A 71,170-nucleotide genomic window follows, 5' to 3' on the forward strand; every position below is an offset into this window, starting at 1 on the left:
TGGTTGTATGGAATTTTAATATATGTTTTACATTTGTATGGGCTGGATGGGAAAGTGCTGTTCACAATGCACGAATATTCATGGAGGCCTTACGAAGGCCAATTTTAAAGTTTCGTCATCCACCTACTGGTAACTAAATCTATCTTCTTCTTTTTTTCATTCAAATCAAATATGTTTTAATTTATGATATAGTAAATGATGCTTACGTTGTTCTTTGTTGTTATAGGTAAATATTATCTAGTGGATTTAGGCTACCCACAAATGAACAGGTATGTAGGTCCATATAAGGTTGAGCAATAACATCTTCTTGATTTTCTATGTGGAAGTTAACCAAGAGGGAAGAAAGAAATATTTAACCATAGGCGTTCATCCTTAAGATGCAGAATAGAAAGAACTTTTGGTGTTTGGAAAAATAGTTAGAGAATGATACAACATATGCATAACTTTCCTATATTTGTTGTTCAATGGCTATTCACAACTTTATAAGATGTCATTTAATGACAGATCAAGAGTTTCGCCTATTAGATATATGCCCTAGAAACCAATATAAAATTGATAATTCTAAGAAAATAATATATAATAATCAAAGGGGCAAAAACGTTGCTTTAGATACATAATGTACACAACGTAACAAGTCCATGGATTAAGATATAAATGGAAAGTGGTCTAAAGGAGTTAGATGCACGAGACCTTTCCATACATATAAATATTGTATCCTAAAATGTTCCTGGTCATAGGATTACCAATTGGACAATGGTGACCCCCAAAGACTGGTACACATTATGTCTGCTCAATTGGGAGGATGACTAGTCTCAAGTCATTCGTGTAGAGATACTGAGACAGATGTGTAGGTACTCTATAGAAGATGGAGTCCATTGAATGAAATCGACTCTAGAATTCTTGTATGGAAGTCCTACTTACAAGTGTCAAACAAAGAATTTTAAGTTGTGATAATGCAAATTAATCCTTAGACCTGAGACATCACAATTGTCTTGTGTACATGTTGTTTCTCTTTCAGAGCATTATACGGTTGTATCAAAATGATGTGACTTAAAAGTGTTTGTCAGGATTCTCAGGGTGCACGTTTAGACAGGTGAATGTACAACAAGAAATCTCTGCTCTTAGTAAGAAGAGAGAATACTCTAAGATATAATTCGTGAATCTCTGGCCAAAGTATTGGATGGAAATTGAAATAAGAACGTTTGCAATTTCATTAAATTGAACAATATAATCTACAAATGTCATATTAGGGATTTTAACACAAGTTTACCATATCCCGAGAATATGACATAGAGTATTGAATTAGAGAAGGATCAAATTGCATTGTAATCACAAACTGACTAGGTTCTCTAAATGAATTCTTTTTAGCTTTGGTAGTCATGACACACTGCTAGGTGTCACTCATGGCTTGTGGAAGCCCTGTAAGGACTAATTATAATTAGCCTTCGCCAATAGGAAGAATTGTATGAAGGGATACAATTCACACTTGATTCAGAGTGAAGCATTCATACCCACGGCCTTGCTAATTAGAAATTATAAGATCGCACACCGAAAAGGAATCTATTGAGAAATTAAGAAGAGAATGAATGATTTTGTGACTTGTCAAAGTAAATGTGAAAGTCAAAGGTCGAAGTCAAAAGTCAAAGGTCAAACAGTTGACCTGACACTTGACACGGTCAACTAAGGATGACCGGGACCAACACTCGTTAGACAAGTGAGTGATTAAATTAGTTAAGTCACTAGAGTAATTAAATTGATTAGATTAATTAAATTGTTCAATTAAAGTAATAAAACCTTAATTAAAGGTCCCATATGACTTGGAAATTCAAAAGGGATTTGACCATACGGACTTAGGCACATATGTGACACATTATAGGATTAATGTGTTGGACTAAGATAGCAAAAAGATGTCACACAAAGGGGGGTGTGGCTACACTAGGGCTTGGGGGTATTTTTGTCACTCTTGTGAAACTTTTTATCCTATAAGTGTGTAGCTATGGTATCCTATCATCCTACGGTTTTCAAGTTGGTGAAATTGGAAGAGAGAAAACATCAAGCTCTCTCTCCCTAACCCCTTCAATCTATCACATCAAGTGAGGGTGCTAGCACCGCTCTTCACTTGTTGTCTACTCATTCTCTCATCCCATTCAATCCTTGGTAAAGAGCTTTGGGGAGGTGAATATCTTTGTACCTATTTGGAGAGGTACAAGGTGGAGAATCAACATCAAAGGGACCACTTCCTCTACTTGAACACCATTCTTGGTTTTAAGATTCACTCCAAGGGTATGAACATCTTATCTTTCAAATAGGATTTAGAGAGTCTTTGGTGCACTCTTTCATAGACTTATAAAGATTGGGACCAAATGAGACTTGCATGAATTTCTAGTTTATTTAATGCTTCCTCTCTTACTTTGATTTCATATTAGATATGGCTTGCTAGGTGATTTATACTCTCAAAGTTTGATTGTAGAGTTTTTAGAAATCTCTACACAACACCATTCCCACAATATTCCCTTCATCAACCTTATGATGACAATGATGAGCTACTTCCTGATAATAGAGGGGAAGAGATGGTTGAAGAACAAAATTTAACCCATAGACGAGAGATGGATGACGAACACGAGAGAATTGCAAATCTTCTTATGTCTAATTAATTTCTTTTTTATTTTTAAAAATTGATTATAAATTATACTTGGTGAAGTTGATCTTTTTCATTTTGCATTTCTTATAACTTTGTTAAGTAGTGTTCTTATTTCTTAAAAAATAATCAATTTTTATATCCTAAGTTTCTTATAATATTTTGGAATTCTTTGAATTTTTTTGAGATACTATGGTAGTTAAACACGCAACAAAATATTGTGGGAGCAAATTTCCCCACGAGAATATTCGCCCAAGATTCATTCATCTTCTCCGCCTCTCTTTCTCCCTGCAAAACAAATCGGAGTAAAAGGACCACACCCGAGGGGTGTTGGCCAAAGGCCCTCCAATGCCTAAGTTAGGTAGGGTAATTCAAGGAAAACCGGGTGGTCGGAGCCGTGTGTGGTGGCCAGAGCCTTGTGTGAGAGAGAGAAAGAGAGAAGGTGGATAGGGTTTTTGAGAAACAATTTCTACAGAGTTTTAGTTCTGCTGCTCGAACAATGGCCTTCTTGTTATGGTAAGATGTGAGCTGCTGCTAGTAAGTTGCAACTCAAACAATGACCTTCTTATTATAGCAAAATGTAAGCTACTCACACTGGTGAGCTGCAACTCGAGCAATGGCCTTTTCTCGTTCTTCTTCGAGCGGATCACGATCGACCCATTTTCCTTATGCGCCTTCCATTCTTTTCTTGATGCAGTCCAGCACGATCTTGTTGGATGCTTATGCTAGGTTTTCCTGGCCTCAGACTTTTCCTTGGGCAAGTTTTCGTTCACCAGGTAGTCAATGATAAGGGTTTACCAGCTAGGATCCTCGTCGATCTGCATCAGGTCCGGCTGCTCTGCCTTTTCTATGCTAGGCTGGTCAAGGTGCTTGATTGGGATGGAGTATCTGAACTGGGTATCCAGCGCTGATCTTAAGATTGCCAGTGCATCTGCGTGCGCATTATCTGCTCGAGGCACCTGCTGAATGGTGAAGGTAGGAAACGCCTTCAACAGCTCTTGGACTTTGTCAAGGCACAAGATCATCCTTGGGTGCTTCATCATGTATTCTCCTAAGGCTTGACATGTGATCAGCTGGGAATCTGAGTAGATGGCCAACTTCTTGATTGATAGCTCCTTTGCCAAGCGCAAGCCAGCAAGCAATGCCTCGTACTCTGCCTCATTGTTTGAAGCCAGGAAGACAACTGTGATAGCTTGCTCTAATAGGGTTCCGTCTGGGGTGATGATGACGACGCCTGCTCCAGCTCCTTTTTGGTTCGACGCTCTAGCTACGTGTAATTGCCACATGTCTCTGGGTTAGTTAGGTTCTTCAGAGGTCTTGTCTGCTCTCGAACTTTCCTTCTTTTTGCTAACCAGCTTCTCTTCTTCGGCTGATTGTGTGAATTCTACAACAAAGTCTGCTAAGGCCTGAGCTTTTATTACAGTCTTCGGTCGGTAGAGGAGGTCGTATTGGCTTAACTCTATTGCCCACTTCATGAGTCGTTGATAAGCATCAGGGCTGTGGAGGATTGATCTCAAAGGAAAGTCAGTCATAACGATGACTCGGTGAGCTTGGTAATAATGTCACAGCTTTCTTGTGGAAACGACAAGGGCCAAAATGAGCTTATCCAATTTTGGGTAGCGAGTCTCTGCATCGAGGAGAGCTTTTGACGTGTATAATATCGAATGTTGGGCCCCAAGTTCTTCTCGAATGAGAGCTGAGCTGACGGCCGAGTTGGACACTGCCAGGTACACGAACAAGTCTTCACCAGGAACTGGCTTTGAGAGTAGGGGAGATGAAGTAAGGTAGGTCTTTAGACTCTGGAAAGCTATTTCGCACTCCTCGTCCCACTTGTCTTTTTACCCTTTTTTCAAAACTTTGAAGAATTGTATGCACTTGTCGGTACACTTCGAGAGGAATTGGTTGAGGGCTGCTGCTCTGCCCTTCAGACTTTGTATTTCCTTCACTGTAAAGGTGATTTCATCTCGAGAATGGCTTTGATTTGGCATGGGTGTGCCTCGATACCTCATTGTGTGACTAAGTACCCCAGGAATTGGCCGGATGATACACCGAACGTGCATTTACTTGGATTCAGCTTCATGCGGTATTGGCGGAGCAGGCTGAATGTCTCAGCGAGGTTTTTGAGGTGGTCTCCATGCTTGGGGGCTTTGACCAGCATATCATCCACTTAGACTTCCATTGAAAGGACCCGCCCCGAATTTTTCATAAACCCGAGGCGAACCCTTTGGAATTCCCGACATCATCCCAATGCCAGGCCCACTTACTAAAGACCGAGACTTCCTGCCGAAATTTCGGCAGAGTCTCCCCTATAAATTGGACATTTCTCAAAATTTATACCTGCATAAAAACGCATTTAATATTCCCAACTGGCAGCATGCACAATATAATTTCATGCAAATTCTCATAAATGGCCTTCGGCCTTCCAATAATTCTCAAACAACTACCAAACAATTCAAATACAATTTATGACTAATATTTAGTCTGCGGCTGCACCTAATAACCTTAGGCTGCCTACGTACCCTCCTTGAGGGATCAAGCCACACGTAGTTCTTCCTTTAAACCTAATTCCACACTTGGGCGATACCGTATTTCATTTCTCTGTATTTCATATAATCTCCCCATACGCAGGTACAACCAACGCCACGTATGGGGCTTGTCAACACGCCGGATAACCTACGCCACGTGCGACCATGCCATACTATTATAATATCTCCTCATACGCCGGTACAACCAACGCCACGTATGGGGTCTGTCTCAACGCCGGATAACTTACGCCACGCGAGACCTGCACATCATATCACATATCTCCCCATACGCCGGTACAACCAACGCCACGTATGGGGCCTGTCCCAACGCCGGATAACCTATGCCACGCGGGACCTGCACATCAAATCACATATCTCCCCATACGCCGGTACAACCAACGCCATGTATGGGGTCTGTCTCAACGCTGGATAACCTACGCCACGTGAGACCTGAACATCATATTACAATTCTCCCCATACGCCGGTACAACCAACGCCACGTATGGGGCCTGTCCACACGCCGGATAACCTACGCCACGTGGGACCTAACTCTCACTTGGTGGTATTTGTAGTGAAACCAAAATTCGGGGAGGTACCTAAGGTAGTGCGTATAGCACTCCAAACTGACATCCTAGACTCTGTTGTACCCTTGTACAACCATATATAATTATAATTATATATATTAATTCTAATATTGTGTAACCCTCCACAATAGTCTAGCACCCGATAATCTCCCCTGGAAAGGTGAGATTACTCCGGGAGACTCACGGTCAACCAAGGGTCAAACTACTCTAACCCTGGTCAAACGGACCTGCGGAACCCACGACCTCCAATTTCCGATCCGAAAGTCCCTATGGGTTCTACCAGGTATAGGACACTTGTCCTGCAAGTTTGGTTCAGATCGGACGGTCGGATTGCTCACGATCGCACGATCTGACGGTTAATATAAATTATAAACTTTAAATTATTTATTCGGAACGTCCGGGGCTCCGATTCACAATCCGTGAAATCCTACACGATCCTAGAAATACCTAGATCAACATATATTTAATTTGGGACCTTCCAACGGTCCCAACCTATCGAACCCGGATAACGCACAATATGCGATCGTCCGTTCGATAGTCAAACGATGTCCGAATTGAGATCCGCGAAATCCTACGCACTCGTGACAACCTAAGGATCTCATCGAGACACAGTGCCACTTTTTCTACAGTGCCCACGCGCCACCGCACACGCCGGCAGCGCGTGGGTGCCCAAAGCGATAACGCTTCGCCGGAAAATCTTAAAACCACGGCTCCAAATTCCTACCCTAGGTATAACACCTTATTTGGAGCCACTTTTGTTCTTGGACCTACCCCAAAAAGTGGCCAGAAATGGCCGATCACGGCAGCAAAAGTTCGGCCGATTTTCAATTCGAAAATCGAGTGATCTAGAGGTAAAATCGATCAAAACCCAGCCAACCATCAGTTAGAGCATGAAAAATAGCTGAGAAACCATACCTTACTCGAACGATTTGGTTGAGAAACGAGGGAGATCGAGGAGCTTGAAGTTCCGACTGCAAACCGACGGTTTTCTGCATTTTCCGGCCAGCACAGGCCGCGTCGCCGGCGGGGAATGGTCGAGGAAGGAAGAGGACGTCGTCCCGGTCGTTTTGGTACCGGCCCCGTCCACAGCCGTAGTCGGTGGCCGGAGATACGAGGAGAGAGAGAGAGAGCCGACGGGAGAGGGAGAGAGGTCGCGGGAGAGAGAGAGAGAGGGAGAGAGAGAGAAACCAGATTTTATAAAAAAATCCCATTTTGAAATATTTACGATTGTGCCACTGGGCTTCTTTTGACCATATCTCTCTCGTTACAACTCCGATTCGAGCCCACTACGTGTCTATGAACTCGTCTCAGTATGACCTATCCAAAAATACTAGTCACTGTCCCAAACTGTCTCCGGTTAAAAATACGACCAAAATACCCTTAAATAATTAAATAATTAAATAAGGGTTAAATTTGGGGTCGGGGTGTTACAATCTACCCCTCTTATAAAAAATTTCGTCCCCGAAATTTCCTACCTGTCACTCGAAGGGTTGTGAGCATGGGGCCCACATCTACCACTCGGGTTCCCAAGTTCTTTCTCCACAACCGTGTTGGCAACTAAGCCAAAAGCTCTAGCTAAGGAAACAGAGAAAGAGAAGTCTCCTTCTCCAACTAAGAATACCCTCTATGGCGAGCTCGCGTGAGAGAGCAAGGAGGAAGAACCCTAATGTTCCACTCCTGTCAATCACGGCATTCAAGCCCACGCGAATGAAGTACGGTTCCACCCAACTCCACTATTTCTCCCTTTAATTTGCCATGACCCTCCTTTGGTCGAACTTACAACTCCGTCACTCCCAGGTAACTCATCCAACAGAATTTCTCTTCCGTATTTTCCTTCTTTCTTTAGAATCGATAAGCAGCATTGCCAACACGATTCTTTGAGAGAAATGTTAGAAAGGATCATTTTTACCGAATTGTAATCATCGTCGAACTCTCTCGACTATGATCTATTTCTGATTCCAATGAAAGATCTCTACTCAAACGTGCTCACGTGAGATGAGACCCCAAAGTACTCTCTCCATCTCCATAGGTAGGATTACCCAATCCATCTGGGTCTCATCCTTGGATTTGACCGCCGTATCCCACCACGCACGAGCCTCTTTCTGTAAGAGAATTAAGGCTATCGTAATCTCTTCCACACTTGTGATTTCGATTATACTAACGCCACCTTTCAGACCTTGGATCCCTTGATCCAACGTCAGGGAATTGCTCGTCCTAGAGAAAGGTTGTGCTCTTAATATCTTCGACTCGGTGCTCTAGGCACACAATCGAAAATTAGAAACATGTTCAGGCAATGGAGGATCCCTAGAAGCAGGTTGATCAACTCCCTATCCTCCCGCTTATGCGGACTCAACGAACAACTTTGGCATAGGGACATCCAACTGTACCATAAGTACAGGTGTTACCCTATGCAAAACCTTCGGCTTCTATTCGGAACCTTCCGGAACTTCTGAAACAACCACTGTCTGTGGTAAAGCTCCAGCTCTTCTTATGCTCCGGCGGCCTATGTATCTTCCCTTTGTGAAATAATTTGACTTTTGTGACGTCCTCAACGTCGCAAATGTACCATTCTGATATGGAACCCATTTTGATCCCCACAATTTAAGGATGCACACAAGGTGCAGGGTCCACAGGAAATTGAACCTAGAGCTCTGATACCAACTAAAAGGACCCGCCCCGAATTTTTCATAAACCCGAGGCGAACCCTTTGGAATTCCCGACATCATCCCGATGCCAGGCCCACTTACTAAAGACCAAGACTTCCTGCCGAAATTTCGGCAGAGTCTCCCCTATAAATTGGACAATTCCCAAAATTTATACCTGCATAAAAACGCATTTAATATTCCCAACTGGCAGCATGCACAATATAATTTCATGCACATTCTCATAAATGGCCTTCGGCCTTCCAATAATTCTCAAACAACTACCAAACAATTCAAATACAATTTATGACTAATATTTAGTCTGCAGCTGCACCTAATAACCTTAGGCTGCCTATGTACCCTCCTTGAGGGATCAAGCCACACGTAGTTCTTCCTTAAAACCCAATTCCACACTTGGGCGATACCGTATTTCATTTCTCTGTATTTCATATAATCTCCTCATACGCCGGTACAACCAACGCCACGTATGGGGCCTGTCAACACGCCGGATAACCTACGCCACGTGCGACCATGCCATACTATTATAATATCTCCTCATACGCCGGTACAACCAACGCCACGTATGGGGTCTGTCTCAACGCCGGATAACCTACGCCACGCGAGACCTGCACATCATATCACATATCTCCCCATACGCCAGTACAACCAACGCTACGTATGGGGCCTGTCCCAACGCCGGATAACCTACGCCACGCAGGACCTGCACATCATATCACATATCTCCCCATACGCCGGTATAACCAACGCCACGTATGGGGTCTGTCTCAACGCCGGATAACCTACGCCACGTGAGACCTGAACATCATATTACAATTCTCCCCATACGCCAGTACAACCAACGCCACGTATGGGGCCTGTCCACACGCCGGATAACCTACGCCACGTGGGACCTAACTCTCACTTGGTGGTACTTGTAGTGAAACCAAAATTCGGGGAGGTACCTAAGGTAATGCGTATAGCACTCCAAACTGACATCCTAGACTCTGTTGTACCCTTGTACAACCATATATAATTATAATTATATATATATTAATTCTAATATTGTGTAACCCTCCACAATAGTCTAGCACCCGATAATCTCCCCTGGAAAGGTGAGATTACTCCGGGAGACTCACGGTCAACCAAGGGTCAAACTACGCTAACCCTGGTCAAACGGACCTGCGGAACCCACGACCTCCAATTTCCGATCCGAAAGTCCCTATGGGTTCTACCAGGTATAGGACACTTGTCTTGCAAGTTTGGTTCAGATCGGACGGTCGGATTGCTCACGATCGCACGATCTGACGGTTAATATAAATTATAAACTTTAAATTATTTATTCGGAACGTCCGGGGCTCCGATTCACAATCCGTGAAATCCTACACGATCCTAAAAATACCTAGATCAACATATATTTAAAGGACCATCCAACGGTCCCAACCTATCGAACCCGGATAACGCACAATATGCGATCGTCCGTTCGATAGTCAAACGATGTCCGAATTGAGATCCGCGAAATCCTACGCACTCATGACAACCTAAGGATCTCATCGAGACACAGTGCCACTTTTTCTACAGTGCCCACATGCCGCCGCACGCGCCGGCAGCGCGTGGGTGCCCAAAGCGATAACGCTTTGCCGGAAAATCTTAAAACCACGGCTCCAAATTCCTACCCTAGGTATAACACCCTATTTGGAGCCACTTTTGTTCTTGGACCTACCCCAAAAAGTGGCCGGAAATGGCCGTTCACGGCGGCCGAAGTTTGGCCGATTTTCAATTCGAAAATCAAGTGATCTAGATGTAAAATCGATCAAAACCCAGCCAACCATCATTTAGAGCATGAAAAATAGCTGAGAAACCATACCTTACTCGAACAATTTGGTTGAGAAACGAAGGAGATCGAGGAGCTTGAAGTTCCGACTGCAAACCGGCGGTTTTCTGCATTTTTCGGCCAGCACAGGCCGAGTCGCCGGCGGGGAACGGTCGGGGAAGGAAGAGGACGTCGTCCCGGTCGTTTTGGTACCGGCCCCGTCCACAGCCGTGGTCGGTGGCCGGAGATACGAGGAGAGAGAGAGAGAGGGCCGACGGGAGAGGGAGAGAGGTCCCGGGAGAGAGAGAGAGGGAGAGAAAAAAATCCCATTTCGAAATATTTACGATTGTGCCACTGGGCTTCTTTTGACCATATCTCTCTCGTTACAACTCCGATTCAAGCCCACTATGTGTCTATGAACTCGTCTCAGTACGACCTATCCAAAAATACTAGTCACTGCCCCAAACTCTCTCTGGTTAAAAATATGACCAAAATGGCCTTAAATAATTAAATAATTAAATAAGGGTTAAATTTGGGGTCGGGGTGTTACATCCATGGTTCTGCCGGTCTGCTCCTTGAAAATCTTATTCACGAGCCTTTGATAGGTTGCTCCAGCATTCTTCAACCCAAAGGGCATGACCTTGTAGTAGTAGGTCCCTCTCTCGATGATGAAAGAGGTCTTCGCCTTGTCATCGTCGTACATCATAATTTGATTATAGCCGGAGTAGGCATCTATGAAGCTGAGCAGCTAGTTGGCGGAAGTTGAATCCATGAGCTGGTCGATCCTCGATAATGGAAAGTTGTTTTTAGGGCATGCTTTGTTGAGGTTGGTGTAATCGATGCACACTCTCCATTTGCCCTTTTCTTGTTTTGCCACTAGAACAATGTTGGCCAGTCATTCTAAGTAGGAGACCTCTTCAATAAATCTGGCAGCTAGAAGCTTGTCGATCTCGGCTTCAATGATCGCGACTCGCTTGGGAGCGAAGTCACATCTCTTCTGCACCACGGGCTTGCTGGCAGGGTTGACATGGAGGCGGTGGCAGATGATGTTTGGGTCAATGCCGAGCATGTCAGATGGTGACCACGCAAACATGTCTTTGTTGTTTTGGAGGAAGGTGGTCAGCTCCACCTTCTCGTCTAGGCTTAGGAGCGAGCCGATCCGCGCTTCCTTGTCTGGCTGGTTAGGATCGAGAGGTACTAATTCAACGTCTTCCTCAGGCTTCCAACCTTCTTCAAGGGAGCCTTCCAGGCGGATTCCCTTCTCTCAATCCTTCTTGTTTGGATTCTGGCGTGAGCCGATCTGCACTTCTTTATCTGGCTGGCCAAGATAGGGGGTACTAACTCGATGTCATCCTCAGGCTTCCAACCTTTCTTAGGGAAGTCTTCCGGGCGGATTCCCTCACCTTGATCCTGGCTCATTAATTGCTATTGTGGGGTAGCAGCTCCCTTCCCGTTCGAGCTTGCTTGTTTGCTGGGAGCACTTCCTGCCTCGTTGGCAGCTTGCATTACTGGTGTGAACTGCAACTGCTTGCTCTTCTTGAGTCATTGAGCTGTGTATCTTCTTGCCATGGCTTGGTCACTATTGATCTGCCCGATTCCGCCTCCAGGGATAGGGTAGTGAATCTTCTGGTGTAGAGCAATGTGATGGCCTCAATCTTGCTGATCCACGGTCAGCCCAAGATTCCATTGTAATGGGAGATCTCGTCGATGACCATGAAGGTTTGCGAGCAGACCACTAGGGGTGAGTGGACATCAAGGTCAATCGTTCCAACAGTGATTGATGTGGCCCTATTAAAGCCGGTGAGCGACCTGGAAAGTTTGCTAATCTTGAGCTCCAATCCTATCTGTTGGATGACAGATAGTTGCAGGATGTTGGCTGCGCTGCCCTCATCCATATGATCTCGCTCGATCACAGCTTGTTCAATCTGGATGCGGATGACTAGGGCGTCATTATACGGCAGGTCAAGCCCGATCAAGTCTTTCTTCTGGAAACCAATTATGGGTGTATCCACAATGACTGGTACTCCTGTTGTGACTTGGGAGATATAAGTCGCCTGCGCGATCTTCCTCTTGCGTTCCTTGGTGGTCAGCCCGGACTCCTGGGAGTCAGCTAGAATGGTGTTGATTCTAATGACCTTTTTGGGAGGTTCCTTGGCAGCCGCATCACGATCCTCGATCTGTTGGATGGATGGCCTTCTTTGCGACGAATTCTATGCAATGACCCTCTCTGACCAGCTCCTCAAGGTGCCTTTTCCAAGTGTTGCAGTTGTTGGTGTAATGACCGTGCTCTCCGTAGAATGCCCAGTATTTACTGGTGTCCCTCTCAGAGGGGTCTCTCTTCATGGGTGATTGCCTCCTCACCCACGGCTTGTCCTTCACCTGAGCCAGGATCTGGTGAATTGGGATAGTGAAGTCAATGAAGGTCCCTATTTCTGAGCCCCTCTCTTGGGGTCGCAATCTGTGCTTATCCCGGGCTTTTTGCTCAAACTGGTTGCTCTTTTGGTTTGCCTGCTTCGTCGAGTGATCAACTTGCTCGCTGGCTTTCTTTGCGGCAATACGATCATCGTCCCAAAGTGCGTAGCGTTCTGCCGTCGCGAACACTTCTGCCAAGGTTTGACTTGGAGTTACGGCCAGCTCCGAGTATAGCTCGTGCTCGGTTGGCAAACCCTTCTTGAAAGCTGAGGATGTAACTTGGTCATTGCATCCTATGATGTTAGCCTTCTCAGCCTTAAATCATCTCAGGTAGTCTCGTGGAGACTCGTCTGGCTTCTTGCGCAGGTTGAACAGATGGTCCGCATGCTTTCTGATCGTCTTGTAGGAGGTGTACTCTTTTGTGAAGATGAGGGCTAACTCTTTGAAGTTTCCTATCGACACGGACGGTAGAGTGTGGAACCAGTCTTGAGCTGCTCCTTGCAGGGTCATCGAGAACACTTTGCACATCAGGGCATCGTCTGCCTTGTACAAGATCATAGCGCTCTTGAAGTGAATCAAATGGCTCTCAGGGTCAGAGTCCTCCTTGAATAGAGTGATGGATGGCGTTGTGAACCGCTTCGGTGGAGGAGCTCGTTCCACTTTGTCAGTAAAGGGCGAGCAGTCTACTCGATCAATTTCCTTGTGCAGGGCCTCCTCCGTGCTTCCTTTAAGTTGGAGAGCTTAGAGTCGATCATTTACTAGCTTCTCCACATCCTCTGCTCGCAGGGCTGGAGTCTCGAGCCGGTGTCTTTGATGCCTCGAGCGCCACTGGCTAACTTCTTCCTCGGTTCCCAATGGTCGATCCCCTTGGGTGCTCTGCCCGTGAGGCAAATTAGGAGATTGAGCTTGTGAGGATTCCTCTACAACTTGTCGCCGCGTGTTGGTCCTTGAGCGGGTTGGTGGGCGTCGATCATCATCTTCTGCTCGCAAGGAAGGTCGCTCAGGTCGACGTCTTCGGTGCCTCGAGCGTGACTGGCTAACTTCTTCCTTGGTTCCCAAGGGTCGATCCCCTTGGGTGCCCTGCTCGTGGGGCAGATTAGTAGATTGAACTTGTGAGGATTCCTCTACAGCTTGCTGCCGCATGTTGGTCCTCTAGCGGGCTGGTGGGCGTCGGTCATTGCGCTCGTCATGCGACTGCTCACGAACTCGAGCTCCTTGTGGGCCCAAGCGAGCGTGGACATTAGACTGTGGGCCTAGCCTCTCGAGCACATTGGTCTTTGGTCGTAGCCTCGAACGGCTCAAAGTACGGCTCGCGGCTATCTGCGTCTCATCTGCTCTATCCCGTTCTCTCCCCTGCCGGTTTGCCCTTGTCTGACCAGCCTGGGACCTCTCGAACTGCTCACCGGCATGCTCGTTGCCCTCCTCTCCTCGTCACGGGGTCCAAGGTTAGGGCTTTGATTCAAGTTGATCTGCCTGAGTAGCTGGCCAATCAGGTTGTTTTGATCATCGACCTTCTGTGTGAGTTGATTGACCCGTGAGTTAAGGTCCACCTGACTGCGCGGATCAAGTAGAGTGTTGTGCATCGGGCTCAACGGCATATGGGCTAGGGCTCCATTAGATGCGTACACAGGTGCATATGTCAAGTATGATCGCAGAGGAGGGAAAGAATGGATCTGCTCCAAGACTGGGACGACGTCGAAATAGCCATAGGGCTGCGCAGCAAATCCGGTAGTTGAGTGGTATGGCTACTGCTGTGCTCCGACGGCAGGACATAGAGGTAGAGCAGCTTCGGTAATCGGCACTGGCAACTGCAAGGCTGTGGAGGTCCCGGGGTCATGTGATGGCTGTTCTGCAATTCCAGCAGCTGAAGGCGGCTGCAAAGCACTAGAAGACGACTGCAAGGCGTTGGCAGCCACGATTCTGTGCGGTTGCATTGAGGTTTCCACCACGAAACCATGAGATGGGCCCATCGTGGTGGTGTTACTCTTCGTACGTCTTGTATCAACCATGGTTGTTTGAAAAAATGTGTGAAAGATGGATTTGGAGCACGCTTTGAATATATCTCGTGCTCTCAATGAAAGCACCAATTTGTGGAAGCAAATTTCCCCACGAGAATATTCGCCCAAGATTCATTCAACTTCTCCGCCTCTCTTTCTCCCTGCAAAACAGATCGGAGTAAAAGGACCACATCCGAGGGGTGTTGGCCAAAAGTCCTCCGATGCCTAAGTTAGGTAGGGTAATTCAAGAAAAATCGAGTAGCCGGAGCCTTGTGTGATAGAGAGAAAGATAGGAGGTGGCTAGGGTTTTTGAGAAATAATTTATGTAGAGTTTTAGTAGGAATTTAGGCATACCTTAACCTTTGTGTGGCCATCCTTTTATAGTGGTCTCGGAGGCTAGGGTTTCAGAGGAATAATTCCGTAGATGGAAAGGAATTATTCCTCCCCGATTTGGAATTGATTTGATTAATTAGGAATTTGATTTATTATGGTAAATCAAATTCCTAATTGGGGTAAGTATCAAATCAATTCCTAATTTAATTAGGTAACTCCTCATTTAATTGGGAATTGGGGTAGGAATCAAATCAATTCTCGACCCAATTAGGTAATATTCTATTTAATTGGATAATCCCCAATTAAATTGAATAATTCCCAATTAGGTCAAATAATCCCCAAATGGAAGGAATTATTTGACCTAGGGTTTTGATTTAATTAGTTTCCCACAAATATCAAAAGCACTTTTATGTAGTGTAAAAGCATTTTCAGTCCTTTTATTTATTTATTTCAATTCAAGCACTCTAATTCGAGAATATTCTTTATTCTCGGATCGAGTCATGACAGATTCTCAACGGAAGGCAAGGTGAAATATACCATTGCTGATTATGTCTCCACACATAGATTATCTCCTCAAGCTAATAGATTGGAAAAAGCTTTGTAAGACCCAAAATGGGTGGAAGCAATGAATGTGGAGATGGAGGCTTTATAGAAGAATGGAACATGGGAGATAGTTCCGCAACTTGAAGGAAAGAAACCTGTTGGATGTCAATGGGAGTACACAATTAAGCACAAAGCTGATGGCATAATAGACATATATAAAGCAAGACTTGTGGCCAAAGGGTATACGCAGACTTATGGAGTGGATTATCAGGATACGTTGCAGTCTATCATGATCAAGTACCAACCAACAAGGAGAGATATCAGAGATTAGTGGGAAGACTAATTTATCTTTTGCACACTAGACTAAATATCGCATATGCAGTTAATATTGTTAGACAGTTCATGCATTCTCCTAGTAAGGATCACTTAGAGGCAGTTATGAAGATTTTGAGTTATTTGAAGAAAGCTCTAGGCCAAGGCTTCATATTCAGAAAACTGGGACATTTGGATGTCAAGGGTAATACAGATGCAGATTGGGCAGACAATATAACAGATAGACGTTTACATCAGGTTACTTCACTTTCATTAGAGGTAATTTGGTCACATGACAAAGTAAGAAGCAGAATGTAGTGGCTCGATCTTTAGCTGAGGAAGAATACAGGGGCATAGCACAAGGAGTTTGTGAAATCCTTTGGCTAAGAATACTCCTGTCTGAAATTGATTTTCCACCAAAGAAAGCATGGAGCTTTACTGTGACAACTAAGCTGTGTGAGAGCAAATAATACAATTCAACATGACAGAACTAAGCATGTTGAAGTGGATAGGCATTATATCAAGGAGAAGTTGGTAGATAAGCTAATCTATATACCATTTGTAAAGTCAAAAGAACAACAGGCAGATGTCTTAACGCATGCAGTGTCAGTAAAGGTTTTTCATGACTCACTTGACAAGTTGGGCATATGAGATATATATGTACCAACTTGAGGGGGAGGAGGGTTGGAGTGAGCCATAATTTAAGGATCCCGTGATCCCTGATTTCCTGGTGTAATTCACGTTACCTAATTATAATAATTAGCTAATTACTTTTCCTTGTAGAAAAAATCAACTTGTACTTGTATATATATCCTCCTCTTAGAGAAATATAATATCAATCACAATTATTCAATCCAGTGTTTAGTTTGAGTGTTACATGGTTACAAAACAATCCAATTCCATCACAACTTCTCATTCTCAACATGTCGAATATAACCAACTCTTAGTCTAGTAGCAAGGCCGGTCCTAAGATTTTGAAGGCCCTGTGAAAAATTTAAATTGGAGCCTTCACATAATCTAATATGAAAATACTAAAAAAAACATTTGCCATGTTAATGTCATGAAACATTTTTTTTTATAACTAAAATTCATCATCAACTAGCATGCAATACAATCACAAATCAAATTCATAATTTTTTTTTAACATTTTCATTTGATAAAGTTATATATTAGTATGTTTGGTTAAAAAAACATAAGAGCTCAAGCGAAAGAAAAAGACATTATGTTTTTTTGCTTTTGTTAGGAGAAAGCGTATACATGTGATATATACTATTGTTAGTTTAGTTGGATCTTTCCCCTTGAAATTTTTTTTTTTTTTCAAGCTCTTATATTTTTTTAAATTTTGTCGTTATAATGAAAAAGGAAATAAAAATACGTATACAATCACATCACTACAACTCAAACTTAGGCCTTGTACAAAATGATATGCACTAAAAACCAACTTCACAAAATACACTTTTGCATCAATTTACTCACCCTAGAGTATACAATTTTTATAATATTAATATATTTTAAAATTAAAAAAATTAAAAGCCTTATGCAATAGCACCACTTGCACCATATCAGGGCTGCCCGTCTAGTAGTACCAATATTAAAAGACATCCTGGGTTCAAGTCCCCGTCCCTCGATTATTTATATTCTCGATTAGTCTAGTCCAGTGGTACTTTTTCACTTTCCCAATATTGGATGAGCTCACAAATCCTCCACTTTCAATGATTAAAAAAAGAAACTGTCACCCGTAATTCGGCCAAAATTATGTTTACAGAATAGCATACAATCCACAACTCATGGTTCAGTAAACCCAACATTGGCAATTAATAAGAGTCTGCGTTTGATGTTTAAACAATTGTACAACACACAAGGCTTGTCCTTAGAACATGCGTCTCTAATTGTTGGGAATGCCTTTCCTTTCCCAAAGCTATGGTACAAACAACAAACATCTGCTGCTGCCTCATAGTTCATCCTGCAAGATCAACAAAAAACAGAAATCGAAAAGAAAGAAAAAAAGTTTAAAGTTTAAAACTTCGGTTAAAATTTAATTTTTAGGTCATAGGTAATGATACACTTTCAGGATCTCAAGACCAGCACCAACATAAAAATTAAAAATAAATCTTGGTAAGTTGCCCACTGATTAAATGGCACCATAAAAGGCGCAGCAGTAAAGCTCCTACTCCAAGTCATGCAAACAAGCAACTTAAGCAATGCTAAGAAACTTTTAACTTCTACATACAATTTGGGGTAAATAATTTTGCTAAACTGATTACAACTTAATGGGAGAAAAGGAATTAATGTGACAGGAACAAATAAGGGAAGATATGAGGAAGTGAAAAAAAGAAGAGAAACAATAGAGAAAAGGTTAATCCTTACATGGTAATCATCCAGATAATCACGGGGATCATGCTGCACAACAAGACAAAGTTCTCAAATTAGACTCTCAGTCACAATAATTTAACACATGGGACACAAGGTTTTTACTAGGGATAGCTTATAGGTAATATCGGTCCTGACAGTTGCCTACTATCTTAATGATATTGTGGTCATAATCAAGACATCAACTGCTTAGCCAAACTTAAATACAAATATTGTAGCTTTAATTTTTCTTTCCTTTCTTCTTCGTGGTTAAAAAATAAGAGGCTAAGTACTCTATCAGTTGAATTTTTTTTATAAGGGCATCCCCATCTAACTAGGTTGCCTGTGTTTTATCCATTTTATGAGTTTTTACAGTAATCCACCCAAAAACGGAAAAAGAAGGCATCCACAAGACCTTTTTTTTTTTTTTTTTTTTTTTGTTAAGCACAAGACCTTATTCCCCCAGACTATTTTTGGATCTTCCTTCTGACCCCTTTACTGTGTGGAGGCATATAAGCCATACTTCCTTTTCAAATATGCTGTATTACCTTCATTTTCTCTCCCCACAAAAACTTAATGTTCTTAGAGATTCACAATTGAAGTTCAATACCTACCAGTATGATCATTTTGATTGGATGTACTTAAGAAAAAATCTATTTTATCTATCAAACTTGTCTTCAATACCCTAAAATAGATTAACAGCATTGAGTCCATTAGAAATATGTTGATATTTAGACAAAACAAAAAAATTCAAAATATCATTAATGAGACTGAATCAGGAAATACAATACCCTTTTATGACGCCTCCTATCTCCATACTGACGATCTCTCTCCCTCTTTCTTCTTTCACCTTCTTCACTCGCTCTTTTAGCATCCTACACAAGCAATCAAATGGGATGTAAATGTTGTTCAGAAGGATTATTGTTTGACCACTACAGTAGGACTTCAGAAAAACCAGAGAAGCAACTTGGCTTCTTGTAATCACCTCTTCTTCTCGAGCTCTTCTCTGCTTTTCTGCTTCCTCAAAAGCTTCCTTTTCAGCCTAAAATTATGCTCATTGTTGTGAAACTTAGACAATTTAACTGAGATAAATGACAAATATAAACATTTAAGAGTAGCAACTCACTTCTCTATTTGAAAAAATCTCTTCTACAACTTCTTTTGCATACTGTGGGTCATCACAAATCAAAATGTTGTCGAAAACTGAACCAGCCTTTACCTGCAAGATTTTGATGAGGCTCCACATTACACAGAGAGAGAGAGAGAGAGAGAGAGAGAGAGAGTTCAATCTAATTTGTTAAATCCTGGTAGAAAAAGCACGACTCATGACACAGTTAACACATACCTGCCAAACTTCAATGCCCACATATTTTATTGGCTTCAGCACATAAAGGTCAGGATCGTCCTCAAACTCTGCAGGAACAGAGGAAAAAGGTAAGTGCTCTTTAAACCAAAGTGGAATGCGGCTAACCTATCCAGACACATTGATCATTTATACAATAAATAAATCTGCACCATCACACACACATAGATAAACTCAACTATGTTGTTAAAGAAAATGCAAACTACGTGAACAGAACTTTAGAATCCCTTGAATAAATAAATAGACCTTAAAACAGGATTGCATCTAATATATGTTATTGGCCTAGCATTCTATTGTAGCCAGGAATTTCAAGTCAGGGGTCACTATAAGTTGGTTGAATGATCAAATAGGTTGATAATATAGATCAATCAGGTCCTGGTATGAGATAATGAAAGTATACAGCACAAGATCTCCAGTATATATATTTTTTCATTCTCACTTCTTCCTAAGATTCCAACCAGATGAAGGTCCAAATTCCTTCGATAATTTAGTCTAAAATATAAACCATATCTGCCATGGAAATATTCTGAGGCACGTTAACATACCTGGGTTATCAATCCAAGGAGTCTTCCACTTTCCCTTATAGTTGGGGTTCTTGATTTTCTGTAGGATGGCATAGGTACCAAAAGTTAGAAACTTCACCAACAAATGAGTTTCAATGTTATACATCTAGCTCAAAAGCACCTTGGGCTTCCATGGTCCTTTGTATGCTGGATTTGGGATCTTTGGTCGCCTCCAAATTCCATTTTCTTCATCATCCCAATCTTCAGGCTAAGAAACCATCAGCATTTTTCGGAAATTTTAGAATCCAATTAGTTCAGACTTTATTAAAAATTCCTGATAAACTAACAAATTTATTCAATGAAGATAAAAGCAAGTGAATTAATAATTGTTGGTCAGCTGCCAAAGAATATAGATGGGGTTCAGGTAGATTTCTTTCTCAAATCATATCAATTAAGAATATCAAACAGTTCCACACTATATATAAATATAACAAAAGGAGAATCTTCCTTTCCAGGACATCATGTTTGTGTTAATACTTGATAACATATAACACTGACAAACCTCTTTGGCCTTTGGATCAGGAATTTGTGATGGAATTGAATCATATCCCTACAACAGTAAAAAAAAAAAAATTTGAGTATAAATCATGCAAAATGATTGTAACCTAATCAATCATGAATACAGATAGAGTGTGATACCTCCGGTTTCACATCATTAGGGTCAATAATATACTCTCTGTCGTCCCAGTCTGCTGGCTGTGAGGAGGACACGAGTCAATATATAATTTGTGGTAAGGTAATATTTTTCTTTGGTTGGGGTATGATAGAGAGATTGGCGCACAAAGAAACAATGATGTATGCGAGAGCCCCACACGATGTGGGATAGGCACATATTTAACCAAAGAATTCTACAAGATACAAAGTACTGTGTACTGATTTAGAAATATTACTTTCAGTCAAAAGCGGCTGTCAAATTTTAAACACTAAATCAATTTTTGTCCACAACTTAAATCAAAACACTATACCTTTTTGGCATTGACATCCTTGATTTTTCGTGGAGGAAGTATATCCCAATCTGTATACATGCTTCCAGAATCTCTTTCTCTATTATCAACAAGGACGCTGTAAGTTGCATCAGGCCTAAGAATAAATGTATAGAAATGAGTTAATTTGTCTGTTTCACATTGAAGATCCTTTTTTACGGGATAATTCTGGCCCTGGTAAGAAAGAATAACATGGAGCTTTTTCGTCTGTGTGCCACATAAATCAGGTCCAAACATGAAACTGCAGAAAACATAATGTGAAGAGTCAGAAGCCATTTTCTCTTTGCATACAGTTAAGCATTAATAACAATAAATAAAATTACATAGTATGCAACCAACTCAAGTAGTATTCAGTATGTGAGCTTGATATAGGCAAAGGCAAGAAGAGTCCAAGATGAATTCAACACCACCAAATACCAGACTAATATTATTGCGCACATACATGCCTATGCTTTCATGATCAGTTTTTAGGTTCTTCCTAACCAAGTCAATCTGCAACACTTTTTATCTTCCCCATGATCTTGTAAAGCCTTCACTGAGACAAACTGCTTATAGGACCAGTTATTGCTTATCTATTATTCTACATCCAAAAAATATTTCTGAATATCCTTCAGTATTCCATCTACAAGTGCAGCTTGTTATGTTTGAGAAGTATATGGATTTTAACATTATTGTTTCTAAGTTTGTTATAAGCATCCTCATTGACCAATGGGATCTGGTTATGGATCATTTAAGCACAGTATATCACACCAAAAACAAAAGAAAAAGTCAGCTCTAGCATATCTATTGTCAGCTTAAATACAACCATGCACAATAACCCACATGGACCCCAACCCCTGGAAAAAGACTCCCATTATTGGGAGGGTTTTGGCCTGCAGTCTAACTACTCCTTTCCTAGAAAATATGTAGAAGAGGCAGTCTTTCGTAATGTTTTAATGCTTAGTGTTGCCAACACCTTTTCCTTTCTCTGTGTGCATAATTTATTAGAGCATATAGAAATGTATAAATCCAAATCCAACAAGATTTGGCTGGGTTCCTTGTATATGCAGAAGAAATCCTTGCACCTCCTGGCATGTTTAAACCCTCAAACACACTTAACACATATACAGATATAAATAATATGTATATACAAGGTAATGTGTTCACAGACCTGTATGGAGTATCACCACCAAATTTCTTCTGATTGACATAGCCAGACATAAGTTTGATGTAACCACCACCACATTCGATCTCTTGTTCAAATTTAATTGAATACTGGATAACTAGAGTTCTATTTTTGTTGCTGAACTCAGGTACTTTTGCAGATATGGCAAAATGCTTGGCATCATTATATGTCTGAATGCCTGCATATATTTCAGAAAGTAAGCTATCAAATGCAGACACTGGTAACTCAGTACACAAATTCCAGTTACATAAGGCATTAATTAATTGAGACTCCAATGTGGCTTCTAATTAAAAATTGAAAACCACGAAATGTTGATTATGAAAGAAAGGCATTTCTCTCCCGTTCCTACAAACCTATAAGGTAATGACTATTACCTCTGTCATGTTAAGTTTTTCACTATTTGTGATCTTATTATTCTTTGTTTAGCATAAACTGGTTTGTCAAACCAAAGTGAAGGTTCATATTAATCTCAGTACACAAATTCTAGGACAATAAAGCTGATATAATTTATGCCAAATTTTAGTTTAATTTTACAGAGTTGTCCACCAGGAAACATGATATGAGCAGTGTTATATAGTTTGAACTGAAAAAATGAAGAAAACATATTAGTAACCATCTAGATACAGGTCATCGTTTCTTTATTGCAACCCACATCTCATCTTTTCTCTTCTTAATGCGACTACATATTACCCTTCTTTCTAAGAAGTCCTCCTTCCACTGTTCTTATATTCCTTTTCCTATATTATGAAATAGGAGAAGGCACATTTTAAAAACACATTTAACAACGCATTTTAAAACTACTGTAGAGACTAGTCCAAGGGTCAACTCAAGGCACGACCATGGATTTGACCTAAGCCTTAAGTACAACTGTGAGCACCAAAGAGGTAGAGAGTCACACTAATAGATGTCAGCTCTCAGTGGACACTTTTCTCATATCACACAACTGTTCTCATGTCAAATGCATGCACTCAATATCAAACTAAATAAACACACGAATTAACAATTAAGCATTGAGTTCATTTATGACTTCAGATTCTCCAGAACTTACTAAAACATTCAAACCAGTAAATTATAGGGTACCAAATACAGTACTAGTTCACATTTGCTTTTGAACCCATGATTGAAAATTTTAAAGTATCACATCTGATTTGGAACGAAAACATTCCACATATACATAATTTTTCAGGTGCAAAGTATATTATCTCAGTTTATTTCTGAATTAAATAATATAAACTGCTCTATAAATTCTACATAACTACAAAAGATGAACAGTAAAACAGCATTTTATTTCCTAAATGCAAGTTCAACAACAAATCAATGATATATGTTCTAAAACAGAACTAATAAGCAAAGGGTTGTTAGGATACCTTTATCATCCGGATCTCCAGACCACTTCCCTGCAGTGTACTTAAACGTTCCTGCTTTTCCTTCTGCCCTTTTCCAGTCTGATAAGACCCACCGGCTCTTCCACCCATCTTTTTCCACAACAATCATTATAATACATCAGAAACCTTTTTTTTTATTTTTTTATTTTTTTTATTTATGAGAATACATCAGAAACTTCAAAAACAAAGAATAAATGAAAAAACTTTGTACTCAACCAACCAAGTAATTGTCCCACAAACAGACACCCAGTTTCATAATCAACTGAGTGAACTTCACAAAGTTGACAGTTTGTCACTATACAATCATACATGCATCCATTTGATTCATGATCCTTACTGTCCTTCCATTTTCTCACAAACCAAACAAGGTGTAACACAGAGCTTGGTCAATCCGAGAACAGCATTCAAACTAAGCAATACATTTAAACTTTTCACAAGACAACCACATACAAGCTCCAAAATCATCCCTTTCACTACTAATTAGGAGAGAGAACAAGAAAATCTAAGAAATCAAGCTCTAAAGACTGATCTGAAATGCAAGAAGTTCCTAGACACTGTTCGGAATCTGCGGAAATGCCGAAAATAAAAAAGCGTTTATTGATTATAGTTCTGATTCTTTTACCTTCGAATCGCTCTTCGAAGAAGACTTCAGAGAAGGCGACGTGCAAGTGAAGAACTAGAAATGGAAGCAGAAGCTTGAGAGCTCTGAGAAGCTTCATTTTTGGCTCTCTCATTTTCCTGCTAGAAATCAATGCAGAAAGACTTGCAGCTACGCTGGTCAACATGCTATTTATTGAAGGAGAGCATCAGACTTTTCACTGCACCCATTTTTATTCTCAGTAGTCCCAAAAGTAATTTGGATGTTTCTAGAAGGCCTTATTTTATTCAGGGCCATTTAAACATAAGCCCAAGTCATAAGGCCTAAGCATAAAAAAGCCCAATGCATTTTTTTCTTCTTCTTTTCTTATAGCCCTAATTTAAAGTAGATGGTCGATCAACATAGGTTTTAAAATTTTAAAATAAAAAATGAATTTTTAAAATTGTGCATAATAGCGAACAATCTGTAATGGAACAACATTGGGCAAAAACAGCAAACTTCTTCAGATGCTGGGTAGAAATAGATTTAGAGAAAATGAACAAATTTAGGAGGGTTTCGGGAAAAAGATTGGATTGAGAAATTAGCAATAACAACAACAAAAAAGGGGATTGAGGGCTCATATCTAAGTATGGTTTAGACTAAATTACCATAAGAGGCTTTGAGCTGGTTTAGTAACGTTTTCGGAGAATGTTTTCTTAGAATATTTTCAGAGAATGAAAACAAGAAAACGAATTTGTATTTTCATGAAATGAAAATGCGTTTGATGGATTAATTAGAAAACATCTTCAGAAAACAAAAATAATGAAAACGTATGCGGCAGTACAATTTGAAATAATAATATGCGAGTTATTTTTATGAAAACGTTTCCCATGAGAACGAAAACAACTTTTTTCTGTTTTCTACAAGTACACATGAACTTGTTTTCATTTTATAAAAACATTCTCAGTGTTTTCTGTTTTTGGGCCACTGAACGTATTTTTGCCTCATTTTTGTTCACTGAAAATGAAATCAAACCCTTAAAATGTTACCGATCGGGGCCTATTATTCAAGTGACCGCAAGAGACTTGTTATACACAAACCTCAAAGAAAAGGGGGAAAAAATAGAAGAGGAGAAGAGAGAAGCAAATGTGCTTCTTCTTCCTCCTCTCCCTTTGTCGATCTCTTTAGGATTGGGAGTTGTTTGCTATGCTATGTTGGAGTTTGTGGAATGCAAGAAAGAATTTTGTAACATAATTCATGGTACCAAAACGAGCGAGGTTGCTTTTGAGAAGATGGTGGAATTGCATGCAGAGTTTTTGTATCATGTTAGGCTTTGGGAGTACTCAGAAACAAAATAACTAGCTCTTGGTATTTCTCTGTCATGATAAATGGCCACTTCCATGGTTACCATTACAATTTTTTAAAATTTGAAGAAAATTTACATGGAAAATAAAAGGTTAAGTTAAAAAAGTAATTTGCTGAAAAAAAGTAATTTTCTCAAAAGAGAAAAAATGGCAAAGCTAACTGATTAATTGTGTAGATTGAAAAAGAATCTCTAATGCTCACAAGGATGCTATAAGAACCAAAAAATTCCCCGCTCCCCAATTTTTTTCAATCTTGTATAATTTCAGGTAACAATTGAATTAAACGATGGAAAAAAGAAATGACACCTTGCACTTCAAATCAAATTCTCTCTTGTAAGTAACAACCTTTCCATCTATACCTCCTCAAACCCATGTGAAGTTATGTACATAGATTAACGGCCTGAGCTCCTAGGACAAGTTGGTGGTTGAGGGCACAGCTTCCAGGGCTTGCCGCTGTATTTATGCAACCGCAGACACCAAAACACACACAACCAAACTAGGGTTTAATTGATTCACTTTCTTACTTTTGTATCTGTTGTTCGAATTCGTGGTGATGACTGTGATCCGCCACCAAGTGCAGCGGCAGCAGATTCAACATGGGTAAGAAGATACTCGTAGATCTTCTTCCTTAGCCTCTCAATGGTTTCAGCTGAAACAGCGTTTGTTTCTGCTTCATCTTTACTAGAACCAATATCATCCAACCAATCATTCACACTCTTGAGCTGTGTTAGCATTCCTGCTATTTGACCATTATCTGACAGAGCTGAAGTGTCCACATCAGCATCCAGGAACCTCTCCACAAACCCCAAAAACCAATCTTGTGATTGCAGTTGCAACATTTCAGCCAAGTCAACAGCCTCATCAAGGCCGTTTCCTCTATTCCATTCGGGTGGAGGTTGTGCCTGTGGCTTTTGGCTGATTGCTGATCCATCCCCTAGTCGGCGAGGAGTTCCTGGTGTTGGAAGCTTGGAACCAACTGTCTGGCGAACTTTGCCTTGAGATTTTGTTGAAGTATTCTTCATAGAATTTTCTAGAACTAACGTGGGTTGATTTGCAGAGACAATCTTTCGATTTTGAGAGGAAGCTGAAGCTGGAACAGAGGTTGAACTGGACTCTTTACTAAATACAGCAAAAGATGACAGATTGGTGGCTAATGCAGCTTGCACCCAAGATGCTGCCTGTTTCCGTCTGTCTGATGTTATCTTTAGTGCATCTTCTGATAGGCATTCTTCACGGTCTGGGGATGAACCAGCTGGTATAGTTTTGGATAGAGAATCAGCAACTACACGAGCATTATTCAAGCTAGCATGGAGGGCTAAAAACTGCTCCACCGCAGGCTGTGGGTTATCTTCCTTGGCAGAGGTAGTTAGCTCAGAATATACGCTACAGGACCAAGGTAAAAGGATACAAAAAAGAATGTCAGACAACAAAGTAGAGAACCAGGCTAAAAATTCAACAGATAAATTTATGGACCCCCCAAAAATAAAAAGCTCAGAGGCAAATCAATCTTGGCCACAATTAGAAGTATATATGAAGGACTAGAAAAGCCATGGAAATAGTCAGATCATAGAGTACAACAAATTTATACAAATTAATGTGGATGTGCACTTTCCCTTAACTTACTCGTACTAATATACAATCGAACCTCTTAACCACCCCCACAAGTACTTAAGTGAGAAATGACAACAATAAGGGAACTGAATCTACTATCTAACTATTTCTAAAATCCCCGACAATGTCATGAAACAAGTTGATGTTCGTAGACCTTTTACGCAAATCCATTCTCCCAAAATTCCCTGGTCAAACAAGGTGACTTCATACAAGTGATTCTCCTGTTCAAAATTATGTTATATGCCTTGGATTCCTAAGCATCAGTGGTATTCCTAATTACAATTCAAACCTTCACCTACATTTTTTGTGACCTATTTGAAGCACATGCTATTCTTGATTGCACAACCTATGACCCAATTTATAGAAACTTATTGCACTTGGTAAATAACTTACTTCGCTGTTACGCAGACACCACCTACTTTCACTAAAGCGCTTTTGGTAAAGCTACGCTATATGTAATCCATGACCAAAGCCTTCTATATTATATCCCTAATTATAGTTGATCATGCCAAGATAAGGAAATAGTCGCTTTTGGGTATCTTGTAGCCAGGGAAATACAAATCCATCATTTCCACACCTAGTTTGAGTTTACTACTGATATTACAATTCGTGTATTTTGTCTGAGTTTATCAAACAAACTAGACATTTGAGGTATCTCTAACCACAATAGCGTAAAAGTTACTGATACTCCATACATAGGTGGTAAATGAATTGCACCGTAAGAGTAACTCTACAAATTTAAGAACAGAAAATGCAGAATACTAAAGTACAAGGGTCCTATCACAATTAAACATATCTCGGTGGAGGCTTCTATCGTGCAAGTATCTCATGAGAGTACACTACGAAAAGAAAACAGCCTCCATGCCATATATGCTGATAACTCTATAACTCTAATAAGCAGGGCTATTTAACAGTGAATCAACAGAAAAGGAGTTAGAAAAGATATGGATTGCAGGGATCACAACGACCATCTAGCTGCAGCTTGGATACCCCTAAGGATCACACTTTTGCATTATATTGTCAATAACCACGAAAAAACTACGCATGAAGTTCTAAAGACTGTTCCATATCTTCTGGGTCTGAATGTCCAACCATTTTTACAATCCAACCACAATATCATTGGAAGATGGCCTTCCTTAGTGCAACTCAATTGAGTTTCCATTGGAGATAGTGACAGAAAATAAATTCTAACTGAATTGTATTCACCTCCCACTATCTCGTGGTTAGATCAGTTTGTCTGGCTCCTCAACCCTACATGTGAGTACCATGCATATTTATCATTCTGACCATGGCCTTTGCCTTCATGATAACTAAATGCATTAACAACCCCAAGACCAAAAATATTGTGTATATTATGTGAGTTACTGAATTTTTAGGCATAAGTGAAAAAGATCTTCTTGTTGACAAGCCAAATGAGAGTTAATATATCTCTCATAGTCCAGCACCCCACCATTACCATTCATATCCCGACACTTCTACCATGATGTGGTGCCTCCAGAATAACTAAATGCATTTTTTTTTAATAATGAGATAAGTGAATGAATTTTAAACCTACATGACAAACGAAATTTTCAGCTCGGTACTTTGAAAATTTGACAAACAGGCTTAAAGAAAAATCAATCAAATTGACAAGTGCTCAATTTTTAATGACATTGAAACTTTTGGCCACTGATTATGTTGAGCACCATTAGAAGGAAACTTCAAGCAAATCCACAACTCTAAGTCTAACTCCCAAATAATAAAATAATATATTCCATGTCACTGGCAAAAAGATGTAGTTATACCTCAAACATCGTAGCAAGCTCTCTGCAGCGGAGGCCTCCTGCACCGCCTCTATTGCTGCTATTTGTGCTGCATCCCTGTGTCTCAAAACTTCCTGTCATAGTAGATGTAAAAGCATATTTTAAGAAAAAGAAGAGCTGAGCTGTACAGCATAATATATATTCTCAGAAAGATCAGAAGACCAATTAAAATGAATGTCACTGAAATTTCAGTGAAAAGAAAAGTTAAACTCTTCCTCATATTTAAAATGAAACTACAAAATTGTCTGCTAATTAAGAAAATTGAACCATCAAAACAACTCATTGGCACACAGCAGATCAAAAGCTAAGAAATTAACACAAGCCCGTAACCCTATATATGCAAGAACAATTGGGGACCTCAGATATCTGACTTCGTTATTTTATAAGATTCTCTAATTGACTTCTGCAGCATCTACCAACGAAAATTGCTGAAGGAAAACACTGTAGTACATTTAATAGGCAGGCAAGAACATTTATGCTAAGACATCTACCAAGATCTAAGATGTTACAGAAGATATACCTTTCCAAGCTTTGCAACTGATGATGGGAGTGAAGCCCATGGAAAACTTCCATCTGTCAATTTTCTATTATTTAAAGAAACTTTGACCAAGTTTCCAGGAAATCCATGATTAGCATCTGTTGATTTCTTTCCAACAACTCTTTGTTTATTGGACCTATCTTGATCACCCAAAGTTCCATTTGCAGTAACTTTCTTTGTAGACATTTGAACCTTACTCTCTTCTTTCAATGACTTTGCAGACATCTGGATCTTATTCTCCTCTTTAGATGGCAACCTCTCACTTGATGTACTTTTTCTAGGAGCCTGGCAAATGCAAGTTTTTTCAAATAATAAATATAGTATTTTGATTTGTACAAGAGAAAAAAAAACACCAAACATTGAATTACTTCCTACATCTTTTGGAATTTACCGCAAAATCGAATCCAAACCAGAGAGAGAAGAAGAAGATTTTTCAAACCCTAAAATTCATAATTGCTGGCACATTTAATTTGAGTTGTTTATCTCCAAAATCAAAATTTTCTCTCAGAAGATCCACCAAATGAGAAATCAATCTAATCTCAAATAAAGGAACAGAACCAATTTAAATCAACCCACAGTACACTTAAGCAAACTAATAACAAGTAAAAACTAAATAACATCAATTTCAAAATTAATATGGAAGAATTGTAAAACTTACAGACATCCGAACTTCTTGCTTCGGATCATGTGTGGTAGTCCTCAATTTTGAACTCTCTCTATTCTTCACCTCCATATTTCCTTCCCAGCTCTTCCTCAGGGCCTTGGCTCCCAGTTCAAACCCCTGAACAAAATTCTTCATCGGGTTTCCCACCACTGATCTCTTCCCAGGACTAGCCCCACGAGCAGAACTTGCCTTTTCCAACACTCCAACCACCTTAGGTGTTCCCTTGACTTTTGCATGATGCTTGACCCCATTTGCAAATTTCTCAAAAGAAGTAGGTAACGAATAACAACTTGTGGGAGATGATGGGATAGACCGTGAATTCAACGACTTTATTCTCGGCAATTCCTTCTTCACATCAACATTTAATGCTGGTTTTGATGGCTGAGACTTTGATCTGCTAAAAGACCCTATTTTCTTATCCAATTGCTCCTCCTTAGCACTACCATTTGATCTCACTATTCCACGTTTGTCCCTTTCTCCAGCATGACCATTTCCTAATACTTTAGACTCAGGTTTCACTTTCTCTACAGTTTTCAAACCTGAACGCAAATTATTGTTAAGAAATCCAAGAGAATCAGTTGCAACAATGTCTTCAGGGCTCCCCACACAAGGGTGTCTCCCTGGTACTGGCCTAACCCCATGGAGAATGGGAACAGGGGTGGCGGCTTGGAGCCGGTCCACATGAATAAACTGACCCAGTTGGATCTTATCACTGAGAATTAAATCATCATGTTCATCAGGGAGAGATACATAGGTGGCATGAGAGGAATCTGATACCTTAAGGTAGAAACCTTGGTTTGGGAAAAGCTCACCGCCTGCAAGCGCTGGAACAATGCTCACAACTTGCAATAGAGAGGACCTGTGCTCACCAGCAACTTTCACATCTGTGTTCATATGCTGTAGAAGTTTGAGAAGCACACCAGGGACGAGATTTGCCATTTTTGGACACCCCAATAGGCATCAGACAAAAAAAGTTCCAAACCCAGATGAAAAGCTTCAAGCTTTCACGCATAAACACAAGAATCCTGCACAAGGGGCTATTAAGAAAGCGTTTTTTCTCAAAACCCAGATTGGAAACTCAAAGATTTTATATATGCGAAGGCAAAGTTACGGCAGGGGATTGAAAAGGGAGGATTTTTCTCAGTACCCAGATGGAAAAAAAGGCTTTTTTTCTTGGTGCCGAGATTGAAACAATCTGTGGACTTCGACGGGTTACAGAGATAGGAAAATGCTAGTGAGCTTTACAAGTAAATGAAATTTGTTACCAAAGAAGGGCTTAATCCCACAAAACACAAGTAGAGAAACATGCAATGCACAAGATTCAGGTTTGGTAGGTGTGAGCTTTTGGCAGTAATAATGGTAAACATCTTTTTCAGGAAAAGAAAATCAAGAAATTAGAGGCAAACCCAGAGACATCAAATATATAACTAAAATATCAATCAGATCAAATCAAATCATCAACAAAGAAATGAATAAAGGGGTTTCAACAAATGGCATTAATGACTGTGCAAGACAGAGAACAATCACCAACCCAGCGTATAAAAAAAATTGAGTAAATGACTGTAACCGAAATAGTGACATTTGCAATTTCTTCAACTTTCAATAAAACCAAAAATGGGAAAAGAAGCAAGTTTTGGAAACATTGTTTGGCTTTTATAATTTTTGCTTTTTGGGTAAGGAGGATAAAAACAAAATGATTAGCCGAGTTGATGGAGAAAATTCCAGATCACAAATAAAAAGACCCTTAAAAAAGCAACCTTTCTTTAAGAAGACCGGGTGATAATGGAGAAGTACAGATGAGAAGTGCCTTGTGCAGTGAACATGAGAATGGGAATGGGTTGGTGTTGGAAATTTCTTTTATTTGCAGCAAAACAGAAAGAGGGAGAGAGATTGGGAATAATTGACGCCAGGCTTATTGTATGATTGAGTTACAAGGAGCTGTCAGGGCCTGACACAAACTCACCACACACAAAACACACATGCACATCATAAAACGATAGAAAATCTGAAGCTGCCCCACTTGGGTTGCTTTTGGAGCCTTTGATTGATTTATTTGGGTTTTCAGAAATGAAGTGAAAGAGTGATTGTTTGTTGAGCCAAGGAAAGCCAAAGGGTCTCTCAGGAATTGTTGCAGCAAGCAACTGGCTGGGTGGGAATCTTGGCAGAAAACCAATTATTATTATTATTATTTTTATTGGTAGCTTATGAATTTTTAAATGATTTATTTATTATTTCGAATTTGTTTATATAATTTTTTGACTTTTGTATTGAGAGTATGCAAATGGGTGCATGTGGAAGGTGATGGAGTGTTAGAAACAAGGTAATGGTGTGTCGGCTACCTGAAAAGGTGTCACATCCCCAAGATAGCAGCTACAAGTTTACAACCTTTTATTTTATTTTCCAATGTTTTATTATTTTTTTATGAAGTTTTCTTTAATTCTTTTTTTTTCTTTTTTTAAATAAACGCCATAAGCTTATTTCTGATTGCTGGCGCAGTCTGCAAAACATAAATTCGAGCCTACCTTATCCCACTATACATACTAGCCCCTTGACACATGCTCACGTATGTGTTAATTGGTTTTTTATTTTTTTTTTAATTTTATTTTTAGAATTAATAAAAGATAATAGAGTAGTTATGTTCCATAAAAGTAGGACCTATTATCTTTTTTTTTTAATTTTAATTTTTTTAATATTAAAAAATATGAATTTACCATATTATCCTCATTTAATTAATAATTTCAATTCTTAATGTTTGAATTAACAAAGGGCATTTTTTGGTATTTTGAATGTTTCACCGTTCTCTGCCTTTTGCTTTATATATATAGATATATTGGGCACCACTCAATAGAATAACGAAATCCCTTGATGTTAATGACAAAAGAGGCCAATGAGGAGGTTGCAATCTCATAACAATTTGATTCAAATACGTGAATCACATTCATTTGTAAGACTTGAATTCATCCGTGCTCCCTTGGGAAAAACCAAAACCCCCCCCCCCCCCCCCCCCCCCCCCCCCCCAAATTCGAATTTGCTTGGCACCGAGATGCCAAGGTATGCTTTCCACGTCAGCATTCCTATCCAATTGCATCCTGACAACTGACCACTACTCCCACATTTTAAAAAATTTTGGTTTGATAAACATTCACACCTATTTCTCTTTCCAACCGCTCCTCCTCCTTCACAACTGCCGGCCTCGGTGTCAACCTCGCTATTGCAATCATCCATCCTCCGAGCCCTCGTCCCCTCCTACATCGTTGTCGGCATCATCTCTCTCCTTCTCACAGGCTCCCTCACTCTCCTCACGTCAACAATAGTGGAGGTGGCGACTTTGCCGACCTTGCCGACCTCCAAATTTGAGGTGGCTTTAGATCCGGAGACCAGTCTCCAATATTACCGACACGAAGATAGAGAAAGAGAGGGAGAGATGAGAAAGAAAGAGAGCCAATGAGATGAAGGCTGAAAGTGGTGAGGAGGATACTGACGTGGGAAGCTTACCTTGGCATCCTTGTGCCAAACAAGTTTTTCTCGCCCATCCCCAAATCAACAAATATTTTTCGAAAGGATCCTATTTAATTTTTCCAATGCTGAGTTGCCTCTTTTTTTCTGTACTACGATTAGGCCTGGGCATGAATCGTTTCGGAACGATAGAAGGCTCTTCCGTTAATCAAATTAAAGACTTTAGTAGATTTCAGATTGGTTAATCTAATATTCGGTTCGTATTGGTTCGGAACGCCAGTAGTACTATAATAAAAACATACAAATAAAAATACAATTTATAATACTTTCATGTAACATAAGTTCTTGAACAAATACACCAAATTATCCTTGTAAAATACAAAAATCCAATAGTCTAATTCATCCAAGTATGAAATCAAATAACTTAGTCAATATATCATTCAATATATACTCAAGATGTACTGGGAAACACTTGTGTTTGTTGTTTGAACATTTGAGTGTTATTTTTACTGAATTCTTTGCATTTATTTAAATGATTTTGACATTTTTTTTTTCACGTTGGGTTCTTTAGTTTTTCATGTTGAATCCAACCATACAAAGAACATAAAATTTGAATCAACAGTTGGAAAGCTACAGGTAAAAAACGAGATAATGGTCGAAACTGAAAAACATAGAAAATTCATAAATTCCTCTCTAATCAAAAAGTGCTACAGTACCCCAGGGTGATAAAGAAGTGATAGAATGGTGATAAAGTAGTGATACAATGTTGATAAAGCAATGATGAAAGAGTGATATAAAATGCTGATTGTATTTATCTTTAGTTTCTTGTTTTATATTTAAATAATAGAATAAGTATACGGGTTTTCGTTGGGTTAGGAATATTGTTTTCGTTAACCAAATCTAACATCTTGGTATGAATAAAATCAAAATAATTAAAATTAAAAAATAATTATTTAACCTAACCACACCAAACCGTCAGTACGGTATGGTCGGTACACGAATAATTCGGATGAGATGCCCACCCCTAACTACGATGAACCGGCTGAATATCTCAAAACTCAGATTGAACTATATTTGCCAATAACTTGTAAGGGCAATTGTAATTATCTTTTATCTATAAAGTATAGGCAATATATGCCAAGTAGAGGCAAACCAATCCACAATATTAATTACCAATGTAACGCCAAACTTATCTACCAAAATGATTAGGTGCTGCATGCCTTGTTGATACATAGGACACATAATATGTATTTGAATATAGCGTGATAATATTGAACTTTTTGCAAAAACAACCAAGCCAAATTCTTGATTTTAGGAGCTACCTTAAGCTCCAAGATTTTCTCTATCACCAACATCATCTCTTTTCTTTATGTAATAAATTAGCATGGGAGAGGCTTTTAGCCCAACATAAAGGATATACTATTTATAATCATATTAATTAGATAATTCGATTGCAAGGTGAGTTATATAGTTTGTCCAATAGATTTCAAAGCCCTAGTTGACCCAAAAAAAAAGAAAAGATTTCAAAGCCCTAACCTTATGGACACGTTAGTTAGTAGTCGATTACCTAATGATTTGCTTGTCTCCAAATTGCTCCACTTACAATAAAGATGTTGATGATACCCAAAGTGTGTGTAATAATGTGTGTTTATAAAGCTAGGAAAGATAAAGCAAGAAGCTTAAGCTTCTTGATCACACTCATGGAATCTCAATGCTTAAGCTTAAGCTTCTTGACCACACAATTAACAAAAAACTAAAACCAGATAGAATTTTGTTCCATCTTTACCTTTTTCTTAATATTATCTTGAACAAATTTCCTCTCTCCAACCTCAACGCCACTATCACACGTCCACCCGGCAACCATTATAACGACAACTATTGTCACCACAAATTCTATCACCAACGCCACAAAGAAATTTCATCATGCTTAATAGGAATTTTCACAAGAGTGAATTATAACATTTTTTTCGGTCTATTATGTGCACGTGATTCACCAACTTTGTATAAGGAATTACTGAGGTGGAGCAAAGGTGGTTTCACCATTTTTTATTTTGTTTACCGAAGTTAGAAAGGGGGAGGGGGGAAACTTAGACAGAGAGAAATTGTGAAATTTGAACCCAAGACCACTTTGTAGCTCACTAAAGACTTGAGCCAATCCAACTAACATCTCATTGACTCGAGCAGTAGAGTGGGGGCTATGATCCTAGGACAAACACCATTGTCCAAGTCATGTGACCTTGGATGTTATAGCGAACCACCATAAGTGCCACGTGATATCTCTAATATTACTCTATATCAAATGGAAGTTGATCCGTTTGGTAAAAAACAAAAAAATGGAAGTTGATCTGGGGAAAACCGACGTTGCAATAAATGATGGTATTCTCCTCCTTGGTTTCAAGTCACACAAATTACAAGTGGAGGAAAAAAAGAAATTCAGCATCCACATTAATTGATTGAAAGCATATAACCTCATAATCTTCCATTTCTTCAGATCCTGCCACTCAATATGTGAACATGTGATGCAAAATATTCAAGTACATCTTTTGTTTTTCAGACAAACACAGTACAAAAGATCAGCTGGTAAAGATACGTGGGATCTCACCTTATTAAAGATGGGGCATCGCTATCCTACTGAGATGGTTCCCCCTTCGTTTTCATAGCTTCCAAACTTAATAAGTACAAATGTAAATAAAGACATCAAATTCATACTATTGACTGTGGAGATGTTAAAAGCATCATGGATGGAGGGTTGGATCGGGGGTTGCCATGCAAAAGGCTCCCCATGCTCTTTGAGCGTTGCGTTGTGGAACCAGCTTGCATTAACGACTGACAGCCACACGCAGGCATGACTCTTGGTAACTTTACTCTTTGAAAATTTGGGGGCAGCCCACATATAAACATATCTCCACTAGTTATACTTTGCATAAGGCCAACTTAAGCACTATTGAGTTGTAAAATGTATGTCCATGTCAAACTGAAAAATTCCTTGTCATAAAATACTTCAGATCAGAAACATATTTCAATTGGGAAAGGGGGCCCCATGCCACACACATAGAGGCTCCAAGATAAATATTTGGAATGAACATTTTCAACTTGGAATGATGGTTTCTGATAGCAACAGGCATCTGCACAAAAGAATAAGCGACTTTATATCTACTTAGGTTATGAGGAAACATCAACAAAACTTGAATTGACCAGATTAGAGAATGCAAATGTAGCTCTCAAATTGAAACCTTTTTCTGCATTAAAAAGTGAAAAAAGCCACACTTCATTTTCACCCGTCCCCACTATAATGGATGCAAGAAATCATTTCTAGACATCTACTCAACTAAGGTAAGTAACTATCCTATGTCCACCTTTCAGTCTTCACAATAGCCTGCTGAGAGACTTGATCAGCAACTTCAAATTTTTTCTTGTAGCTTCATCACCCGTAAATCCAAGAATATCAGAGCTTAAATTCTGCAATGATGAAAGAATGATAAAGACAAACAAGAAAACAGATGGATATAAAAGAGATTAAGGGGAAAAAATTTCCACAGGATAATGTTATCACTCGGCAGCTAGGATCACCTCAATATTCTTCAAGGTGAAAATCAAAGTGTACACGGACTTCTGAATCAGTTCTGTATTCTCAGGGGTCATAATAGATGAATGCACCTTTCTGCAGAAAATCACTCTATATCATTACCATTAGCCTCTAACCAAAACAGAGACAGGGATAGAAAGAGAAAGGAGAAAGAGGGGCGAGGGAGAGAGGAGAGAGGAGAGAGAAAGAGAGACAGCGACAGAGGGAGATTTCCATATAAAACTTTCCGACATTTCTTTAAACCTTTGATAGAGTTCTGTTGAAAGTCTATTTGGGATATATGAAAAAGACATCGTAAATCAAACCTTAAACACCCCAACATAATAATCATAACTCCTTACTCTGTACTATGACATGGATAAATGAGTGCTGTTCATAATTCCAGTATCAGTAAACATAATGTGAGTGTTAAAAGTCAGAGACTTCTACAGCTACATAACGTTATTCAGAACATTGACCTAGAACACCTTAAACAAACATCGCAATAAAGATAAAAGACAAGGAATCACTAAATATATTAATAAGCTAACTACTACAAAAAGAAAAAAAAAAAACTAAATATAGATAAATTGAGACAATTCACCTCACATCCTCCGAAACTTGCGTAAGGCTTCTGGTCAAACTGTCAACTTCCTTTAGCAGACCACTATCACGAAACTCAGCCAGCAAAGGTTGAACATCTTCAGCCATGGCTTGTATCTGAGAAATCACTACATCAAAGCCGAATAATTGTGCATGAGAACATATTAAAATCATGGTACAAATGATGAATTAAATTTAAAATAGTGAAACAAGTGCAAACCCCATGTATGCCTATGCATGTGGGCACACAGAAAGACACACACTGCAACACATACACATGCTAATACAGGTGATTTGCTCTGCAAAATGGATTTTCTGGCCATTGTTGTGATTGTGAAACTGACACCAATTCCAGCAGCACATCACAACAAGAAAACACAGCAGTAATATCACTGAAAGGAGAAAGAACTAAATATTTCACAGTTTTTGGCTTTTTGCTGAAATACAGAGCCCCTTTATGCCATGATGTTTCCATTGTGGCTACGAAAAACAGGCACTGGCAGCCAGTCAACATATTAGAAGTTCAACTTGGAAGGACCAAATTTCTTGAACACGAAGGAACTTAAAACACATCGCATTGTCCTAAAATCTAAAAATTATAAGCTACGTACTGATGCTTTTCTTGTTAACACTCCTAAGGGATCAGAGTATATGGGTTTCACCTAGTCTGCTAAAAGGGGTTAAATTTGTGTACTCTTAATGGCAAAATTCATCTATCCGAGAGTCAGCCACCTTATCTATGTAAAAATAAATTCATGCCCTGACAACTTAAATGCAGTCAAACAATTAGAATCTGTAACTGACATCAATTCTTTCAAAAAGCTTTGTAATTTCTCAGATGACTTGCATCCTGAATGGGCAATCTTTCAAAATTAGTATAAATAAATTGTTAAATAGATGGGTTTAGGCTACTACAACTTTAATTTAACAAATCAGACGAAAAAAGGTTACTTAATAGTTATTAAGTCTTAGGATACTGAAAGATATGTAAATCCCTGTTGCAGTTTTCCGATTGTGATATGTACGTGTTATCTTCCAGGACCTCCCACAAATGCACAGGTGTGCCATAGGAAAGTGTGATTCCTTTGCCTGATGCCAAATGGCTGATGAAGTCCCTACACTTTTTGCCTTTATGAAGCAAATAGATGTGGCCCTAATAAATTCTAGAACAAATAGGTCCTCATCCACGATATCCTAATGAACAGAACTGGTAAGAATAGCTCTAATCATCTTTTTCTTCAGAACCAACAAGCTTATGGATCCCAGAAAGCAAATGAAAAGGGGGTGGGGAACTGTTATCCAGATCAACACTGACAATTATCGCTAAAGAAAACATAAGAGGGCACATCACACCTTTATAAGCAGTGGCTTTGCCTCTTCTACAACAGAAGCAACTCGTTCAACAAGTGAATACGTATTCGCAATACCGATTTCCTCCACTTCACGTCCAAGACGAGTGAATATACCTACCAATGCATCTAAGCTTACCCCCTGATATCCTTTCATCTTTTGCCTATCGCATACAATAAGACCTTCTTTGTCACATTCAGGATGAAGAGGCCCAACTGCAATATTGGGAATTGGATATCTAGGTGTAATGTCGATTCTAGTTTCCATGAGAAGACCTGACTGGTTTACCTCAATCAGTGAGTTTCGAGGTATCACAGTTTTATCATCTTCAACCTACAAAAGCAGTAATGTCATTGTCAAGATGAAAAAGTAAAAACATATTGTATTTCCATTATCACAGTTTTATGATACTGAAACACACCTCAACAACTGCTTCAATACTTTCCAAGGAAGAGTTAACACGGACAACACTGCCGACATTGACCCCTCTAATCCTCACTGGTGTTCCAGTGGATATTCCACAAGCTTGAGTAAACTCAAACACAGCAAAGTATTTCCTGAATCTAGACCGCAATTGATAACCCCTCAACCAGGCCAAACTGAGTGCAAGTAGAACTGCACCAGAAACTAGAAACAACCCCACCCCACCTTCCCATATGCTTCTACGACCAAACCCAAAATCACTCAATGGTCGTAATGTTGCCTTCCAAATAGTTCGAGGAGCATCCCAAACAACTGCAAGTGGATTCTTTTTTTCCGAAGAAGAGGAGGGTGGTTGACTGTGTCCTGTATCCGCAGATGTAGCTCTTATCCGGGTTACTTTCGCCGGTGATCTTGAAGGAAGATAAGGCAAGCTATTTGAAGAAATGCGCGACAAAGATAACATCGTGGGGCACGTTGAGACCATAGTTGCCTAATTCGCTCACCCCCTACGAATTTCGATCTGGATCGAGCGTACCCAATCGCGGTACGGTATCGATCTGGATCTGGAACGAAAGATTTAACGACTCAGTTCCAGAGGAGAGAACAGTACCTGATAGACGACGGCGCTGCTACAGAACAGTACCTGACCGCCGACAGCAGACGAGCAATCGAGGGCACATGAGGGAGCGCTCTAGCCGATGAGGAGCCCACGTTTGATTCTTGGTCTCTTGGCATGCGGGGAAGGAAGATATTGGGTTCGGAGAGGTATTTTTCGGACGAATGGATTCCAAGAGCACAGCCCAGCCCAGGCAAAAGGCCTCCTGGTCTTCCAAAATCAGCTCCAGTGGTGACATCCAGCCCGGGCAACAGCCACCAAGTCCAGAGTAAGCCCAAGGCAAAAAATCTGAAAAATTACCAAAAAATTCAGAATATTTTTTAGGGAAATTGTTCTTAATGCCACTCATTTCCAAATTTTATCTAGAAATACCACTTTTCCCCACACGTTTTGCAAATATAACCTATAAATACATACTTAATGCCCACTTATCAGCTAGATAACACTTTTAGTCAGTTTTTGTTTTCTCTCTCAGCTCTCTCTATGTTCTCTCTCTCTCTCTCTGGGTGCAGTTGTTTGGGCCAAAAGCAACCACACACCAGCCCACTTCCCACAAAGGCCCACAAAACAGAAGAAACGGAGGACTGAGTTTTGATTTGAAAATAAAAAGCCCAAAACCAAATAAAAAAGCCCATGTCTTTTATAAAGTGGCAGAGTTGTAAAAACGTCAAGATTAAGTGGCAATCCACCATTGACGCAGATCAATAAAAAAAAAATCAAAAGAAAAATTAGATTGGGCTTAGCTTCTGATCTCAAATCCTGGAGTGCAAAATCAAAAGACCTTTTTTGGAAAACCTATGTTTAGAAGTCACGTGACTACCTGACTTAGGAAAGTCAACAATTTCAACTGGATTGATAAAGAGTTGACAGAGGCCGGCAAAAAGAAGGGACGTCTCTGAAATCTCTGCCACCAGAAGATCAAAACCCTTTTATATATTCATAGATATTGTTTCTATTCCAAAGAAGGCACCATCTTTCAAGGGATACGCAGGCTAAATTCTCAAAAATAGATAAGCAGGAACATAGGGAGTTGTTCAAACTAGAAAAGCAAACTGAACATCACGGTTTGAGCTCTCACAAAGGGGCGGTTGGAATTAAAGAGGGGTTAGGTTCTCTTTCAAAAACGGAGAAGTGATTGGTCTTAAAAGAACTGACTATTGATAAAAACCCCTTTTTCTTTGTATTTAAAAATGAAAGATTTTTTGAGAATTTTACTGCCCATTATTAAAAGAAAGAAACCCTACTCCAAAGCATTTCTTATAAATATGAGAGGGGGTGAACAGGGCAAAAGACACTGAATTCAACAATCAATCAAACAATCAAACAATCAACCAAAGGCAAAAAACTCAAAATGATCACTTGATCACTAAGAACCTTCAAACAAGCTGGAGCAACCAAAAGCTCATTTGAGCCACAAAAGAAGCAAGCTATAGATTAGAACTTCCAAAGTTCAGTCTTAGAGAAATAAGTCATTTAAAACGAGACTTTTCTCGTTACAAATTTAGTTCAGCAAAAGTCAAGACAAGTAGAGTTTGAGTTTTCACAAATATGAAAACCTCAACAAATTTTACAGTGCAGTTCCAACTTATTAAGTCCTCAAGTCCAGCCACTTCTGCCCCTTTAGACTGAAGAAGCCGCAATTCTGCTTGCTCAAAAGCCTTCCAAGGCTTGAAGTAGATTAAAGCTCTGCCAAAATTGAACTTTGGTATCGATTTACAATTGAAGCTAAGCAGTTGAAGTTGTTAACAACTTAGTCCAGCACAGACATACTCAGTCCAGCCTGGATTAGAAGTTTCTACCCAGGCAGAAATGGAATTCCAGCCGTCTTTTTGTCTTTATAGAGTTGATTTTTCCCTTTTTAATTTTGTAGAAGGCAGTTCTGCCTAAAACAGTCCACTTTATTATCATCTATTCTAGTCAAAACTACCAATTCTATACTGTGATAAATTATGAAGTCCTCACCAGTTTGAGGCAGGAAAAGAACTTACTTGGGAGATATTTCTCACCTAAATTCACAATCGTTTGTTTAGAAATCAGTAACTTGAGGCGCAAGTTATCTGTTTCAAAGAAGTCTGTTAGGATTTTTTATTGCTAGCAGTGGCACGCTCGCACACCAAAGAAAGTTGGTTTGTTGACCAGTCAATGGTTTTCAAGGCAGTTGGGAACTTTGCCCTTCCATCACAGGAGTAAACATAAAACGGGTGAACAATTTGGCACGCCCAGTGGGACTTCTCAGTATACATACTCCGACAGATATTTTCTCAAGTATATGAATATTGGAAGCTCTAGCCAGAACCCACGCCACGCCATGGAAAGAAATCAGGTAGTTCTCCGAGAAGGATTGGACTCAAAAGAAAGTGATGCCAGACACTCAGCTCATGACAGCACCGGAAGCAGACGTTCCAAGACCGGCTCCAAGAGGTTGAATTAGATACAGGAAGCTGTGTTCCTATAGGAGGCTACAACACAAAGGAGCCAGATACTCTGAACAATATGATAGCCATGATGCAATGGCAAGTTAATAGACAGTTTAGGAAGGACCGAGAGGCTGCCATGGCCAGAATTCCAAACCCAAATGTTGTAGTCCAGCAGCTAGACCTCTCTTATGGCCCTCCACTAGGATTGGCTTGGCCATACCAAGAGAATCCTCTCATTGCACAAATAGCTGGAGTACAAGGGTATGAAGATATCCAAGCTGGACAGAGGGGAGGAGCCCTTCCTGACTAAGAGCATAAGGGTCCAATCAGGCTAGAAGGCCCAGCACCGGTTCAGGTTCCTCAAAATCAGCCAGAACCTCCACCTATTCCACAACCCGTGGCCCCACGTGATCAACCCCTGGCACTTTTGCCTGAGGCACCAGCTGTTTTGCCTTACAGACTCAGAAGGATGGATCCCAATCCATTCCCTTCACCAGTAAGAGGCAGAAGAGGCAGAGGGGGGGATTAACCCCTTTGCCAATAATGATAGGAACAGACCAGGAGCAAATTGGAGAAACCATCTAGATTTTGAAGAAGAGGAAGAACACAGGGAAGAAGTTCTGCCCAGGCCATACAGAATGAAGCAAGGGATTCGACACATCTAGCCAGAACAGGGACGAAATCTACACCCTGTCAATGCTTTAAATGACATTGGGACACTACAGAGAATGATCAGGGAGATGATGGAGCCTGAAGCTAGAGGAGGAGAGAGGCCCACTTACAGAAAGCCATATCCAGCTTATATTGATCAAATACCTCTATCCCAGAGTTTCAAGGTGCCAAACTTCACTTTGTTCAACGGAGAAGATCCCCATGCTTCATCAATAGAGCATATAGGCAGATTTTCTGTCCAGTGCATAGCCATAGAAAATAACCCTCTGTTAAAGCTAAGACTTTTTGGAAATTCTCTCTTTAGATAAGCCTTCACCTGGTACACCAGTCTACCAGCTAACTCTGTTCAAACCTGGGAGCAAATAGAAAATGTTTTCCATGACTACTATTTCAGGATCCAGCCAGAAGTCACCATCAGTGATCTTGCTACCCTTAAACAGAGTGAAGATGAACCTGCTCAAGACTTCATAACCAGGTTCAGAAAGCTCAAAATGAAGTGACAAATCCCTATGGAAGAGAGGCACTTCATCCAGATGGCTCAAGCCACCCTTAAAATCACTTTGAGGAAAAGATTTGATGGGATGCTGTTTGGAGATCTAGCAGAACTGGCAGATAAAGCATCTAAGTATGAGGAGTTGCTTAAGGAAGAACAACAGAAGAGAAACTCTTCCAAGGGCACATACTATAAAACCTCTTCCTCTTCAATCCATCTGGTTGAGGTGGAATCAAAAGAAGACAAAGAAGGCTCGGAGGAAAGAGAAATTGCAGTGGCAGAAATGGCAAAATTGAAACATCCCATCAGTTACAAGGCTCTTACAAAGCCACCAAAGGATCAGAAGCCGCCACCGTTCACATGAGGGTTTGTTCTAAACAAACCAACACAGAACAAGGTCTATTCCTTTGATCTAACCAAGGTTGATGCTTTGTTTGATGAGATGTTACTACAAAAGGCAATAGAGACACCCCACCGGTTGCCCAAGCCAAAAGAACTTAAGGGCAGACAGTATTGCAGGTGGCACAACTCTTGGATTCATTCCACCAATAGTTGTGTTGTTTTCAAGGATGTCATACAGGAAGGAATAACAGCAGGAAGACTAAAACTGGCGGAGAAACCTCCATCAGTTACAACAGATCCCTTTCCCCAGCCACAAGTCAACATGGTCAACTTAAATTGGCCAAAACAGAAGAGAAGCAAGATAGCGACAAAAGCTAGCTCCAGCAGAGGCAGAAGAGTCACGAGGGAGGCTAATCAAAGGCCAAAGGTAACTATCTCAGCTGGGGTAGTATTGTGCAGCAGGTGCAAGTGTGAGAGTGAGTTAGAAGTGACTCTGGGCAGGCAGAATCAGCCCACACCCAACGTGTTTGACGGGATTGGAACATCATACCAACAGAGTTCAGTTCCGGTCCCATCTAAAGATATAGCCAGACAAAGGGACTATCTTAGGCCTGCTCAGCACAATAAGAGAATGGCAGAGTAGCCAAAGAAAGAAACACCAATCAAGATGCCTGAGAATGAAAAGCCATTGGCAACTATCATAGAAGACAGATGGTATTCTGTTGGAAAGAGCGGTAGACCGACTCTGGAGTTAACCAGAACTCAGAAAAGGAGAATTGAAAGGCAGTACTGCACCTTCCTCAGGAACAGGAATGACACACAGGCACTGCTAGGGACCAGTTCTGCTAGAGAAGGGAAGAGTCCAGAAATAGCCCCTCATGCAGAATAAACAACCTATCAGCCACAAAAGTTGATAAAGGCAGAATCTCCAGGCAGACCTTCTACCCATCCTGCCTCATCCCTAGTCAATCGGCTTGAGCCTTCACAAATATACAAGGTGAATCCAAACCTATTCTAGTTGAAGGACAAGAAGTCTGGACTGAAGAGTATGAAGATGACTAGTTGGACTACGAGCCTTCTGCATATGATCAAACTGGGCTCCTCGAAACAGGAGAACAGGAAGAATAGACAGAAGAATATAGGAAAGAACAGATGGAGTATAACGGAAAGCTAAATGAAGAAACTGAGGCTTTCCGTGCAGAATTAGAAAGCCTTTTGCAGGGTGATCTAGGTATCAACATGGTGTTCATCTTGCCAGATAAATTCAGGGCAGCAGAAGGACAAGAAAACACTCTGGAAGGAGACGTGTTTTCTCAAGAAAGTTTTGAGTGCAAGTTGGTAGAGGTAGAGAAAGCACAAGAACAGCAAACACCTATTGCCAAGATAGGCGGAACTGCCATGAAAATGGCTGTAGGGCAGCTTTGTTTCTCCAAACCAACCAAGGAGATGGCTAATCACCTCAGACCTCTGTACATAACAGCAAACTTTGGGGGTGTTCCCATTCCCAAAGTCATGATAGATGGAGGTGCAGCCATTAATCTTCTACCTCATAGATTATTGAGCAAGATGGGCAGAACAGAGAAGGATTTAATCCCAACACGCTTAACTACCACCAACTTTGCTAGGGCATCACTAAAACCACGAAATCCTGAATGTGGATGTCATAGTTGGAACCAAAGAACTGAAGATTGCATTCTTTGTGGTAGACACCACTTCTACCACTTACAATGCAGTGCTCGGTAGGGACTGGATTCACAAAAGCTTATGTGTTCCTTCCACTATACATCAACAATTAGCCCTTTGGAATGAAGAAGGTTTCATGGAGATAGTAGAGGCCGATCCACGACCATTTTTGTATTTTGAGGCAAGGTATTATCATGATGACCTTGGACCTTTCACTTTCCTTGGAGTCAACCAGAACGGCCGCCCCTATGGTGTCACGGCTCAGAGACTCATTGAAGATGGTTTAGCCAGTTCTCTAGAAGGCTGGAATAGACCTTTTGTGCTAAACCTCCAGAACTCTGATGTTTAGTCCTAATCAACAGGAAAAGGATCGAGTTGCAACAATCCAATCCATTACAAAAAGATTGTTGATATATTGGGAAGAAAGAAAGCTTTTTATGCAGAATTCAGTCATCAATATGGCAGAATTCACTCATGAAAGCACGGAAGAACAAGAAGAAGAGAGTTTACAGGAGGAAGTACTAGATTTTGCACCAGTTGCACTAGATGATTCTTTACCAGAAGTGGAAGATCCATTACAGGAAATAAACTTAGGGACAGAAGAGGATCCAAGACCCACTTTCATTAGCGCACTATTAAAAGAACCACTTCGGAGTGAAATCATTGCACTTTTGCATGATTTTAGAGAATGTTTTGCTTGGCATTATCATGAGATGCCTAGACTGGACAGAAAACTGGTGGAGCACAAGCTGCCAATCAAAGAGGGCTACCTTCCAGTCAAACAGGCCAAAAGAAGGATGTCTATGGACACAAAACTGAAGGTCAAGGAAGAAATAGAAAGATTGCTCAAAGCAGGATTCATCAGACCAGCCATTTATGCTGATTGGCTAGCCAATATTGTACCGGTCCTAAAAAGAAAAATAGGGGCAGTTAGAATTTGTGTAGACTGCAGGAATCTGAATGTAGCATCTCCCAAGGATGAATATCCTATGCCAATGACAGATATGCTAGTAGATGGAGCTGCTCATAACCAAATGCTATTTTTTATGGATGGCAATGCAGGTTACAATCAGATTATGGTGGCAAAAGAAGACATCCACAAGACAACTTTCATGTGACCAGGGCATATAGGTGCTTTTGAGTATACTGTAATGCCTTTTGGCTTAAGAAATGCAGGAGCTACTTATCAAAGAGCAATGAATTCTGTTTTCCATGATATGATAGGGCATTCTCTAGAGGTATACATAGACGATGTGGTGATTAAATCCCCAGAAGAGGGAAACCATGTATCAAATCTAAGAAAGGCATTCCTAAGGATGATACAACATAAATTGAAAATGAACCCCAAGAAATGTGTTTTTGGAGTTCAAGCAGGGAACTTCTTAGGTTTCTTAGTCCACCAGAGGGGGATATAGATTGACAAAACCAAAGCAAAATCCATCATAGAAGCTCCACCACCCCGGAACAAGAAAGAACTACAGAGTCTCCTAGGAAAAATTAACTTTCTAAGGAGATTCATATCCAATTCTGCAGGAAAGATCTAGCTTTTTTCCTCCTTGTTAAGATTGAAATAGGAACAGATGTTCAAATGGGAAGAACAGCACCAACAAGCTTTTGAGGAAATCAAACATTACCTCTCAAATCCACCAGTTCTGTCCCCACCAAAGAGAGGAAGACCACTCAAACTCTATATTTCTGCATCAGAAGTATCTATTGGAAGTTTGTTGGTTCAAGATAACAAGGAAGGGAAGGAACAGGCAGTCTACTATCTGAGCACAACTCTGACAGAAGTAGAAAGGAAATATTCTTCAATTGAAAGGCTTTGTCTAGCCTTATACCTCACCGCTGTGAAACTCAAACACTATATGCTGCCTTTCACTATCTATATCATTGCCAAGACAGACCTAATCAAATACATGCTAACGAGGCCAATGTTGAGAGGCAGAATTGGAAAATGGACTATGGCTTTAACAGAATTTGCTTTCAAATATGTTCCTCAGAAAGCTGTCAAAGGGCAAGCTGTAGTAGATTTCCTAGCAGATCATCCAGGGGAAGAGATTGAAAACATGGACTCTTTGGACATAGCAAATGCAGATCTGCTGACTAGAGCTCATACTTGCCTTAACAATTCTATCTATTCAGTTCACCTCACACCTTAGAAATTGTACTTTGATGGATCAAAGACTGATGTAGCTTCTAGGGCAGGGATTGTTTTAGAAGAGCCACTAGGGATCAGACATTGTTATTCTTTCCAGTTAGATTTCCAGTGCACCAACAACATGGTTGAATATGAAGCTTTAATCATTGATTTAGAAATGCTGGTGGAATTAGGGATCCAATCTGTGGAAATCCTAGGAGATTCTATGCTTGTGTTAAAACATATTGCTGGAGAATACAAGTGTCTGAGTCCTTCCTTAGCTGTTTATTTAGTGGCAGCTAGAAACCTGCTGACAGAATTTAGAGAGGCTACTTGGGAACATATCCCAAGAGAAGAAAATTCTGCAGCCAATGAATTGGCTCAGATAGCAACAGGTATACAAATGCTTGAAGATTGTGTGCAAAGGATCATCAAGGTAGGAAAGAAAAGTCTACCATCTATTCTGACCAGAGGAATGGAGATAGATGTTAATTCTGCCATAATCACTCAAGATGATTGGAGAAATCCTATCATGAATTACTTGCAGTATCCAACCTTGCCTTCTGAGAAAAAAGTTAGAATCGTGGCTTTAAACTACCTTATGTGGACTGGAGATTTGGTCCGAAAAAGCAAGGATGAGGTACTTCTAAGGTGCCTTGGAAAGAAAGAATACATGAAAGTCATGGGAGAAACTCATGAAGGAATCTGTGGAGCTCACCAAGGAGGAAGAAAAATGTGCTCGCTAATTATAAGGTATAGCTACTTCTGGCAAACCATGATGAAAGATTGCATTGACTATTCCAAGAGATGTGGGGCTAGTCAAAGGCACTGCCCAATCCAGCAGGCTCCTTCAGTTCCTATGAATCTAGTGGTAAAGCCATGGGCTTTCAAAGGATGGGCAATGGATCTCATTGACAAGATCTATCCAACCAGTAGCAAGCAGCATTGTTTTATCATTGTGGCCACGAATTATTTCACCAAATGGGTGGAAGCCAAGCCTGTTAAGTCCACAACATCCCAAGAGATCATCACTTTCATAGAAAAACAGATTATACAAAGGTTTGGCATTCCAGAATCGATCACAACTGACAGAGGATCTTCTTTCATATCCGGAGAGATGCTAGATATGGCAGAAGCATTCAAATTCAAACTGCTTCAATCCACTCCCTACTATGCTCAAGCTAATGGACAGGCATAATCAAGTAACAAGGTGATCATCAACATTATCAGGCAAATGCTTGATAAAAACCCAAAGCAGTGGCATGAGAAGTTGTCAGAGACTCTGTGGGCATATAGAACTTCAAAAAGAGAGGCAATTGGCATGACTCCTTATGCTTTAACCTATGGTCATGATGCAATTCTGCCCATGGAGATAGCAGTCCAGTCTCTCAGAATTACTCATCAACACAATCTGGTTGGAAAAGACTACTCTCAAGCCATGCTGCTAGAACTGGAAGGATTGGATGCAAGCAGGATTGATACCCTTAACAAACTCTTAGCAGGAAAACAGGCTGTATCAAGAGCCTACAACAAGAGAGTTAAAAACAAAAGTTTTGAAGAGGGAGAGATAGTCTGGAAAGCAGTTTTGCCCCTTGGAACACATATAGCAGGTTATGGAAAGTGGTTACCTACATGGGAAGGTCCTTTCATAATTAAGCAAATCCTAGGAATGGGGGCATACAGATTATAGGACCGAGATGGAGAGGTTCATGCTGCACCAATCAATGACAAGTGGTTGAAGAAATTTTATCCAACTATGTGGGATTCACAGGCTGAACAAACAGATCCTGGAATAGAGAAAGAACGAAATGAGACTGTTACTTGAATCTTTGTTTCAGAAGTTTGACTTATATTTATTTTTTCTTTCTTTGTCAGAGTTTTGTATTATGTCTTTTATGTTGATAAGTCATTCAAAACGAGACTTCTCTCGTTACAAATTTTGTTCAGCAAAAGCCAAGAAAAGCAGAGTTTGAGTTTTCACAAATATGAAAACCTCAACAAATTTTACAGTGCAGTTCCAGCTTATTAAGTCCTCAAGTCCAGCCACTTTTGCCTCTTCAGACTGAAGAAGCCGCAGTTCTGCCTACTTAAAAGCCTCCCAAGGCTTGAAGTAGATTAAAGCTCTGCAAAAATTGAACTTTGGTATCGATTTACAACTGAAGTTAAGCAGTTGAAGTTGTTAACAGCTCAGTCTAGCATAGACATACTCAGTCCAGGCCGGATCAGAAGTTTCTACCCAGGCAGAAATGGAATTCCAGCTGTCTTTTTGTCTTTCTAGAGTTGATTTTTCCCTTTTTAATTATGTAGAAGGCAGTTCTGCCTAAAACAGTCCACTTTATCATCATCTATTCTAGTCAGAACTACCAATTTTATACTGTGATAAATTATGAAGTCCTTACCAGTCTGAGGCAGGAAAAGAACTTACTTGGGAAATATTCCTCACCCAAATTCACAATCGCTTGTTTAGAAATCAGTAACTTGGGGCGCAAGTTATCTTTTTCAAAGAAGTCTGCTAGGATTTTTTATTGCTAGCAGTGGCACGCTCGCACACCAAAGAAAGTTGGTTTGTTGACCAGTCAATGGTTTTCAAGGCAATGGGGAACTTTGCCCTTCCATCACAGGAGCAAACATAAAACGGGTGAACAGCAGTTCTATACCTCCCCGTAGCTCTCTCGCACTCCCCCAGCCGGTCCTCTCCTAACGCTCTCTATTCTGAATTGTCCCCATCTCGCTGTTCTGAATCGCGAAACCCCCCCTCGACCCCATCTTCTAGGTATGTCTTCCGAATAGCATACGGTCGCAGCTGCTTGCAACCTTGAAGCTCAACTCCATCGCCGACCTCCAATAGGTAGTCTTAATGGTCATTTTCTTAATCTCTTTGGGTTTCTGTTAAATTGGTTTTATTTTGATTGCTTAGGTTTTTGTGAAATTGGTTTTATTTTGATTGCTTTGGGTGTGTTTTTTGAATCTTCATGCTCATCCATCTCGGTTTTTACCAAATGGATTTAGATTGCTCTGGCCATGTGAATCTTGAAATTTGGGATTTTTCATTTGATGCAGTAGATTTGTATAGTCTGATTGTGATGAATCCTTGTTCACTATTGTGTTATTATTGCTGTATTGCGGTTGTGTTGCTATTGTATTGCTGTTATATTCCTGTTGTATTGCCATTGTATTGCCTGTTTATTGTGGTTGTATTGCAGTGATTTGCTTGTGGCTTCACATGTGTTAATGAAATATTGTTTTGTCATGGTAAAAAATGGAGACAATTGTTATTCTGGTTTGCTACAATGAAAAATGAATAACCTCAAAGAAGATGTGCAAATACGAAGGGGGTAAAAGGCTTAATAGTACCACATACCATCACATTTGCTAAACTGTTGGATCGTGTGCATATGATTGGTAATACAAATAGTAGGGAAGACAAGGTTTGCTTAAAGTTCTCAGTTTTGGTGGCCTCGGATGAGTGGAAGCACATAAAGATTGAGGGCGATGATGATGTTAAATTTTTTATGAAGTATAACACCTTCAAAACTAGCTCCTTTACTCGTGAGTATAGAAGATAGAGGACTGACAAATGATGTAGTTGATAGTATGCATATGAAAACAAATAGTAGTTGAATGGGTCGTTCTTTAGTTGCCATTGTTGAACGTAATGAAGTAACTCGGAATAATACAAATGTCGCTAATGTGGGAGGTGATGTTAGCGAGGTGGATATGATTGATTTTAAGGAGGTGGAGGAGATGCATGGTGGTGATAATGGCATTGAAACAAATGAAGTGTCAATGTACTCTGCTCTTCCTATTTTTGGCCGCTTGGACACATCAGCCCAATTGCCAATAATGCGTTTAGGACGAGAATTTGAACCCACCGTGAAAATTATTTGAGTGAAATGGGTGAACACAACCAGTACAATGTGGCCGGTATAAGTGATGGAGAAGCATATTTGGACACAGGGTATTCGCGAAGTGATTGGAATTCGAAAATTGAAGTTGGGCAAATTTTCTCTAGTAAGGGAGCCTTATTGACTAAGTTTTTTAGCGGCATTGAGAGGCCACTTTGAATTTAAGATGCAATTCTCTTGCACTAAGATGTTGCTTATGGTTTGTTGTCAACGTTCATGCACATGGCAGGTCCGAGCATTGAGAATTGGAGAATAGAACTTCATGATTGTGAACTGTACAGCTGGCCATGAATGTGATTTGAGATTGATAAATGACAACCATCGTCAAGCAACCACATCACTTGTAGCTACTTCATTGAAAAGGAAGTTGAATGATTCTCGGATAATACACACTGAGTGACATAATGAGAGATGTGAAACACAACTTTGGTTTCACCTTCATTATTCGAAAGCTTGGAAAGCGAGGGAGTTAGCTCTAATGTCAATTAGAGGATCAAACGAGGAAGCATATTATATCCTTCCAGCCTATTGCTATGAATTGGAGCCTATGAATCCCGGCACAAAGACACACATCCATACTGATGAGAACAATTACTTTGTGTATTTTTTATGGCAGTTGGCTCATGTATTAGGGGTTTCAATCTTCCATACACCCAGTGATAGCCGTGGATGCCACTCATTTAAAATCTAAGTACAAGAGTGTTATGTTTGTAGCGAATGCATTCGATGGTAATCGAAATATATATCCTCTTTCTTTTGGGATTGGGGATTTGGAGATGGATGCATCATGACATTGGTTTTTCACTAAACTTCATGAAGCCATTGGTGAGTGTCCTAATTTGTTATCATTTATGATCACAATGTTAGCATAGAGAATGTGTGGAACAAAGTTTTTCCAGTAGCGCAACATGGCATATGCTTTTATCATATGAAGAGGAAATGAAACACACTTGCAAGTTGAAAAAGCGTGATAAAATGTTAATGCACTTTGAGCAGACTGCGAAATCTTATTCAATGGCTAAATTTGATCGTCATTTTCACAAGATCAAGGGAAAGGAATAGGTTGCTGAATATCTTGAACAGGTAGGGTTACACAAGTGGTCTAGAGCTCACATGGATGGACGCCGCTACAATGTAATGACAACAAATATTTCGGAGTCAATAAACTCAGTCCTTAGGTTTGCAAGGATGCTACTAGTGGTTCATTTGATAGGGGAAATTATTAATCTCCTTGTCAAATGGTTCACCGAACATCGTGAGTTGGCTTTGAAATGCACAAAAATATTGTGCCCCAATTTTGGCAAGAAAAGATTAAGGAATAGGTTGGATGATGCTGCAAGGATGAATGTCGTTAAACTAAATAATGTACAATATAATGTTGTGTACGGTGATATGGACGGCCTCCTACATTTGGCGAACAACAATTGTAGTTGTAGGAAGTTTCAGCTTGAGCAGCTACCTTGCAAGCATATAGTTGCAGTTTCTCACTTCTTGAAACTAAATGTATACTCCAAGACTTATGGGTATTACACTCGAAAAACCTGGTTGGATGCTTATACAGATACCATCTACCCGGTATAGCCTAAATGAATATGGGTTATTCTTGAAGATGTCCGAAGTCGTGTTGTGCTACCTCCCATGGCGAAGGTCATGCTAGGTAGACGGAAGAAGCTAAGGATTCCCTCGTAAGGAGAGGGCACCATTACAAGAAAGTGCTCAAGGTGCGGTTCCATTGGCCACAATAAAATCACCTGTAAAAACAATCTTCCACTGCGTAATGTATCTTAGACAATATGATTTGTGTTGGTTTGTTAGGTACTGTCAATTTGAATTTTATTTGTGGTGGGTTTGGTGTTATGTGGATTGTGAATTCTGTTAAATTTGCATAATTTGGACTGTATTTCTATACAGCATGGTGTGTTCCCTATTTATATTGACAGTAATCATCATCTTTTTCCTCAAGGGATCGGTAAACGGACTCAACATTGTAGTGGCCGATCGTTTCTTTATGCACCCTTTACCTTCAACATCTTGTTTTTCAACAGTAGCACTACCTTCCTTAATCGCTTCATCACCAGCCACAGTAACATTGGCTATGATGGGAGGATTCATCTGACCTCCCAATGCCTTAATGTTGCTTTTTTTCCAATCCTCTAACAAAGATAACAGTTTTTTGCAGATTACTCCGCACTCGTCCACATCTTCCGGAGTAGGAAGCTTCTCAGCTTCTTGCTGCACTTGTTTGTCAGGAACTGAAGTGCCAATTTCTGCCTCTTGGATTTGCATGACTACGAAGGCTTTGGCTCCATCACCAGGGACTTGTGCTTCCATTTCTGCTGGTTCTTTAGTCGGAGTAATATATTCATGTACGGGCGTCATTGTCGTCTCCTTCATTGATATGAGGATTACCCACTTCTTCATGAACTTCATCATGTTTATTCAATCCACCATTTCGTTTTTTCAACTCCTCTATCTCCAGCTTAAAATAATGTTCTATTGAAGCGAGGGTCTAGCTGAAATCCTCCACACACTTTTTATTTTTTTGACACTCATTCTCATGTTTCAAAGACTCTTCCAAGTCACACACTCTCTTTCTAAGCGCTTGATTTGAATTGGTTACCCTTGCCAATTCATCCTTTGTGGTTTGAAACTCACACTCCAAAGTGCATAACTCAATCGACGAGAGTTTATCCCTGCATATAGTTATAATGGAACTGTTACAATACTTACAAAATATAACCCACATATTGCTACTATATTGCTATCGTATTGTCTATATACATATATTGATTATATAGCAGCAATATTAAGTTTATTATGACCTATATATTGCAAAAAGGTCATGCTCACCTTGGAAGATGAGGGAAGGGTAGTTGTTTCCTCAACTTCGTTATCTTTTTCTTCAACGGAAGTGCTGGTATTTTCTTGGGCCTCATCGGCAAACAATTCAACAATTTCTTCAATGTTTTCATCATCGTCACCCCAAGTCCAATAGGGTTGTTGCTTGCCAATTAGAGTTGGGCGGAGAAGTTGCACATCAACCTCCAATGTACACATACAAAATACATATTAGTAAACTTATTATTTTTTCATATGCATAACATAATCATCATGAACATATAACTAACCTCACAGTTTTCGAATACTTGGCTCATTACCTCATGAAAACGAGCCGAAGTATTGCTCATCCATTGTAGTATATATACGAGGGATGGGACCATTCTCTTCGTGCACAACAAAATGCAGTGCAGCCAACTTTGGAAACACCTCAAAAGCCCAAATCTATTTTGAACAATAAAACATGAATCACTATAAAGAAATTAAATTGAACTTATAAATTTATAGATATTTGCTCACCTGAAGGGCAAAGCCAAAGCCTTTTATATGGTACTCTCTTGGTCTACCACTTGCCGTTGTCTTTGATTTCTTTTCAGATTTTTTTTTTTGTTTTTGTAGTTTTTTGGGGCACTTTTACTCGATGGTAATATGCACAAAGGGCCCTCAAAAGTGAGGCATTTGTCTTCGCATATGAAACAGCGCCTCATGGATACTTCTAAAACTCTTCAAGGTCTTCTGACAATTTCAAATACTGGATGTCAATGTTGACATGTTTTTCACTACCCAACAGCACAAAAACAACAAAATATAGAAATCCAAGCTTCACGGCATCCTCCTCATTAGCGCAGTCGATTAAGGCCTTTTTCTAGTTCAAAAAGGGTCACAGTTTTATTGTTGCAGAAGTATTTCTTTTTCAATGAGCAGTTTTCGTTAGTCGCAATCAGAATGAAACGTAGATTTTCAAATCTTAGCCCCGTGATGACGCAAAACTGCTGCCCCATGAATTGTATCACCTTATTAACAATAATGAATTTTATCCCATTCACCTGGGAAATTGTCTTCGGATCAATCTTCCTCAACAACAACCTATGGACAATTTGTGCAGTCTACTTAAGGTCCTCAATCAGTAATAGATGATCAAAACAACTATCGTGGAGCCTTTGTAACTGTTGTGGACTCAATTTCTCCTTAATTATACTTATGACGGTCTTTGTATGGGAAAGGGACAACGCCTTTCCCTGGAACTTTTGATCCTCAACAATCATAAGCTTTACTTTAGAAACCATATTTCCTTGCACACCAACATTATACAAATAATTTCAAGCTGTTGAAATATACATAATAACAAAGCAATAAACACATAATACAGAGGCAGATCAAGACAATAAGCACGAGATATATCAGTGATAAAAGTGCAATAGAGGGGCAATAGAACCTGATATGCAATACATGTATGTTAACCAATGTGTCCCATGACAGAAAAAATACAAATTCCTTTTACCTACAAGGTTTATATTTTCTCTCCATAAGACTTGTTACAAAATGCCACAAATCCCATTTGATACATCACTTTCATTTATAATGCTATGTAGAAGACAGCTTTTGGTTTGTTGGATTAAATTGTGGAAAGAAATGGCCATTCTCATCAACTGTCATTCTCCCGAAATGTGAAATAATACCAATTGCATTCTTTACCCAATTTCAGTTTCTTATCTACTCTCAAACTCTCTCCACACTCCACTCTTATCTACATTCCATTTTACCAAATTTGGATTACATTCCATCCACAAACCAAACACCACCTAACTATCAAAGTGATTTCATGCCCCAAGGATCAACTTCATACACGGTTTGAGAGAAAGGCTAAAAGAACTAGCCCAACTGCATCAATGTTTCCTTAAATCTACTCATCACCATACTGATATTCATGTATGTCATAAAAAGAGAACAAATGAAATACAATACAGATGGAACATCAAAAGAAAAATTATGGACTCTGCTTGTATAGCAGAATAAATGGCTATTTATGTACAAACTACAGACATCAAAAAGTTACTGCAACTGCAAAACAAACTATAAAGATTCATGTGGCTAATGTAGAGACTATAAATGAACACCTATAATTTCCCTTCTTTGGATGAAAGAAAACAACAAAGAAACATAGAATCCAATTGCATAAATCGCCAAAACCATTCAAACCACAATGGAACGAGAATAAAATCATAATAAACTAGCAATACAACAGCTCTACAATGGCAATACAACAATACTACAAAGGCAATAGAACAACACTACAATGGCAATACAACATCAAAAAAAGAGCAATACAACATCAATAACAACAGCAAAACAACTACATTAATCAAGCGAATCCCAAATCAAATGCAAGAATCAATCCACAAAGAACAAACCCATTGACTGTTTCAAACAAGGAATCATCATAATCAGTCAATTTCAGATAAACCCTAAACCCTAAACCAATTTTAGAGAAACCCTTAATGAAAGGACCCGCCCCGAATTTTTTCAAAACCCGAGACGAACCCTTTGGAATTCCTGACATCACCTCGATGCCAGGCCCACTTACTAAAAACCGAGACTTCCTGCCGAAATTTCGGCAGAGCCTCCCCTATAATTTGGACATTTCCCAAAATTTCAACCTGCATAAAAACGCATTTAATATTCACAACTGGCAACATGCACAATATAATTTCATGCAGTTCACATAAATTGGCCTTTGTCCTTCCAATAATTCTCAACAGACTACCAAACAACTCCAATACAATTTATGACTAACATTTAGTCTGCGGCTGCACCTAATAACCTTAGGCTGCCTACGTACCCTCCTTGAGGGATCAAGCCACACGTAGTTCTTCCCTAAAACCCAATTCCACACTTGGGCGATACCTTATTTCATTTCTTTGTATTTCATATAATCTCCCCATACGCCGGTACAACCAACGCCACGTATGGGGCCTGTCAACACGCCGGATAACCTACGCCACGTGCGACCATGCCATACTATCATAATATCTCCCCATACGCCAGTACAACCAACGCCACGTATGGGGTCTGTCTCAACGCCGGATAACCTACGCCACGCGAGACCTGCACATCATATCACATAACTCCCCATACGCCGGTACAACCAACGCCACGTATGGGGCCTGTCCCAACGCCGGATAACCTACGCCACGTGGGACCTCAACATCATATGACAAATCTCCCCATACGCCGGTACAACCAACGCCACGTATGGGGCCTGTCGACACGCCGGATAACCTACGCCACGTGCGACCTCAACACAATATCACAATATCTCCCCATACGCCGGTACAACCAACGCCACGTATGGGGCCTGTCTCAACGCCGGATAACCTACGCCACGTGAGACCTGAACATCATATTACAAATCTCCCCATACGCCGGTACAACCAACGCCAAGTACGGGGCCTGTCCCAACGCCGGATAACCTACGCCACGTGGGACCTCACTTTCACTTGGTGGTACTTGTAGTGAAACCTAAAATCTGAGGAGGTACCTAAGGTAGTGCGTATAGCACTCCAAACTGACATTCTAGACTCTGTTGTACCCTTGTACAAGCTTATTATAATTATAATAATAAATATTAATTCTAATATTGTGTAACCCTCCACAATAGTCTAGCACCCGATAATCTCCCCTGGAAAGGTAAGATTACTCTGGGAGACTCACGGTCAACCAAGGGTCAAACTACTCTAACCCTGGTCAAACGGACCTACGGAACCCACAACCTCCAATTTCCGATCCGAAGGTCCCTATGGGTTCTACCAGGTATAGGACACTTGTCCTGCAAGTTTGGTTCAGATCGGACGGTCGGATTGCCCACGATCGTACGATCTGACAATTAATATAAAATACAAACTTTAAAATTATTATTCGGAACATCCGGGGCTCCGATTCACAATCCGTGAATTCCTACACGATCCTAGAATTACCTAGATTAACATATATTAAATTTGGGAAAATCCAACGGTCCCAACCTATCGAACCCGGATAACGCACAATATGCGATCGTCCGTTCGATAGTCAAACGACGTCTGAATTGAGATCCGCGATATCCTACGCACTCGTGACAACCTAAGGATCTCATCGAGACACAGTGCCACTTTTTCTACAGTACCCACGCGCCGCCGCACGCGCCGGCAGCGCGTGGGTGCCCAAAGCGATAAAGCTTCGCCGGAAAATCTCAACACCACGGCTCCAAACTCCTACCCTAGGTATAACACCCTATTTGGAGCCACTTTTGTTCTTGGACCTACTCCAAAAACTGACCGGAAGTGGCCGGAATCGCGATCCCAAAACCGGCCGAATTTCAATTCGAAAATCGAATTGTCTACGCTAAGAATCGATCTAATCCTACCCAACCATTAGCTAGAGCATGTAGAAGGGATGAATTTCCATACCTTGATCGCGAGAAATGGCGGCCTGAGGAGGGAGATCGGCGGCTGTGAACATCGGGCGGTGTCGGCCGCTTCTTCTCCAAATTCGGGCGAAACCGCGGCCGCTGGAGGCGGGAGACGGCTGGGGCTGGAAGAGGACGACGCCCCGGTCATTTTGGTACCGGCCCCGTCCACAGCCGTGGCCGGTGGCCGGAGTTACGAGGAGAGAGAGAGAGAGAGAACCGACGGGAGAGAGAGAGAGGTCGCGGGAGAGAGAGAGAGAGAGAGAGAGAGAGAGAGAGAGAGAGAGAGAGAGAGAAAACCAGATTTTTTATAAAAAATCTCATTTCGAAATATTTACGATTGTGCCACTGGGCTTCTTTTGACCATATCTCTCTCGTTACAACTCCGATTCGAGCCCACTACGTGTCTATGAACTCGTCTCAGTACGACATATCCAAAAATACAAGTCACGGTCCCAAACTCTCTCCGGTTAAAAATGTGACTAAAATATCCTTAAATAATTAAATAATTAAATAAGGGTGAAATTTGGGGAAATTTGGGGTCGGGGTGTTACACTTAAAGTTTAAATCGATTTCAGAGAAACCCCTAAACCTTAAACCGATTTCAAATAAACCCCTAAACCAATTTCATAGAAACCGATAAACCTTAAACCAACTTCAGAGAAACCCCTAAACCAATTTCAATTTCATAGAAACCCATAAACCCTAAACCAACTTCAAAGAAACCCCGAAACCAATTTTAGAGAAACTCCTAAACCGTAAGAAATTGATGATGAACAGTACCTTTAGGAGGTCAACGATGGAGTTGAGCTTCGATGAATAGACACTGCTGGGAGAGGAAAAGCACTGCGTCAGAGAGAGAGAGAGAGCTGCATGAGAGAGAGAGAACTGCACAAGAGAGACCGAGAGCAACACGCAACAGAGAAAGAGAGAAGATAGAGTGAGAGTTGAGCGACAGAGAGACAGAGCGAAAAGAGAATGAAAGCTGCAGGATAAAGAGAGACAGAGCCAAGAGATAGCTGAGAGAGAAAACTAAATTTCAGAAAAAGTGTTATGTGTACAATAAATGGACAATAAAAATGTATTTATAGGTTATATTTGCAAAATTTGTGAGAAAAAGTGGTATTTCCAGATAAAATTTGGAAAGCAGTGGCATTAAGCACTATTTCCCTTTTTTTTAATACATACCTAGGAAATTTTTATTCATTAATATCATAGATATAAATAAAATTAATCCCATGTGAATAGAAATTGTTATTGAGTTTCCATAGCAATGTAACATCCTGACCCAATTTAATCGTTGTAATCAATTTATTTAATTTAGAAATTACAATTTTGCCCTTAGGGTAGGGACACTTTGGTCACTTTTTGATTCGGAAGGATTTTGGGGAAATGAATGGTACCATTGCGTAGAGTTCGCTCTCACGAGTTCGTAGACGTGTAGGGGTTCAAATCGGAGTTTTAACGAAGAAGTTGTGGTCAACGGAAGTGCAGTTGCACAACTGTAAATTTTTCAAAGTTAGATTTCTTTTTAAAATAGACTAGTCTCTCTCTCTCTCTCTCTCTCTCTCTCTCTCTCTCCAACATTCTCTCTCTCCTCCGTTTGACACCAGATTTTCAGATAGCAAGTTTGTCGCCTTCCGGCCACTGTTTTCGACGAAATTACCTCTAAAATTTTCATTTCCTCCTCCTCTACCTAGCCCACTAGCTTTCGTTGATCGATTTCACACGGTTTAGCGACTGGAAAGAGGAGAAATATCGTTATTTTTCCGTCGTCGTTTTCGGCGATTTCGACGACATTTTCCGTCATCCAAGGTATGGATCTTCATCCTCTCAGTACGTTCTAGCTGTTTTGGCAGTTGGTTTGGGTCAATTTGGAGATTTGTAACTTTGATTTTTAAACCTAGAATTTCTGACGATTTTAGCGGTGTTTTGAGCTATCTCCGGTCACTTTTTGGTCGGGGTCCAAGACCGAAAGTCACTCGCCTAGTTGCTCTTGATGTTTTGGTATAAGCATTGTAGGGTGTTTTGAGAATTTTCCGTCGCTGAAAATTTCTCAAGACACCCACACACTATTGGCGACGGGTGGCAGCGCGTGGGCCACTGTGTGGCATTCCATTATGTTCTAAAATGTTCCCCTTGTCGTTCTAAGCATGACAATATGCTCGGATTCGGAATTGGTTACCATTTGATAGTCGAACGGATATTGCACCTAATATGCGATATTTGGGTTCGATAGGTTCAGACTGTTCGATCTGTCCCAATTTCAAATACGTAGTTCTCTGTACCTCTAGGATCGTGTTGGGTACTCCGAATCAATGATTCTAGGGTTAGGCGAAGAGATTGCAGTCTAATCGTGCGATTGGCTTAGATCCGACAGGTTGATCGAGACCAAACTTACAGGACATGTTGAGTAGGCTTTGTTGAACCCATAGGAACTTGTGGATTGGAAATCGGAGGTCGTGGGCCCCTCGAGCCCAATTGAAAATATGGGAAGTTTGACCCCTCGATTGACCGTAAGTCTTCCGAGGTAGTTTCATCCTTCGAAAAGTACTAAAATGACCTTATAAATGAGTCTTTATTGTTATTTGAGTTATTTTGATTATGTTGAGATTATGAGATTATATTATTGTTTTAATTGTGGGGTTATCAGATGTTATATTGAGATTTGATATATGTTTGAGTATGATTTTATCGGAATGTGATATGGGTTTTCTAGGGTTAATTATTGTTATTATGGTTATTATTAAAATATATGAATTGGGTGATATGGGGTTTGATTATGAAAGTATTTAATGGATTGTCTTGCATAGTTATATAATTTGGATTATTTTGATTATTGAGACTATGAATTTATAATATGGTTTATTTTGTGGTTTATGGTATGTTATGGATTTATTGGAGGTTATTTTGATATTTGGAGTTTATGAATATTTTGGGTCGTGGAATTTATGCTTTTGCGAGTTTAATATCTATATTACTTATAAATTTTGGATATTAAGTTATGGACACTATTTATGTCCGGATGTCTATGTATGTGGGATTAGGTACTTTGAAATATTGAGAATTTGGGAAATTGAATTAAGGGAGGGTATATTATTTTATATTATATGGGTTTGTGAATTGCACCATCATATGTATCTCCCTGTGCACTTGATCACTTGGTTATGCACATCGAAAATGATGGAATTGATTGATTCGTGGTTTTGTCCTAGGCACCCCTGGCTGGGAGTTACTGAAGGCCCTTGGTTGGGCAGTCTTCGCATGTAAGACTTTTCACAGACGCACGAGTATTGATGATTCTATTGTGTGGGCTGGTGAACCTAGTCCCAAAGTTGGACGGCTCGTTCCCTAGCCACATGGTCAATTGAGGATTCTTTCATGTGGTCTAGTCAAACAATCCCTGTGTTGGATTGTTTTCCCCCGATACATGATGTGCCCTATCATATGTACCTCCCCTTGGATACTTATGCTTGGAAACAGTGGATATGGATACTTGGATATGTTGGAACCCGGGCACCCTTTGCGGGTGTTTCGTAGGCCCTTGGCTGGGCAGTCTGCGATCGTAGGACTTTTCACAGATGCATGAGTATTGAGGATTTTGTTGTTCCGGCTAGTGAGCCTAGTCCCAAGGTTGGACGGCTCGTTCCCTAGCCACATGGTCAATTGAGGATTCTTTCATGTGGTTTAGTCAAACAATTCCCGTGTTTGATTGTTTTCCCCTGGTATATGATGATTGTGTGAGTGTGTATATATATATATTTATATATGTGGAAAAATATGTGGATATATTTCCAGGTTAGGGTTTCTTGAGAGGTGCATGATGAGTGCTTTGCACATGTGTGATCATTGTTATAATGTTTGGACAACGTTGTTTTGCAAAATACGCATTGGATAGGGTATGGTTGTGGAAAGAAATGATTTTGGAAAAGTAATTTGAGTTTTAGAGTAAACGGTTAGTTTTAAAAGAGTTATGTATAGTACATATGAGTCTTTACAGGGAAATGGTTTCAAGAATGAATCTAAATTTAATTGTTGGTTTTATTTGGGTAATATCTGTATATTTATGAATTGTGATCCTTTTTGTCATAGGAACTACGTATGGCTTGATCCCTCACAAAATGGTACATAGGTAGCTTGGGGTTTCACCTAGGTGCAGTCGCGAATTAAATTATTATTTTTGTTGAGTTTGGTTTGGAATATGTCAGTGGGCCTAGAGCCCTATTGAAACTTAGGTGAGATTAAATGCTTGTTTATATTCCAGTTTTACCGAATGTATGTGGTTAAAATGTGTTTGTGGCTGTTTGGGCCAAAACATTGCACGCCAACCCATTTTTGTCTAGAGGCCCATGAACCAAACATTTGGGCTTTCATCTACAAGAATCAGAAGGAAAAAACCAATACACTGGTAAAGCCGAGACCCTTTTGAATAAATTACAAATGTAGCCATGATCTCAAACGAATAAAATACTATTATTTGCAATTAAAGAACTGATACACACAGTTTTGGATAAAGCCCAACTTTTGAGAAAATCTCACCACTTGGTCTCCATCCCAAAAGGCAAAACAGCAGATTTTTTTCTCAAGGAAACCCACACGTGACTTCCTGACTTTGAAAAAGTCAAAATTTTAAACTATCACAGAGGAGTTGATAGGGAGTTAATGAAGGCAGGTATTACGGGAGGAGTTCTCTATTTTTGTAGACAAAGGAAGAAGATCAAAATCATTTTTTATCGAAACTCTGCACCAAAGCAGGTGGCCTTTCCCAGAGATAAACAGGCTACGTTTTCAAGAGATAAGTGGGGGGCAAGGGAGTTGTTCAATAGGAAAAGCAAATTGACCATCATGGCAGATTGAGTTCTTTCTCTTTACAAGGAACAAATAACGAACAAAGAGAGTTGGTTTTTCTTTCAGAAAAAGCAAGGAAAAGACCTCCATGAAAGCTGATTGTTGATAGCTCTTCTCTGCCAAAATAAATAGCTTCCTTCTTTTATGCCATTAAAAAGAAAAGATCTTTTAAAGATTTGCCGCCCATTTAAAAAAAGAAAAAGAAAAAAAAAGAAAGATTAAAAATCCCTACTCCAGCATTTTCTATAAATATGAGAGGAGGTGAACAGATCGAAGGATAACCAAAAAATCAATCAAGACAAAAACTCTCAAAATCACAATTAAGAAACACACAAAAATCCATTGATCTCAAAAGCCTTCAAACACTGAAGCAACCAAAGCTCATTAAGCCACAAGAAACAAGTCAGTTATAATTCAAATCTCTAATTTCAGTTCAGTTTAGAGAAGCAGTTTTACAAAGCGAGATTTCTCTTGTTACAAATTTGGTTCAGCACAAGCCAAGTTAAGCTGAGTCCGGTTTGTCACAATATGAAAACCTCAACAAATTTATGTAAAGCCCTGATCAAGCAGAAAAGGTACTATAGCATGGCTCCAGCTTACTAATCGTCAATCCAGCCACTTCTGCCCTTTCAGACTGAAGAGGCTCCAATTCTGCCCGTTCAAAAAGCCTTCTAAGGCTTGAAATACATTAAAGCTTTGCCAAACTCAAACGTTGGTATCGATTTCCAGCTGAAATCCATCAGTTGAAGGTGTTGACGAGCCAATCCATCACAAATACTTCCAGTCCAGTTCTGTTCAGAAGCAATTGCTCAGGCAGAAATCAAAGTCCAAAGTTTCAATTGTCTTTTTTGGAGTTGGCATTTCTCTTTTGGGTCTTGTAATAGGCAGTTCTGTCTAAACAGTTTTGTTTTCTTTTTATCTATTTTGGTCAGAACTACCAATTTTGTACTGTGAAAAATTGTGAAGTCCTCACCAATCTGAGGCAAGAAAAGAATTTACTTGGGAGATATTCCTCACCCAAATTCACAATTGCTTGTTTAAGAATCAGTAACTTGGGGAGCAAGTTATCTATTTTTTAGAAGTCTGTTAGGGTTTTAAACTGCTAGCAGTGGCACGCTCACGCACAAAAGAAAGTTGACTTGTTGACCACCAATGGTTGTCAAGCCAATGAGGAACTTTACCATACTATCACAGGATTAAAATCAAAACGGGTGAACAATTTGGCACGCCCAGTGGGACTTCTCAGTATACGTGCTTCTAGGAGATATCTCTTGGTGTATGAATATTGGAAGCACTAGCCAAAATCCACACTTTGCCAAGGAAAGAAATCAAGCAGCTCTCCAGCAAGGGCATGAATCAAAGGAGAGTGACGCTAGGCATTCAGCCTATGGCAGCACCAGAAGTAGACGTTCCAGATCTGGTTCTAGAAGGATGAACCAGATACAGGATGCTGTACTTTGACAAGACGCTGCAGCACAAAGGAGCTAGGATACTCTAAATAACATGACAGCCATGATGCAGTGGCAAGTCAACAGGCAGTTCAGGAAGGACTGTGAGGTTGCTATTGCCAGAATTCCAAACCCAGATGTTGTGGTCTAACAGCTAGACCTCCCTTTTGGATCTCCACGAGGATTGGCATGACCATACCAAGAGAATCCTCTCAAAGCGCCCACTGGGCCTGATAAATAATAAAAAGCAGCAGTCTTTGAAGTTCTTGCAACAGCACAGAAGATGACTACAAAAGGGAGTTTTATACAGCCAGCCATTCCTCGCTTTGATGGTCACTATGACCATTGGAGCATGCTGATGGAAAATTTTCTACGATCTAAGGAATTTTGGGGGGCTGGTGGAGCCTGGCTATATTGAGCCAGCAAGTGACTCTGTGCAGACAGATGCACAACAAAAGAAGAATGATGAGATGAAGCTGAAAGACCTGAAAGTGAAGAACTATCTCTTCTAGGTGATCGACCGGACCGTTCTTGACACCATTGTCAAGAAGGATACTACCAAAAATATATGGGACGCCATGAAGAAAAAATTCGAAGGAAATGCAAGGGTCAAGAGGTCTCATCTTCAAGCTCTCCGCAGAGAATTTGAAACTCTTGAGATGAGGTCCAGTGAATGAGTGACAGAGTACTTCTCTAGGGTCTTGACAGTGGCCAACAAGATGCGAATTTATGGAGAAAATATGCAGGATGTTAAAGTGGTGGAGAAAATTCTACGCTCTTTAACTGAGAAGTTCAACTATGTTGTATGTTCTATTGAGCAGTCAAAGGACATTGATGCTCTTACTGTTGATGAGTTACAAAGCTCATTAATAGTGCATGAACAGAAGTTTCAGAGACGTAAGGGTGAGGAACAGGCTTTGAAAATGACATCTGAATGAGGAAGAGGTCACGGTCGTGGTACCTACAGAGGAAGAGGAAGAGGGAGAGGTCAAGCAGATTTCAACAAGGCAACTGTGGAGTGTTACCGATGCCATCAACTTGTTCGTTTTTAGTATGAATGTCCTTCTGCGAACAAAGAAGCAAATTATGCAGAGCTTGATGAGGAAGAAGAAATGCTTTTGATGTCTTATGTGGAGTTGTATAAGGCCAGAAGAGAAGATGCATGGTTTCTTGATTCAGGGTGTTCTAATCACATGTGCGGTGACCGAACTATGTTTAATGAACTCGATGAAAATTTTCGACATTCGGTAAAATTGGGGAACAACACTAAGATGGATGTGATAGGAAAGGGAAGTATGAAGCTGCTGCTAAATGAAGTCAATCATGTTGTTGCTAAGGTGTACTATATTCCAGAGTTGAGAAATAATCTCTTGAGCAAGGGCAGTTGCAAGAAAGAGGCTTGGCTATTTTGATCAAGGGAGGGATGTGCAAGATATTTCATCCAAAGAAGGGTTTGATAATTCAAACCAACATGTGTGCCAATCGGATGTTTATTATGCTGCCTCAGTCTCAAACTCCCTCTCAAGTACAATCTGATCAGTGCTTTTACACAAGAACTCAAGATTTGTTTCATCTTTGGCACCGGAGGTATGGGCATATGAGCTACAAGGGTTTGAGAACCTTGCTGTACAACAACATGGTACGTGGAATTTCCTCCTACAGATAAACAGAACTTGGATCTTGTTGTTTCTTGGCCAGCTCGATGCTCTCTGCTATCACTTCAGCAAGAATTTCCTCCTACAGATAAACAGAAGTCAAGATTAGAAGAAAAACATATAGAAACGGATCATGTTAAGGAATTGAAAACATGATCTTACCTCTTCTTCGACTTCTTTGCCTTTTTCTTTGTCTCCTGTCGAGACATCTATTTCCTTTTCTTGCTCCACAGCTTCAAAGGCTTATCTCAACTCTTCATCAGTTCCAGAGGTGGCTGTAGGAACTACTTCAGGTTCTTCTATCCCCTCAGTTTCCACCACAGCTCTCTTCTTAAGTCTTTTTGACTTAGTAGGAGGAGGAGGGAGACTTTCAGCTATAAAAAAAAAAAAAAAAAGGGGGTTAGAACAAAAAGACTGAACAGAACAAAAAAAATAAAGGAAAGTCTCACTTTTAAAATCTACATGAGGTTTCAGGCTGGACAACACTCTCTTGAGCTTTCAATGACCTTTTCTCTCTACATCATTTTAAAATACAAGAGCATGTATATATTGTTTATAGACAATTATAGAATAGTATCAAAGAATAAAATAATAGGATATTCTCAACTCCATCCATATCCTTTATGCAATGGTTTGTCCTTTGCAACTTGAGTGTTCATATTGTTGGATAATGCTTGACTGCCTTGGGTGCCTTGAGTGCTTATTCTCTACTGGGTGTCTTGAGTAATTTGGGTGAGTTGTGATTCTTCTCTATTATGAATAAGTTTGGAGCACAACTTTTAGATCCATAATGCTATGAGAAATAGGCTGAATTCTGAGAGTTAATGAATTGCTTTCAACTCCAATATATGTTTGCAATCATGTTTCAATGAAAACTATAGAGGTGGGCCTTTCAAGAAATTGGATATTGATTATGAAGCCATATATGTCAACGATTCTGTTGAGAAATCGAAGAATATGAAATGGAAAGGCATGAAAGTTGAGATTGCAAATTATCCCTTGGGATCTGCATTCGAAGTGTGAGGAATGGATTGTCCCTTAGGATGCGTGGAAAGCCTTGAATTGGCTAGTGGTTGTGGCTTTTTTTATTTTATATAACAAAGATAAAGCTTGAAACTATATTTTTCTGGAACGACTGGCTGGAGGCTATGATTCATAGAAGGAAAGGGTGACAAGGATCAAGAAAAACCTTGGTGTATTGGTGAGTGATGATGTTGTGAGTGTGGTTGTGCATATGGAGAATGCTTCTCTGGTAGAGATTTAGAGGATCTTCAACAAGTGAGAGACCATGATTAATAAGAAAGTCACTGATAGGTTGCGTGACATGGATGCATTAATAGATGCAATTGGAGGAAAGATCAAAGATGTCAATTGTGAGATGAGCATTGTGAAGCTTGTTGTGAGAAGTAAGGAAGCGGGTCATGATGGTTCATCAAATACAGATCAAAGTTCCTGAATCGAAGACATATAATTGTGATTCGAGTACAAAATATGGAAAACTTCTTATGGGATTTGAAGTAGTATTTCAGGGGCTAAGATTCTAGATGCCTAGAGGGTGTCTATCACAAACATGTATATAACTAGGGATGCCAAGGTTTGGTGGACAATTCATGTATTTAACTAGGCAGACCTGCGATTATTGAGTGGGAATCCCTTAAGAAGGAACTAAAGATACAATTCCTGCCTTGCAATGTTTCTTGGGTTGCAAGGGAATCCTTAAAAAACTTGAAGAAAGTGACCTCGATGAGCAATTATGTCAAGGCATTTTGTTCTTTTGATGTTTGATGTGTCTAACATGTTAGAGGAAGACACGTGTTCAACTTGGACAACATAGCTGCTAGCAAGGGAAAATAGCCTATTATTGCCAATACTGGCTCTAAGGGTGATGTGCGGTGGAAAATCCCTGACTGTTTCATATGACAAGGATCCCATCACATGCGAGACTCACCAAAGAAACATAGTTTGATTGCCATAGCGAAGGTTCTCATGAGGAAAGTAATGTCCACATGAGTTCCATGGTGTTGCCGAATGCACAATGGTTAGAGCCATTCAATACATTCTAAGAGGAGGCCATTGGGTAGCCAAACCTTGAGATAAGTGAAGTCTTTGTTGATATGTTTTCCTTGGACCTTTCAAAGGTGAGCATTGATGCATCCTTTGTGCATGGAGGAATACTGATCGAGGAAATTGAGAATATGATTTCGAATTAGGATCTAAGTGGGCCGGAAGATATGTCGTTTGATGCTTTAGTACACTGGCTAGACTCACAAAGGATTTACTTGTTAGATAGAAGGTTTGTTGCTAAGACATGCGTGTTGTGCAACAGCTTGTATAATACAAGGTTCATCCAATTAGACTTTGACATCTATATAGATGTGCATGGGGAGTTTGATTTTGAATTGGCCTATAGGCATAGAGATGTTGATGAGCAAGTTGATGACTTGATGAGTTAGACGAATCGATGTGTTCCATGAATTTCAGACCCTTCAGAAAGTAAATAAGAGGATGAGTCATGGGAAAGCATGGCAGCTGATAACATCGTCAGAGATGTTGAATTTGGAAAAAATGGCCGATGACACCAAGAAGAATTATACAGAAGAGTCCGAGAAAGAAATCAAAGGGGAAACAGTGGTTGAGGTGGAACCAAGTAATGAGTTGATGGATGAGGGTCACCAAATAGTTGAGTTGAAGAGGGTGTTATACTCTTTTAGTGGTGGTGATTTGCAAGACCATGGCATTGTTTTGGTGTCTTGGTCCATGCCAAGACAGAGGCAAAGTGAACTAGATGTGCACAAAAACAAAGCAAAGTGAAAGAGATCGTGGCAAGGCATGTGTGCGCGAAGCAGCCTTGGGCTGAGTGTAGGCAGCAAAGGCAAGGGAGTGGTATATGTAATGGAATTGGGACATAGATAACAAAGGCATGTCATGGACATCAAAGTCCCATCATGCGTTGCAAGCATGTTGGATTGTGAAAGAAACTTCCAAAAAGTAGACTTGGGTTGGGGATCATGTGGGCTTGCCAACAAGTCCAAGCTTGTTTAAAATTGCATAACACATGCACATGAAGGTTGTTCACCCCAATACATCAATCATTAACTCTTAAGTTTTCTTATTGTGTAAAAAGGTCATCCAACTTAATCTTTAACCATAGTGCATCTATACACACACCCCACCACTCTTCATATTAAGTTTTAGAAAAACACAAACTCCTCTACCCCCTATTGTCAAATTACTTGACAGGACCCGACCCAAATTTCACTTTGGAATCTGAGCCAAACCTGTGCGTGTCCGACACCTGGCAGGTGTTGGGTACACTTGACAAAATTTCCTTTCTAACAAAAACCAAAATTTACCTCAAGTTTGACTTATGCCGACAATTTGGAAGAATCTCCCCTATAAATACTAGTTTCCCAAAAATTTCACACCTGTATGAAAAGCAATTTATAACCACAACCATTCAGCATGCACCAAGTTTGAATTCAAGCAATCAAATCTCAAATCTCTACGGCCTCAGGCCTCTTTAAAACGAATAAATCATTCTACCAACTGAAACTGATCCCAACTTTTGGAACAACAAGAATATGTTAACATATTTCAATATAACTTAACTGAACAGCTTTTCAATCACTTGGTCTCGTGGCTGCACCTAGTAATTCTAGGTTGCCTACGTACCCATAACAAGGGAACAAGCCACACATAGTTCTTTCCCTTTGTTTTATTGACAAGTTAAGTATTCAACTATTATGCTTACCACCTGTTTTGCAACATCAAATAAGAAAAGAAATTAAAAAGGAAAAGAAAATATTGAGAGGAGAGTAACTTTTAAATTGGAAAAGAAACACAAGGAGAACAAAACGGGTATAGAAAATTAAGTAACAACATGGTAAAATAAAACTTCACTCAAGAAAATAATCGTGAATTATACTAAAATCCTTAAAATTTAGAAAACCCTTAATCCTTGTCTCTTAAGTAGGAAAACATATATTAAAACCTTTGCTCATAAATACCAAGATAAAATCCTCAATTTTTAGTTTATAACATCTCAAAACTTAATTACTCTCCAAAAAGATAAAATCCGTCAATTCCCTTAATATACCGTCAATTCCAATATTAACCCG

General features: G+C 40.0%; 7 protein-coding genes across 9 annotated transcripts; 3 read left to right on the forward strand and 4 right to left on the reverse strand.

Moving 5' to 3' along the window:
• Positions 11,870–13,754, reverse strand: LOC109946656. Its single transcript, XM_020555128.1, has 3 exons — positions 13,371–13,754; positions 12,432–12,926; positions 11,870–12,376 (listed from the first exon to the last, which is right to left on the reverse strand). The coding sequence occupies exons 1-3, from the start codon at positions 13,752–13,754 to the stop codon at positions 11,870–11,872; spliced, it is 1,386 nt and encodes a 461-aa protein (XP_020410717.1).
• On the reverse strand, positions 17,484–24,408 carry LOC18790953 (calreticulin-3). The gene is made up of 14 exons (XM_007222486.2): positions 24,227–24,408; positions 23,587–23,694; positions 22,205–22,397; positions 21,037–21,295; positions 20,711–20,767; positions 20,574–20,621; positions 20,193–20,279; positions 20,054–20,111; positions 19,491–19,558; positions 19,272–19,364; positions 19,131–19,187; positions 18,937–19,020; positions 18,164–18,196; positions 17,484–17,759 (listed from the first exon to the last, which is right to left on the reverse strand). The coding sequence occupies exons 1-14, from the start codon at positions 24,387–24,389 to the stop codon at positions 17,748–17,750; spliced, it is 1,320 nt and encodes a 439-aa protein (XP_007222548.2). The 5' UTR covers positions 24,390–24,408; the 3' UTR covers positions 17,484–17,747.
• LOC18789039 lies at positions 25,689–32,716 on the reverse strand. Its single transcript, XM_007221811.2, has 4 exons — positions 30,155–32,716; positions 29,479–29,781; positions 28,941–29,032; positions 25,689–26,928 (listed from the first exon to the last, which is right to left on the reverse strand). Exons 1-4 carry the CDS (start codon positions 31,097–31,099, stop codon positions 26,058–26,060), a joined length of 2,211 nt encoding a protein of 736 aa, XP_007221873.1. The 5' UTR covers positions 31,100–32,716; the 3' UTR covers positions 25,689–26,057.
• LOC18788399 (protein TRIGALACTOSYLDIACYLGLYCEROL 2, chloroplastic) lies at positions 36,070–40,356 on the reverse strand. Of its 3 annotated transcripts, XM_020570964.1 has the most exons (6): positions 39,556–40,313; positions 39,138–39,467; positions 37,786–37,901; positions 37,187–37,277; positions 36,973–37,075; positions 36,070–36,741 (listed from the first exon to the last, which is right to left on the reverse strand). In XM_020570964.1, the coding sequence occupies exons 1-5, from the start codon at positions 40,039–40,041 to the stop codon at positions 36,983–36,985; spliced, it is 1,116 nt and encodes a 371-aa protein (XP_020426553.1). In that variant the 5' UTR covers positions 40,042–40,313; the 3' UTR covers positions 36,070–36,741; positions 36,973–36,982. The 3 variants fall into 3 exon arrangements, with proteins under 3 accessions (XP_020426553.1, XP_007223330.1, XP_020426558.1); XM_007223268.2 differs by having other exon boundaries at positions 36,070–37,075; XM_020570969.1 differs by lacking the exons at positions 36,070–36,741; positions 36,973–37,075; positions 37,187–37,277 and having other exon boundaries at positions 37,808–37,912; positions 39,556–40,356.
• LOC109946658 lies at positions 49,152–49,607 on the forward strand. Its single transcript, XM_020555137.1, has one exon. The coding sequence runs from the start codon at positions 49,152–49,154 to the stop codon at positions 49,605–49,607; it is 456 nt and encodes a 151-aa protein (XP_020410726.1).
• On the forward strand, positions 52,936–53,403 carry LOC109946660. The gene has a single exon (XM_020555141.1). It carries the CDS (start codon positions 52,936–52,938, stop codon positions 53,401–53,403), a length of 468 nt encoding a protein of 155 aa, XP_020410730.1.
• On the forward strand, positions 66,117–66,809 carry LOC109946662. The gene is made up of 2 exons (XM_020555147.1): positions 66,117–66,311; positions 66,450–66,809. The coding sequence occupies exons 1-2, from the start codon at positions 66,117–66,119 to the stop codon at positions 66,807–66,809; spliced, it is 555 nt and encodes a 184-aa protein (XP_020410736.1).

The sequence above is a fragment of the Prunus persica genome, chromosome G1 (assembly GCF_000346465.2).
Source record: "Prunus persica cultivar Lovell chromosome G1, Prunus_persica_NCBIv2, whole genome shotgun sequence".
In the NCBI taxonomy this organism is placed as follows: Eukaryota; Viridiplantae; Streptophyta; class Magnoliopsida; order Rosales; family Rosaceae; genus Prunus; species Prunus persica.

What these genes read in the sequence shown, in the direction of transcription:
- LOC109946662 (XM_020555147.1), top strand. Translation starts at nt 66,117, where the DNA reads ATGCGAATTTATGGAGAAAATATGCAGGATGTTAAAGTGGTGGAGAAA. An exon ending in GACGTAAGGGTGAGGAACAG is followed by an intron (nt 66,312 to 66,449) that starts GCTTTGAAAATG and finishes GTTCGTTTTTAG; the next exon opens with TATGAATGTCCTTCTGCGAA.
- LOC18789039 (XM_007221811.2), bottom strand. Translation starts at nt 31,099, where the DNA reads ATGGCAAATCTCGTCCCTGGTGTGCTTCTCAAACTTCTACAGCATATG. An exon ending in AGCAAGAAGTTCGGATGTCT is followed by an intron (nt 29,782 to 30,154) that starts GTAAGTTTTACA and finishes TGCATTTGCCAG; the next exon opens with GCTCCTAGAAAAAGTACATC. An exon ending in AGCTTGCTACGATGTTTGAG is followed by an intron (nt 26,929 to 28,940) that starts GTATAACTACAT and finishes TTGGTCCTGTAG; the next exon opens with CGTATATTCTGAGCTAACTA.
- LOC109946660 (XM_020555141.1), top strand. Translation starts at nt 52,936, where the DNA reads ATGGATGGACGCCGCTACAATGTAATGACAACAAATATTTCGGAGTCA.
- LOC18788399 (XM_020570964.1), bottom strand. Translation starts at nt 40,041, where the DNA reads ATGGTCTCAACGTGCCCCACGATGTTATCTTTGTCGCGCATTTCTTCA. An exon ending in GTATTGAAGCAGTTGTTGAG is followed by an intron (nt 39,468 to 39,555) that starts GTGTGTTTCAGT and finishes CTGCTTTTGTAG; the next exon opens with GTTGAAGATGATAAAACTGT. An exon ending in CAAAGCCACTGCTTATAAAG is followed by an intron (nt 37,902 to 39,137) that starts GTGTGATGTGCC and finishes GTGATTTCTCAG; the next exon opens with ATACAAGCCATGGCTGAAGA.
- LOC18790953 (XM_007222486.2), bottom strand. Translation starts at nt 24,389, where the DNA reads ATGTTGACCAGCGTAGCTGCAAGTCTTTCTGCATTGATTTCTAGCAGG. An exon ending in AAGGACCATGGAAGCCCAAG is followed by an intron (nt 20,112 to 20,192) that starts GTGCTTTTGAGC and finishes GCCATCCTACAG; the next exon opens with AAAATCAAGAACCCCAACTA. An exon ending in ATAGGAGGCGTCATAAAAGG is followed by an intron (nt 18,197 to 18,936) that starts GTATTGTATTTC and finishes CTTGTTGTGCAG; the next exon opens with CATGATCCCCGTGATTATCT.
- LOC109946658 (XM_020555137.1), top strand. Translation starts at nt 49,152, where the DNA reads ATGCTTGATAAAAACCCAAAGCAGTGGCATGAGAAGTTGTCAGAGACT.
- LOC109946656 (XM_020555128.1), bottom strand. Translation starts at nt 13,754, where the DNA reads ATGCGGCAGCAAGCTGTAGAGGAATCCTCACAAGTTCAATCTACTAAT. An exon ending in CAGAGGATGTGGAGAAGCTA is followed by an intron (nt 12,927 to 13,370) that starts GTAAATGATCGA and finishes AGATGATTTAAG; the next exon opens with GCTGAGAAGGCTAACATCAT. An exon ending in AAAGGCACCTTGAGGAGCTG is followed by an intron (nt 12,377 to 12,431) that starts GTCAGAGAGGGT and finishes TCCATCCAACAG; the next exon opens with ATCGAGGATCGTGATGCGGC.